Below are 72089 nucleotides of genomic sequence, written 5' to 3'. Positions count from 1 at the left end.
TAGTTAGTGTTAGATCAAGCACTAATCTAGGTTAATTAGCTCTAACTAAACCTAACTAAGAATTAACAGGGACGGTCCCACGCGTCAGTGACCCTAGGGGGTCAAACCCGGGTCAACTCACCGGAGTTGACCCGTGGCTCGTCGCCGGCGGAGCCAGAGACGGCGGAGGGCGCCGGGTTTCGCCCTCCGGCGACCAAAAGAGTGGCGGAGGGGCTCTACGAGACGCCCAGGCTCGCGCGCATCCATTGCGGCCAGTGGCAGCAGCTGGGGTGCACTACAGCGACGGCGGCGATGGCAACTGCGGCGGCCGGAGTTACGGGTTCAAGCGGGGCGAGGGCTGGCTAAGGGGCTCACTAAGCTCCTGAAGATGCTAGGAGCACGGTGCCGTGCTCGGTTTCGAGCCTCAGTGGCTGCAGTGACGGCGGCGACATCGCCGGCGGCGTGGAATTCTCGGCGAAGACGGGGCTATGGCCTAGAGGTCGAAAGCAACCAGGGGAGAAGGGGGAGACGACTCGGGGGCTCACCGTGAGTTCGTTTGGAGGGTCAGTGGGCTCGAGGGCGGCCGGAGTGCAACGAATCGACGGCGAGGGGCTCGGGTGCCCAAGGTTGAAGATGACCGCGATGACGATGAAGTAGGGCCTCCTGGCGTCTAGTAGCTCGATTGGGAGGACGAGGAGGTTCTGGCGGTTCTTCTGACTCGGCGGAAGGGTGAGGGGTGCCCGGTGGCCGCGGTGGTGCTCGTCGGCGGCGACGGGTGTGTTCGGTGGTGCTGCGCGGAGAAAGCAGAGGAGGGGAAGAGGTCCATGGGGGAGAGGGAAGAGGTGCAGGGGGGTGCCGGGCATCTCCAGGCGAGCAGGTGGACTCGCGGGGACGCTGCCAGCGCGAAGCAGGAGGTGGAGGCCTCCCAGCGCGCGCGTGCGTCTTCGCCTCTGCCTACTGGCAGAGGAAGACGACGAGCGAGGAGGTAAGTGGGCTGGGCCTAGCTGGGCCGGTCCTGTTGGGCCACCAGGTAAGTGGACCAGGTGAGTTCTGTTCTTTTTAATTTTTCTGTTCTGTTTCCCTTTTCATTTTATTTTGCCACTGTTTTCAAATTCAAAATAATTTCAAACAGTGCCAAAACATTCTGAGATATTTTATGTTACCTCTCTGGACTATTCCAAAAGTACATAAAACATTTCAAAGCATTTGAAAATATATTCATTATATATTATGAATATATCCCCAAATTCAAATAGATTATTGATTTAAATTCAGAGACCAAATAATTCCTTAAAAATGTTCCAGAATTTTGGTTTGATATATAACTCTTGCCAAAATTCACAAAACTATTTTTAGGGCATTTTGGATTCACAGAATGCAATTTAAAGGGTGCTTGCCCTTCTTTTAATCAGATTTCTGAGGTTTCAACAATCCTCAATTAAAGTTTTAGAAATTTGGACATGATGCAGGATGCTCTCAAATGCAACTAATACAAGCAAAGCCTAGGGTTGTGACAACTCACCCCCACTAAACAAGAATCTCGTCCCGAGATTCAAGACGTGAGGTAAGAAGACAAAGGGGACACAAAGCTAACACGATCTTCACGATCCGTATTGCACCTCTTGAAGATGTTGATTTGTTACATCGTATTGATCTTGACGTCCTTCCCTTTGAGGTCTTCACCAAAACTCTACGACCAAAGGAACGGTAAATCTACAAGGATCGATCTTCTCCAAGATCGAGCAACTCACGGAATAAGACATAAAAACATCTCTCGAGCTGAGACACGAGGCACACATCCAAATGGATGGAGTGAAACAGATGACAAAGGTTCACTAGGTAGACAACAATTCCACACTTAAGAAGGTGGTGAACAGTTGTCAACGTAGCGAGGAGTTGAGTTGCCATAATACCATAACGAGACATCTTAGAAGAGGTGACTCGTAGATATATCCCCTTAAGTGGCAAAAAGAATTACCTTGATTCAGAGATCATAGAAACTCTTTATACCAACCTAAGGCTAATCACAACAATCGCTTGGCGGAGTGCGAAGGAATGACATGCCAGACTAGAATGGATGATGTGGATTACCTTGTTGAAGACAATGCAAGGAATAATTCTGGTAGTTGGGGAGGAACCCCATCAGTAGAGAGTGAATCCACTGTTTGAAAGGGTTATAGCATAACCGAGGAAACTGAGAGCAATCCCAGTTAGTGTCGATGATAACACCTAGCGCTTGTGCGTGATCTCAAGAACTTGAGCATTTCCATATTCATCAAGGTTTTACCAATATCCGTGTCAAGGATCTTGGCAACACAATGTACTACCATGATGAACAGTGATGGATGGTGCAGATGCAAAGGAATATAACCTTCTCATATTTCACATTAGCGGGGCCAAGGGAACAAAGTCTGGATGATCGACCGAGAGACATATAGCGCTTCTAATGTTCTCCTTGATGTGCTAGTGTATCCCATTCATAGATATGGTTTGATATATAGAACATCAAGTAAAAGGTCGGACTTCGGGAGCACAAGAATCTATAAGGATTAACTACGGAGGTAAATCCTACGAAATCCTCATAGGGAGGTGGCCAACTTTCTTCAATCGAGATACTACAATAATAGGTCTTCCGGCTGGATGTGTTGGCCACGACATCCACTTTACCGGTTATCGAGAGACCAATATTATAGTTCTTGGAAAATGCTCCAACCATCATATCTGCCTGAGATTCAGATCTGGTTGGTGTCAGGATATTCTAGACTCACCGAGTCTAGAAAGGAAAATGAAAGTTTACAACACAAATCGACGAGACGACGTTGCGAGATTCTCGGGGAATGAACTGCGATAGCAAGCTCCAGAACATGAGCTGGTTCTGCTACAACATGTGAACACGTTGTCCCAGACAAGTATGACCACATGGTAGTCTTATAATAAAACACTACCGAGTTCTGGTGGGGAACCATCATTGAGGATATCAAAATCTTGTGCATGACCTAGGATAGCACAACAACTCCTTTTCCTGGAACAGGTCAATCAGTGGCTTAGTGTGCTATGGAATTCATATGGAATGAAGATGATCAGTCTATCAGACCATGGAATACTTCGCACGTGCATGACTGACTTGAGATGATTCCAGAGGAAGCAAAACTAACTTTCTCGAACTCACGGCGGCAACTTGCACCAATTGCACGTGAATCAGAGGAAGTCACTTCTTTGATCCAACATATGCTTCATGAGCTAGCATGAAGAGATGCTTTCAAAAGTTTCCAACACTCACTTAATGTTCAACAAAATCATGGAGAGGACATGGATGTTGTCGATGGGCTCAACAACAATTCATCCAAGTTTCCATATAAATGGAATTCCATAATTAAGTGAACACGGTGATAGCATTGGTCAGACCCAAAGAATATAATGATGTATGCTCGAGGAATCAACCACGAGTAAGACAAAATTACGAATATCGTTGGTTCTGATTTGATTTGACGATAGCCCACACTCAAATCAAAGTTTGGGTAAGACAATAGCACCGACAATTCATCACGAGGATCAATTGATGAAGATATCATCTTTCTTCAACACACACGCACACACACGCAAGATATCCCTTTGGAATGAACTGAGTCGGACAAGCTTTTATCTTTCAACTCTCCAAGTTGTTGTTTAGCTTAACCAACTTGCTCAGGGTATCCGACACAGATTCTTGGAGAAAGGATGGTTTGGAGGAAAACCAACATGATCACGAACTCAACATAGCGGTCAGGTGACAACCTGGTAATACTTCCGAGAAGATATTCGGAACATCACGAACCACCGATATGTTACTAAGCTCGAGAACAATCTTGCTTTTCAGGGCAAGACAATGTGATCAAGAGAGTGATGGATTGACACACTCCTAACTCATTGATCGAAGAGTGCACCAGAAACAAGGATTAGGTAGCACAATCTACCTTAGAATGATGATTCAATAACCAACATGCTAAGAATGAAGTTATTGTCCTTTAACTACCAAGCAACGGGGTTGCTAGGAGTATTGATTTCACACATCACGATTCACTTGTCGACATTCCGGTTGCAACAACACGGAAACCGAGAAATGAATAATGATGGAGAGAGTATCACTACGTCAAGAATTCATGAGAGATGTTGCAATTCCTATGACAATCCTGGCATAAAGGGGGTAATACTCCGAGGTAGAACAAAACAAAAGCTGGATTGGCATTTTGATCTGCGGAATACAACTACTTTGACCAGTCCAAGAAATGGATGAGGTGCCAGAGTTTGTTTCTCCTAGTCATTCCGGAATAGAATGGCTTGATGGACCACAAAAATAATAGGCATCGATAACACGAATGCATGACATAAACTTGGCTATCAACTGATAGACAAGGATCGAAATACAACTACAGAGGGACAACTCAAAGGAACATATATCTTTCTAAGTTGTGGATGCATAGGTTAGTATGTCGAACAAGTTCAACATATTTCTTCCGGATAACCCATGCTGAAGAGGAAGGACTGGCAGATTTACAATATAGAATGGAGAACTCATCGAGAGCGCTTTTTTTGTGATATTTCGGTTCAAAAGAACTTCTGCTAAGAATGGTTCATGGTATTTGGAAGAAGGAAATACCATGGACCTCGAGGACTATCGCAAAGGTTACTAATAACCTAAAGGAACGAGCAAACACTATCAACATGAGGTAGGTGGGGTGAATCTCGGGTTAAAGAACCCAGGAATAGAATGCCTGCTAACTAAATGGCATCACGGGATTCTTTCGAGAATGACGGCCAGAATCATCACACTGGGAACACAAATCATGGCTAGCGTACTAGGTGGTACTCTAAGACACCAAGGGTCATAATGATAGCTCCAACGTATACGTCGAGGCAATAGAGTACCTCAACTTGCTGAATAGTGTGGTTAATCTGGCCCAAAGGAACATCGGAAACAGGAGGAATGGATTGCAAATGCATCAGACTATTTAGAAACCTGGAATGACTCGGATAGCATAACGGCTGTAAATGTTCGAAAATATTTGAGACATCCTACAAAATGGTGGCATAACCACTCGATCATCATAAAATCAAGGTTCTGAGATCAACTATGAATACACGGAAATAATAGGAACTGAACTGAGGCTTGAATCCAACAATCTTATGGGTCTACTAAATAGTAACACGTGATCCTGATAGAAAGAAGAGAAGGCCTAGTTCCTTAACCCCGTAGGAAAGATAAGATGACTCGGATCAGAAGGCATAAGGGATTAGGAGTAAAAAGACCCTTACATTCCCAACCACAATCAATTCCCTTATATAACTAAAGAATTTCTAGACTCAACTTCGACCAGTTTGGCTTGGTAAACCTACAGGCAGTCAGGCTCTGATACCAAAGCTGTCAGGACCCCGATTCCAAGTCACATCGATCTAGCCGGTAACACCTCATATCACTTTGCGGCCTCACGCACGGTATTCCCACGGGTGTCTCCTTACCATGGTCCGGGACCGTTTGCGCCTTTTGGCTCACGTATATGATAGTGTCGCTAGCATCCATATGACAGAGAACCCGGGCCAACATGGATAGTCGTGAACCCAAAGCGGCACCAACCTATGGGGACAGGCATACATGAATCACATCGAGCATGTCGGTCAGCAGCGTGTGAATCCGGGCTGTAGCACTGGGCTAACAGGACTCCGGGAACCCGGGCTGTAGCAGGCTAGGCAGGACTCCGGATGTCACCGTGTGACATTTCCCCGAAGGGACAGACACATGAACGAAGTGAAACACATGCTGGCCAGTCAAGTGTCCTGAGCAGTAGTGCTGGGCTAGCAGGACTCCGGTGAACCGGGCTGTAGCGGACTACTATGGCTCATGGAAGCACAAGACTACATTTCCCCATAAGAGAGGCTACCAAGGATAAACAACTAGGTTGTCGGATCCCACACATACCAAGCATTTCAATCATACACACAATATGCTCGACATGTGTAAATACAACATGGCATCACACATAACTCTACGACTCAAGTATTTATTCATTAGGCTCCGAGGAGCGAGATATTACAAACATGGGTCTCATGACCCAACATTCACAGCATACAAGTCAAAGCACATGCGGAAGCTTAACTTGTCTGAGTACAGACAACTAAAAATGAAGAAGGCTGAGGAGCCTGACTATCTACAAGACCGTCCCAAGGGTACAAGATCGTAGCTGAGGTAACAAGCTAAACGTCGAAGTCCACGTGGAACTACTAGCGAGACTGAAGTCTCTCTGTAAAACATAAATTAAGCAAACGTGAGTACAAATGTACCCAGCAAGACTTACATCAGAACTAGCTACATATGCATGGGTATCAACAATGGGGGTGGTGGAGTTTGACTGCAGCAAGCCAGCTTTGACTCAGTGGCTATCCTGAACTATGACTGCAAGTAACTCTTTTGAGGTGGCGCACACGAGTCCACATATTCACCATATCAATACACCACTATGGATCCGCTCCCGTCTCCCTACAAGAACACCATCCATAGCACTCACGCTTATCTTGCGCATTTTAGAGTATCCACTTTCACTTGTCTATGAACTATGCAAGGGGTCCAAGTTTCCCTATCCGAGGAATCCGGCTATTCGAATAGATAATGATAACCCTACAGGGGTGTACTTCTTCACACACGCTCTCGCCACTTACCACCATGTACACATCGTGTATCTCGGCAACCTTCAAGCGGAAGCCTGGCGAGGGAGTCGGCCACGACCTGACTAACCAACAAGTCTCTAGTCCAGGTTTATCGCCTATTCGGGTTCCATCCGCAAGGAGATCTGTCGGCATTCTGGGAATGGGGGTCCCCAGACTTGCCTGCCTGCGGCCTGCGGCGTGGCTCAAAGGGGGGCCCAGCACAGCCCATCTTCACCAACACAAACTCAAGACCCTCGCGAGGGGCCAAGCCTCGCGGGGTGGACGACACGGAGCTTCCTTAGGCACGACCTCATCAGGCTGGCTCACGAGGAGGCAGAGAGATCAAGGCGGGGTACCTCGTGAGGTGCCCGTGACGCAAGCCATGACGACTCAGGGCGCCAGGCGGGTGCCAGCCCCCGCAACGTCCTCCTTTCCTCTTTGGTGCAAAGGGGGCAAGCGCAGCCGCGGAGTACCGAGGCATCAGGCAAAGGTTGCCATTTCAGTGCAACGAGACCAAGACTAGGAGGACTACGAGATGGAGGTCACCATGGGGCCCAAGACGGCGTCATCACCAGAGCTTTGCGCAGGCGAAGACTACTTTTGTCAGGATAGCTAATACTTCCTGTCCCCTTTCAAATTAGCCCGCCATTGTTGGCTCCCTTCCCGCTCAATATTTGGGAAGAGGACCAGGGCCTCTATAAATAGGACCAGACACCCACATGGCAAAGGGTCGACCAGTTGGAAAGAGGGAGAGAGAGAGAAAGGTGGCTGAACTCCTCCCAGCAGTTCATCGCCCCAGCCAAGAACAGACCCTCGCGAGGCTGTTCTCCCTTGTATTGTTCATCATCATCAGCCCAAGAGGCAATCCACACACCACACACTGGAGTAGGGTATTACACCACAACGGTGGCCCGAACCAGTATAAACCCTGTGTCCCTTGTGTTGTTCTTTTCATAGCTTTGATCCTAGCGCGGCGAAGGGGTGCAGGTAGGTAGGAGGCGAAATCTCCGCGTGCACCCCGGTGTTCGAACCTCAAGGGTCTGCCGGAACCCGAAATCCGACATTTGGCGCACCAGGTAGGGGTGCGCCGGAATTCGTCTTCCACCGCTCCGCTCTCCTCCGACCATCACGCTCATGTCTGACGCACGTTGGGCCCGCGCAGAGCGTCGGGCCGCCCTCGCTTCCCGCGTCGCCCAGACAGCCCCTGTCGGCGGGCGTCCTTGCCGTTCCCCATCACCTGCCGTCAACGCCACCACCGGCCCGGCGGGGGACGAGCAGCAAGCATCGTCTCAGCACCCATCCGTGCACCAAGACGGCCGCACCGCGACTCCCTTACTCGCCCCGGCTGGATCTTCGTCCCGCGCGCTTCGCGCGCCCATGGAGGCTCGGTCTACACTTATCGCGGCAAACGAGCTCCTGCGCTACCGTCCCGTCGACGACGTCTATGAAGAATGGCTTGACCGCGTCGCCGAACTCGTCCGCGCCGCAGGGGGCTCCTCCGTGCCGTCCGCTCCGCTGCACCGCACCCCGCCCCGCGCGGGCGACTAGGCTCCGGCGGCGCCCCGGCTGCCTCCCCCTCAAGAAGACGCCATGGCTCCAAGACGCGTGGCCCCTGGGCGGAACCCGCTCCGTCAGGTGCCAGCGCGGCAAGAGCAGAGCTGCCAAGAAGTCCCTCGCCCGCCAGAAGCTGCCCGGCCACTCCCTGCTCCAGCACGTCGCGACCATCCTCCTGCTCCGGCGCGTGGGGACATGCAGGACCAGGCTCTCCATCACCCAAGGCCTCCCGTGGCCACAGCAGGCTGCCGCGCCTACACCACCGAACTGCGCAGCGTCGCATGGCCGGGCAAGTTCAAGCCGGACCTGCCTCCTCGCTACGACGGCACGACCGACCCTGCGGAGTTCCTCCAGCTCTACGAGCTGGCATCGAAGCTGCCAACGGAGACGAGAAGGTCATGGCGAACTGGTTTCCCATGGCGCTCAAGGACGAGGCCCGCACCTGGCTCCTGAACCTGGCTCCAGGAACAATCTCCTCCTGGGAAGAGATGCGCACCCGCTTCATCGCCAACTTCCAAGGTACTCGCGACCGGCCACCCGCCGTGAGCGACATGCGCCGCATCAAGCAACAACCCGGGGAGACCCTGCAGAAGTACATCCAGCGCTTCAACAACGCATGCCTCAAGATTCCCAAGGTGACTGAAGAGGCCATCATCTCAGCCTTCTCCGACGGCGTGCGCGACGTCAAGATGAAGGAGGAGCTGGCGATGCATGAAGACCTGTGCACTTCTTTGGAGCTGTTCAACTTGGCGAACAAGTGCGCCAGGGCTGAGGAAGGGCGTCTCTCCCTCCTTGAGCTGCCTACCGCAGACCTAGAAGAGAAGAAGCTCAAGGCCAAGGAAGTGAAGCGCAAGGGGGCTGCCGTGCTCGCGGCAGAACCAGACACCAAGCGGGGCAGAGATCAGCCCGAACCTCCCAAGGACAGCCGGTACTGCATGTACCACGACCTCCACACCCACAACACCAGCGAATGCCAAGAACTCCGAGCCATGCGTGAAGGAAGGATCGGCCGTCGCCCTGACCGTGGTGACCGGGGATACGACCGGGGAGGAGGAAGGAACGCAGGGCGCTGGGAAGACCGTGGCCCGCGCCAGGGGTGGCGCGACCAACCTCGTGAGGATCGCTGGCAAGACCCACCTCGCGAGGGAGGCTGGAGGGATCAGCCTCGCGAGGATCGCCCGCAAGGCAATGCAGGCCTCCCACCGCTGCCGCCGCAACCAAGGAGGAACAAGGACCGCCACCAGGAAGAGGAGGCTGGGGGCTTCCAGGAGCCTCACGCGATCGCCTGCATCCTGGGCGGAGCTCAGGCCCCAGCCTCTCAGCGCATCTTCAAGCAGTTCGCCTGCGAAGTGAATGCAGCCCTCCCCAGGCTCGAAGCCACGCGCCCTCTCAGGTGGTCGGCGTGTGCCATCACCTTCAGCTCAGCAGATCAACTCAAGTGTGCGGCTACAGCCGGAGTCCTCCCGATGCTTTGTTCCCCAATCATCAGCAACGTGGTGGTCACCAAGACCCTCATCGATGGCGGGGTAGGGCTCAACGTCCTGTCCGTAGAGACGTTCAACAACCTCCAAGTGCCCTACAACCAGCTTCAGCCAACCATGCCCTTCTCCGGTATCACCGACGGCTCCACGGTCCCGATCGGGCAGGTCCGCCTCCCCGTCACCTTCGGGGCACGCGACAACTACCGCACCGAGCTCATCGACTTCGACATCGCACACATCCGCCTGCCGTACAACGCCATCCTCGGGTACCCGGCGCTGGCCAAGTTCATGGCCGTGACTCACCACGGCTACAACGTCCTCAAGATGCCAGGAAGCGGCGGAGTCATCACGGTGCCCTGTGAAGAGAAGGACGCAGTGTGTTCCCTGGAGCGAGCCTTTCAGGCCGCATCACAGGAGGACCCAGATCGCGGAAGTAGGAGGCTTCCCGAGGCCGCCCCCAAGAAGAAGAAGACATCGTCCGACCTGGCCCCTCAGGAGGTAGGCCCCTCTGGGCACGTGCCTGCCCAGGGGGAACCTCCTTCCATCGCATAGGAAAGCGCGCCCGGTGCCCTCCTCAGGCAGGGCTCGGGGGCTCTCCCTTGGAGGGCCACCGACCTAGCAAGGGTCACGAGGGAGGCGCTGGGGCACCACATGGAGGCGTGTTTCGGAGCACGTTTCCCTCAAGAAGGAGCAAGGCAAGGAGATCCAGACCCACAGGAGTTCGTCAGCAAGGCCATTCAGGAGCTACAGGAGTCCAGAGTCATGAGAGGCGCCCGCCGCCTACCAGCAGTGGCTCCCCATCCAGGCGAGGATGGCGGGCTGCGCGTCTGCGTCGACGTACTAGGGCTCAACCAAGTCGCCTCCCTAGAGCGCCTCTGGCCCTCGCGAGTGGGGCGCTGCGGAGGTCCACCCCACAGCTACGTTCGCATGCCTTACGGCTTGCCGAGCGCGGCTGACGCGTACCAGCGCCTCATGAGGGGCATCATGGAGGCGCAAGATGCCAGGTGCTCCGCAGCCCTGGCGGAGATGAAGATGGCCCGCGAGGAACCGCCAGCGCCTCCGGAGCCTCCCGAGGCCCCTGGGCCTGGGGGCTCATGAGGATCGGCTTCCGCAGCCCACCAAGCCGGCTACACCAACACCCCTTCGTCTTTAGCGTCATCAGGTGACATCTTTCAAGTTTCACTTCCAGCTGGGAGCGCCCCCAGGGCTGCATTATTCCCAGGCCGCGTGGGTCCGTCCCTGCGGCGTGTATCCCTTTTATTTCGCGTCATTAGCTTACCTTGTTGGGGGCGCCCCTCGGGCTGCATGATCCCCAAGTCGCTCGGGCCTGACCCAGTGATCTCCGCATCTACTTGAACGAATCCACTCCTTCGCGGCTAATGTGCTTTACCTAGTTGCCTGCTCAGCTGACGCCAACTAATGGAGCTGCTCCCAAACGGCATGACGCTTGCGCATGGGTCCGTCCCTGCAATGCCGATGAACCTGGATGGCTGAGCTCTGGCCGCAGCAGCCCCGCATAGCGTCACCTCGTCAAGCCTCCAGTGCCTCACTACCCTTCGGAAGCAACCAACGGCTGACCGTCAATTGTTATGGCAACCCCTTGCTTTTTCTATGGTGGACCTGCAGGACCTCCTGAAGGAGCCGCGTCAGGCGAGGCTCTTGCTGTGTCTCCTTCTCTCTCGTCCGCGCGAACCGCTTGCACGTTAAAGGGGGGGGGTACCTGAGCATCGCGACTCAGGGCTCTTACTGGCTCTCCAGCCCTCACCCTCTGGCCTTGACCACAGCATCGCGACCTAGCATACCAGCGACGGCTGAGACTCGCTCGAGGGCCGGGACCCGAGGACGTAGAGCAGAAAGGGGAGCAAATGCGAGAGGGGAGAGACACGCGAGGACTTCGCCGAGCAACCTCGCGCCTGCCGATGCACGGACCCGGCCACACACCAGAGAGCGACCCCTGATCCTCGAGATAAGTTATCGCCCGGAAGCGCCAGCTACCATGGCACCATCCTTGCACCTAACGCTATCCCATGTTAGTGACGTCGCTCCCCTTTCTCACCGAACGACGGCTGCTTGGGCGCCAAAGGGGACCTCCTGAGCATCGCGACTCAGGGGCTCTTACCGGACTTCGGGTCGCTCACCTCCTGGCCTTGACCATGGCATCGCGACCTGGCATACCAGCGACGACTAAAGCCGCCTTGGGACTGGGACCTGTCGGCGCAGAGCACCAAGCCCTCGTGAGGTTCGAAAGGGAGGACCGAACTAAGATGGGATGAGCAACTCGCGTAAATCTACGGCAAGGGTTATATTAACAAACAGGATCACATGCACCTTACAAGCCCCCACGGGGCGCACTTTTGGTTCCTCGCAGGGAACAGATCCTAAAGAGACACAAACTACGCGCATCGCTACAAAAGACGCCATCATCAATAGTGGGCCGCCAAGTACCGACGCCAACCCCATCCAGATCAGAGTCGGCGGCGGCCTGACGAGCCTGCCCTGCTCCGGGAGCGGCGCCGGCTCGGGGGCTCGTAGCTGTCGTCGCTCGTCTCCGGAGTCGCCAAGGGCTCGCCGGAGTCGCTGGAGCCTCCGACGCCTCCACCGCCTGAGGAGCCGCCAAGGGAGCGATTGGCGAGCCCGGTCCTCGTCACAGCAGGGCCCTGGTCGTCTTCACCAGGGCAGCACTCCACCCGGCGCCCGTCCGCGTCGAAGACCTTGAGGAGCATCACCGAAGCACCGTCGTAGTCCAAGTGGGTCGCGAAGACGCCCCTTGTCCTGCAAACCCGGGCAATCTCTCTCCAGCCCCGGGTCATGTAGACCTCGCCCGGGGTGACGACCGCGACCTCTGCCTCGGTCGCGAGGGTGCTGCAGCCGGCGTGCTGCAGCCAGAGCTCCAGGGGCTCCCCCTGCGGAATGACGGAGGCGAAGAAGGGAGGAAGACGGATCCAAGACTGAAGAGGAATGGCGACGTGGAGCACGAACTCTTGGGAGGAGCCCTCGGTGTGGACCCCAGGGGGGACGACCCACACCTTCGTGACCCGTCGGCGCCGGCGGCGGCGCCGCCCGTGGCGGTCAGCATCAGCTCCTTCGGGGCCCTCGACGTGGGTGTACAATGGAAGCGGGAACCCCGGCGGCGCCCGCTCGCCCCAAGGCCTCGACACCACCTGAAGGGCCACCTCCCGGGCCATGGTGGACATGCCGTTTCTTCGGTGGAAGTGGGTCTGGTCCCTCTCGGGGAGCCTTTCCCTTCTCTGCCGACGAGAACCGGCGGATCGGAGCCATCGCAGCAAGACGGAGCAAGAATCAGGAAGAAGGAGAAGCAAGGAGGGATGGACTGGAAGGACGCACGACATTCCGTACTTATAGCCGGTGGAGGCCAACCGCCGACCTCCACGATCGCAGGTAATCATGACCCGTTTTGCATGCAGGGACTTGTCCAATCCGAGAAGTTGCCGAGGCACCGTGGGGAAGTGGAGATGCCCCCGTCCAGTTAACCGCCACGCGGCGCCCAAGGCCGCGGGCTGTTAGGGCCCGCGGCGCTTCGCTCTTGCCCTTCCGCCTCCCTGCACGGCTAAGTCCGGGCGTGCCTTGGGACCGGGGGCTACTGTCGGCGTTATGGGAACGGGGGTCCCCAGACTTGCCTGCCTGCGGCCTGCGGTGTGGCTCAAAGGGGGGCCCAGCACGGCCCATCTTCACCAACACAAACTCAAGACCCTCGCGAGGGGCCAAGCCTCGCGGGGCAGATGACACGGAGCTTCCTCAGGCACGGCCTCATCAGGCTGGCTCACGAGGAGGCGGAGAGATCAAGGCGGGGTACCTCGCGAGGTGCCCGTGACGCAAGCCATGACGACTCAGGGCGCCAGGCGGGTGCCAGCCCGCGCAACGTCCTCCTTTCCTCTTTGGTGCAAAGGGGCAAGCGCAGCCGCGGAGTACCGAGGCATCAGGCAAAGGTTGCCATTTCGGTGCAATGAGACCAAGACCAGGAGGACTACGAGACGGAGGTCACCATGGGGCCCAAGACGGCGTCATCACCAGAGCTTTGCGCAGGCGAAGACTACTTTTGTCAGGATAGCTGATACTTGCTGTCCCCTTTCAAATTAGCCCGCCATTGTTGGCTCCCTTCCCGCTCAATATTTGGGAAGAGGACCAGGGCCTCTATAAATAGGACCAGCCACCCACATGGCAAAGGGTCGACCAGTTGGAAAGAGGGAGAGAGAGAGAAAGGTGGCTGAACTCCTCCCAGCAGTTCATCGCCCCAACCAAGAACAGACCCTCGCGAGGCTGTTCTCCCTTGTATTGTTCATCATCATCAGCCCAAGAGGCAATCCACACACCACACACTAGAGTAGGGTATTACACCACAACGGTGGCCCGAACCAGTATAAACCCTGTGTCCCTTGTGTTGTTCTTTTCATAGCTTTGATCCTAGCGTGGCGGAGGGGTGCAGGTAGGTAGGAGGCGAAATCTCCGCACGCACCCCGGTGTTCGAACCTCAAGGGTCTGCCGGAACCCGAAATCCGACAAGATCCGGCCGGGGTGTCGCTCACGGCCCCAAACGATGTGAGCAGGGTTCCCAAGCCCACCATTCGGGTGCCACTTGGTACACCGTGCCACTATGCCTAGTCTGTCCCAAGCCCACCTATACCGGGTGCCACTTAGTAGACTACTAGCACTACCTACAAACACCAGAAACTAGTTGCAACTCCTGGACATATATCAGGTTGATTAATAAGTCGAGAGGGGCGCTTAAGCATTCCAATGTGTGGTAGTAACTGTTCATGGATCACAAACACAGAACTCAGTTCCTGAGGACGGTTTCAATGAGACAACCCACCATGTACTCCTACATGGCCTCTCACCGCTACCTTTACCAAATCGTGTTCACACACTTAGCTCTCAATAGTAGGACATATTCACCACATTCCAATTCATCCCCGATGAACCAGACCTGACTCAACTCTAAGCAGTAGCAGGCATGACAACAAGCATAAATGAGTAGGCACACCAGGGCTCAAACAACTCCTACTCATGCTAGTGGGTTTCATCTATTTACTGTGGCAATGACAGGTCATGCAGAGGAAAGGGGTTCAACTACCGCAGCATGTAACAGTTGAATCGTTGTTGTCCTAATGCAGTAAAAGAGAGCAGGAGCGAGAGAGTGGGATTGTATCGGAATGAACAAGGGGATTTTGCTTGCCTGGCACTTCTGAAGATAATATAGCTCTTCATCAGTGTCATCGATCATGTCGTCGGAAACATCGTCTATTGAGAGGGGATGGTTACCGGCAAACAGAGAAGGACACAATCAATGAAATGCACAATATGATGCATGGTCATTACATGGCAATATGATGTTAATGGATCTAATGCAACTAGCAACACAATTAGATGAAGTTGGTTTGAACCCAAAGTTCAAATTCAAACTCCACATGTGGTTATTTAAATACCATTCATTTGATTTGTCCTAAACAGTGGCCTTAAGTTGTTCTAACATGCATGAAAATGGTACAGATGGATAGATTGGATTTTTCTGATAATTTTTCATATATAATTTATTTCATTTGGAGTTATGGTTTATTTTCTATGAAATTTTGAAGTTTATACTATTTTCTGGAATTTCCTGAGTAAGAATAAATCCAAAAAATCCTTTTACTGCATCAGCATTGCATCATGCTGACCTCAGCAGGTCAACAGGCGCCGTCCAGGTCAAACTTGACCAGTGGGGACCACTGGTCAGTGACACATTTAACTAACATTGTTAGTTAGTGTTAGATCAAGCACTAATCTAGGTTAATTAGCTCTAACTAAACCTAACTAAGAATTAACAGGGGCGGTCCCACGCGTCAGTGACCCTGGGGGGTCAAACAAGGGTCAAACCCGGGTCAACTCGCCGGAGTTGACCCATGGCTCGTCGCCGGCGGAGCCAGAGACGGCGTAGGGCGCCGGGTTTCGCCCTCCGGCGACCAAAAGAGCGGCGGAGGGGCTCTACGAGACGCCCAGGCTCGTGTGCATCCATTGCGGCCAGCGGCAGCTGCTGTGGTGCACTACAGCGACGACGGCGGCCAGAGCTACGGGTTCAAGCGGGGCGAGGCCACAGAGGACGAGAGGGCTGGCTAAGGGGCTCACTGAGCTCGGCGTGGAATTCTCGGCCAAGACGGGGCTATGGCCTAGAGGTCGAAAGCGACTAGGGGAGAAGGGGGAGACGACACGGGGGCTCACCATGAGTCCGTTTGGAGGGTCAGTGGGCTCGAGGGCGGCCGGAGTGCAGCGAATCGACGGTGAGGGGCTCGGGTGCCCGAGGTTGAAGATGACCGCGATGACAATGAAGCAGAGCCTCCTGGCGTCTAGTAGCTTGATTGAGAGGACGAGGAGGTTCTGGTAGTTCTTCTGGACTCGACGGAAGGGTGAGGGGTGCCCGGTGGCCGCGGTGGTGCTCGTCTGCGGCGGCGGGTGTGTTCGGTGGTGCTGCGCGGAGAAAGAAGAGGAGGGGAAGAGGTCCAGGGGGAGAGGGAAGAGGTGCAGGGGGGTGTCGGGCGTCTCCAGGCGAGCAGCTGGACTCGCGGGGACGCTGCCAGCACGAAGCAGGAGGTGGAGGCCTCCCAGCGTGCGCGTGCGTCTTCGCCTCTGCCTACTGGCAGAGGAAGACGACGAGCGAGGAGGTAAGTGGGCTGGGCCTAGCTGGGCCGGTCCTGTTGGGCCACCAGGTAAGTGGACCAGGTGAGTTCTGTTCTTTTTAATTTTTCTGTTCTGTTTCCCTTTTCATTTTATTTTGCCACTGTTTTCAAATTCAAAATAATTTCAAACAGTGCCAAAACATTCTGAGATATTTTATGTTACCTCTCTGGACTATTCCAAAAGTACATAAAACATTTCAAAGCATTTGAAAATATATTCATTATATATTATGAATATATCCCCAAATTCAAATAGATTATTGATTTAAATTCAGAGACCAAATAATTCCTTAAAAATGTTCCAGAATTTTGGTTTGATGTATAACTCTTGCCAAAATTCACAAAACTATTTTTAGGGCATTTTGGATTCACAGAATGCAATTTAAAGGGTGCTTGCCCTTCTTTTAATCAGATTTCTGAGGTTTCAACAATCCTCAATTCAAGTTTCATAAATTCAGACATGATGCAGGATGCTGTCAAATGCAACTAATACAAGCAAAGTCTAGGGTTGTGACATTAGTCATCACGTTAAGTAAGGGTTCGCATGCTATCAATAAAATATGTTGATGATAAATAAGCACATTGCAGATTCATCAGATTAATTCAAGCCACATGGAAAACCCATTTATCCAAACCAAGCATGATTAAGAACTAGGAAATATAGCACTTGTATATGTTTCTCATGTATTAAGTGCAGCCAAATTCGATTTATTCCTCACATGGTATATAATAACAGAATGCAACCACATCAATTGAACACCGCATTATAGAATTGAACCAAACAGTTAACTAAACACCACAACAAATGAACCAAACGTTAACTGAGCACCACATTGCACAATATAACATACTTCTAATAGAAGATTAGACAGTTAACTAAACCAAGCATGCTTAACAACTTGGAAATATAGCTATTGTATTTGTTTCTCATGTATTTAGTACAACCAAATTCGATTTATTCCTCACATGGTATACAATAACAGAATGCAGCCACAACAACTGAACATCGCATTGCAGAATTGAACCAAGCAGTTAAGTAAACACCACAACAAGAAACCAAGCCACAACAAATGAACCAAGTAGTTAAGTAAACACCAATTGAACAATATAACATACTCCTAATAGAAGATCAGATAGTTAACCAAACCAAGCATGCCTAACAACTTGGAAATATTGCACCCTGAAGAATTGAACATCACATTTGCAGAATTGAACCAAGCAGTTAATTGAACACCACATTGCACGACATATAGAACATATACACTATAGCAGAAGATTGCATGGTAAAAGTAGATAGCACAATTCACTAGAATTTGTTAAGGAAAGGCAGTAGCTAGCAAACTGAACATGAGTCCTTATAGTGATCTAATAAGACAAGCTACTCCTCATTGTCGAAGATATCGATGACGATTGGCTCCTTGGACATGGAAGAGGGCGAGACCTCCGCATCGTGGATGCCCTCGTTGTAGTGGTCAGTTGCCTGAGCCGCTCCGGGCACCAACCTGCTGGCTCTCGAGATGAGGTAAGCACGTGCACGCTGAGAAAACACCTCGTAGTCTTCGTCGAAGGAACCGACGGTGGCCTCGAGAAAACACCACGAGCTATCGTTTAAAGCAGCTAACCGTGTCGCGGCATCGACGCGCGAGGCATGAACGGTGGCCTCGACGGCGAGGTGCTCCTCCAAGATCTGGGGGTCGGCATGAATGGCAGCCATCGCGACCTCATCTGCGCGTGCGGTCGCGATTCGCTTCTCCGTTGCCAAATGCTCCTCGAGGTCTTGACTATACTGCGTGCACCATGGCTTAGGCCGGCGCTTATTTGGTGGAGGGGTTGGTGATTTGGGTGGAAGGTGCCGCGCTCGCGCCGGTGGTCGGGGCATGTGGGTTGTGGAAGGAGGAGGAGGATGGGGGTTGGGTGTGGATTACCTGCCTGGATAGGCAAGGCCAAGCAGCGTGAAGGAGGGTCACCGGCGAGGAGGCGGTGACGCTGCAAGCAAGGAGTGAAGGTTTCAACTTTGAAAGGAAGGCGGAAAGGGGGGAAATGTGGCTTTTGGTAAGGGGGGGGGGGCGGGAGGTAGATATTTCCGCGGAAGCCAAAAATTTGGAATCGCTTCAGCCAAAAAACTGGCGCGCAAAGTGTCATCAGACACAGTCCCTTATTCAGACACAGTCCGAAGATATATTATGCTGCATCTCACACAGTTGGTTATAATAAACCGTGTGGGATCTACTTGATTTTTCGTCTTGATTTGAATTACATAATGGGGTCACAACGACCATGGACGGTGTTTGAATTGCTAGACCTTTTATTTGCAGTGATCATAAAAGAATTGGAATTATTCAGGGTTCGTTTGGACATTTTTATGCATTAAGTGAGTTTTCAATGCATTTATGTGCATAATTCAAATTTGAACTACATGCACATGCTCCAGTGCATATAAATTTGTTGAAAAATCAAATCTGTGTCCTTGGGTGCATGCTTAGGTCCCATGCAAGAAATGGGAATGAATTTCAAACACCATGGCACCGTTAATTGCCGGCAAAACAGTGAGATGCCTGGTTTCTAAATTCTAGTAAATCCAAAACTCATCTGAAATTCATGAAACTTGGCATGCTATCATGGAGCGGCATCAACATGCCGTGGTACAAATTTTGTCCCATTTGGAGCAGGTTTGGGTATATGCTTCTCACAAACCGGAGCTTCTCACAACAAGCATGATGGTTTTCGGTAGGGAACATCCCACCTTTGGGGACGAAATGATATCCATTGCCCCTTATTGCTTTCAAGTTTTTTTCTCGTGTCAACATAGAACAACATGAGTGTTGTGTGAACTTTTGTGATTTTTTCGGGGTTCGTTTGGACATTTTTATGCATCAACTGAGTTTTCAATGCATTTATGTGCATAATTCAAATTTGAACTACATGCACATGCTCCAGTGCATATAAATTCATTGAAAAATCAAATATGTGTCCTTGGGTGCATGATTAGGTCCCATGCAAGAAATGGGAATGAATTTCAAACACCAGGGCACCATTGATTGTCGGCAAAACATTGAGATGCCTGATTTTTATATTCTAGTAAATCCAAAACTCGTCTGAAATTCATGAAACTTCACATGCTATCATGGAAGGGCACTCGACATGCTGTGGTATTTTTCGTGTCCATTTTGAGAGACGACGCACTCGAATAATGACAGCCAATAAAGGCATTTTGAAAAAATAGCTGCCACTTTGATATCTCAAATGTTTGTATAATTCATACTGTATGCGTTTGGTTAACCATTCACATGACACCACGTGTCTTGGTTTTAATGGCTATAGGAGGTGCCGTGTGGACAGCTGCTTGACTGAACGGGAGGCATGCGACCGCAGTCCGGTGCGCAGGCTCACCGGGAAGCATACAAGTTGTTCAACACAGGATCTGTGCATCTCTTCAACACAAACGGTTCAGATTACGGTATGCAAATTAAAGCCAGACTTCGGTGCTAAGCCAAGAGACACTGCGATTTGTCAAAATATGCAGCTAAAAATCAATACCACCATCTATTTTTTGCAACTAAAATTCAGTAATTAAGCATATATTTCATTCATACTAGAGATTAAGCAGTCGTTCTCATCGGGAAGTGAGACAGCCTTGGACCGCCGCCCGCCTCGCTCCCACTGGTCTATATTAATGGCGCCGTCGAGCGGCCGCACCCCCCATCCTCGGCACACACACAATTCCTCTCTCTCCGCCTGCATCCTCGATGTCGCTGAAGCGCCCCATCGGAGGGAGTGGTGATGCCGGGGCTGCTGAAGCACCGGAGCACGACGTGAATATGGAGACAGAGGTTCCTGTCCCCGCTGACGAGGTGGAGAATGAGGCTGCCAACAAGCAGAGGCGGGTCGATAAAGAACCACAAGCGACTCAAGCAGGCCTAGACTTCATCAACAACCTCCCCGATGATATGTTGATAGTCATCATACCCCTCCTCCCAATCAAAAATCGGGCGAGGACAGTCGCCGTTTCCCGGCGGTGGCGCACCTTATGGCTCCGCATCCCTGTTGACCTCCTCCACGCCCACAAGCTCTGCCATGGCTATCGCCAAAGCTTGGATGCATTCTCCCAGATCCTTGGCAGTCACCATGGCCCAATCAAAGGCCTTATCGCGGGCAAGTTCCGTTCCAATGGCAAGGAGCGAGCCAAGCTTGACGAGTGGTTCCGATCCCGCGCCATAGATCAGCTCGAGAAGCTAAGTTATAATGATGGGCATATGAGCTTGCTGCCAACGTCCGCGCTCCGCTTCGCGCCCATGCTGCGCCTTGCCAAGTTCATGAACTGCCATCCCCCTTAGTGACGCGCCCGTTCTTTTTCGACCACGACTGAAGCACCTCGAGCTCGTCGCCATCCGCATCCCAAAGGATGACATGGAGCGCCTGCTCCGCGGCTGTACTACACTCGAGTTCCTTCGTCTTCAGGCGATGAATTGGTACCTTGCACGTCACCTCCAGGACTCTCCGCACTATTTATGTGTGTTGCTGGTGCTGCAACGAGAAATCACAAAAGGTGGACCACAATATGGTCATCCAGGACACACCTTCACTTGAGAGATTACTTGTAGTTGATCAACAAGGTCCAACAAGAATCAATGTCATTTCTGCACCGAAATTGAAAGTGGTGGGCTACTCGTCTGTCAAATACTACAACTTTCAGGTACAACAATCACCTTATATACCTATCCTTCTTGATATCAACGTTATTTCTAGTTTTGAAGATGTATGTTCGTCTGTCATCCAGCGAAGCTTCACCTAGACTCTGGGCACAGTGAAGGTCTTGGCACTAGAATCTATCGTCCCCAACCTGGACCAAGTTTTCAGTTGCCTGAGATGCTTTCCGTGCCTGAAGAAGCTGTATATCGAGGTGATGTTCCTTTCCTATTAAATGTTAACCATAAGGGAGTTCAATCTTTTGCACCTTTTCCCAAGTTTACAATGACTATGTACTACGATTTCTGAAGGAATTTTGGAGGATTTTAGGACATACACCCCCACCCCATATTGGTTGCTTCATTCATATGGTTACAATCGTCGATAAGCATTTCTCCTTTGGATTCATCTGTACTAGTTTTCTTAGGGAATTTTTCATCCAATCCAACCTCTTGTGAAGAAGGCTACATGTTTCTAGATTTTAATCAAATTAATGCCCATGTTAATCATGACACATCGAAGATGGCACGTTGGTGCATTTTACAAATCCTACAAACCAAATGGGCATGTAGCAGTGCTCAAAACTGCATGTAGGCACTAACACGTTCTCTTCTTTTTGCAGTGCATATTAGGCCCGCTGGAAGATGTTGATAACGACAATCACATCGAATGCCTGGATCCGCATCTCTCAAATATTACTTTGAACTCCTATTGAGGGACCCCACCGGAAATTATACTTGCCATGTTCTTTCTTGCCAGAGCAAAGGTGCTGAGGGTACTGAGGTTGAACACACATTTAATTAGGAAAGATCAATGGTATGATTATCAGAGGCGGCTGGTACTGCGGAATGTAAGTACCTCCAAAAATGCCAAACTTCATATTGGAAGAGCATATGGCAAAGCAATTGGAAGTTATTGTGTTAAGCCCATACATGACTTGTTAGCGACTGATCCCTTTTCAGAAATTACGTGGTTTGAAATGTTTGAATTTGGGCGTTGTAATCTTTGAATTTGAACCTTGCAATATTTATGCTATTTGTTATATTGAACCGTTTCTGTTCTCTTGTCTCAACGCAAATAGTTCATCCGGGTGAACCACATGTCGTACATCACACACACATTAATCTGGCTGACCGTTTCTTTTGTGTTGTGATACGTCTCCAACGTATCTATAATTTTTGATTGTTCCATGCTATTATATTATCTGTTTTGGATGTTTAATGGGCTTTATTATGCACTTTTATATTATTTTTGGGACTAACTTATTAACCGAAGGCCCAGTGCAAATTGCTGTTTTTTTTGCCTATTTCAGTGTTTCGCAGAAAAGGAATATCAAACGGCATCCAAACGGAATGAAACCTTCGCGAGGATCATTTTTGGAACAAATGCAATCTAGGGGACTTGGAGTGGACATCAAGGAAGTAGCGAGGAAGCCACGAGGCAGGAGGGCGCGCCCCCACCCTCGTGGGTCCCTCGCAGCTCCACCGACCTACTTCTTTCACCTATATATACTCATATACCCTGCAAACATCCAGGAGCACCACGAAACTCTATTTCCACCGCCACAACCTTCTATACCCGTAAGATCCCATATTGGGGCCTTTTCTGGCGCTCCGCCGGAGGGGGAATCGATCACGGAGGGCTTCTACATCAACACCATAGCCTCTCCGATGATGTGTGAGTAGTTTACCACAGACCTTCGGGTCCATAGTTATTAGCTAGATGGCTTCTTCTCTCTCTTTGGATCTCAATACAAAGTTCTCCTTGATTCTCTTGGAGATCTATTCGATGTAATTCTTTTTGCGGTGTGTTTGTCGAGATCCGATGAATTGTGGGTTTATGATCAAGATTATCTATGAACAATATTTGATTCTTCTCTGAATTCTTATATGCATGATTTGATATCTTTGCAAGTATCTTCGAATTATCAGTTTGGTTTGGCCTACTAGATTGATCTTTCTTGCAATGGGAGAAGTGCTTAGCTTTGGGTTCAATCTTGCAGTGCTCGATCCCAATGATAGAAAGGGAAATGACACGTATTGTATTGTTGCCATCAAGGATCAAAAGATGGGGTTTATATTATATTGCTTGAGTTTATCCCTCTACATCATGTCATCTTGCCTAATGCGTTACTCTGTTCTTATGAACTTAATACTCTAGATGCATGCTGGATAGCGGTCGATGTGTGGAGTAATAGTATTAGATGCAGAATCGTTTCGGTCTACTTATCACGGACGTGATGCCTATATACATGATCATGCCTAGATATTCTCATAACTATGCGCTTTTCTATCAATTGCTCGAAAGTAATTTGTTCACCCACCGTAGATTATGCTATCTTGAGAGAAGCCACTAGTGAAACCTATGGCCCCCGGGTCTATTCTCCATTATATTATTTTCCCATTAACTAGCTATTTCTGTCGCCATTTATTTTGCAATCTTTACTTTTCAATCTATACAACAAAAATACCAAAAATATTTATCTTAGTATCTTTATCAGATTTCACTTTTGCAAGTGGTTGTGAAGGGATTGACAACCCCTTTATCGCGTTGGTTGCAAGGTTCTTGATTGTTTGTGCAGGTACGAGGGACTTGCGTGTAGTCTCCTACTGGATTGATACCTTGGTTCTCAAAAACTGAGGGAAATACTTACGCTACTTTGCTGCATCACCCTTTCCTCTTCAAGGGAAAACCAATGCATGCTCAAGAGCTAGCATGTTGCCTAATCACAAATAGTTCATCCGAGTGAACCGTATGCTGTACATCGCACACACCTTGATCTGGCTGACCGTTTATTTTGTGTCGCCTAATCACAAACAGTTCATCCGAGTGAACCGTATGCTGTACATCGCACACGCCTTCATCAGGCTTCCCGTTTCTTTTGTTTCGCCTCATCGCAAACGGTTCATTGGACTGAACCGTATGCCCTGGATTGCACACACGACTAAAATCTGAACCGTGTTTGATGCATCCTCCATTGCAAATGTTTTGCACCTTTTTTGACGGTTTTTTACATCCCCGTTTGTGATTAATGCATCACACACAGTTTCGCAAAAGGTTCTCTGGTCGTAGTGTCGCGTTAGCAACATCCTGCAGTAGTGTCTGGAACCAATGTTTCGTGAGGACTGGGATATGCTTGTCTCTGTTTCCAACATGACAAGTAGCACTACATGATTGGTGGGCAATGGCGAGGAAGCAGTGTAAAGACTTCGACTCCTTTGTCATGCTCATGTGCTGGTGCCTTTAGAAGTAGAGGAACATGAGGGTGTTTGGCAGGAATGATGTGTATAATGAGGAAGGCACAGTAGAGTGCATCTTTACAAAGCGGCACCTATGGGCGCTAGCGAGAGGGAGTGGAGTCCAACCCGGTGGTGAGTAGTCACTTAGGATGTAATAGGAGTACTGGAGTGTAGGCTTGCCGAGCGTGAGTCCTGATATGTGTAAACTCTTGTAAAGATTATTCTCCCTTCTATAAAGCTAAGCTACGCTTTTGGCATACTCTCAAAAAAAAGAGGGGGTCCGCCTCAGAAAGGTTTGGGGTGGAATAAACACGTACACACTCATATTGCACCCATCACCACTTTCCGCATCTTTGGATTTGCCATCTCATGTGTTGAAGAAGTAATGGAGTGCTGCAAGCGATACCACCACGGGCAGCAGCGGTAGTACCACTGCTAGTCCCGCTTGTACTACCGCTCGTGGTTGGGACCTCAACTTTTCATGTCAGGTTTTACGGTAGTGCCTCCGTGTCTCTACCGTGCTACTTGTTTGCCACTAGAGAACAAGTGGAAGTAGGAGCGGTAGTACCGCCTGTCGGGTGGTAGGTGCGACATATGCCAACGGGTGGCTTATCATTGTGGGAGCCAGTAAGACGTCGCCGGTGCCTGGAAGTGGGATGAGGCGAAGACATGCACACCGGTGAATCTTACCCAGCTTCAGGGCTCTCCGTGGAGATAACACCCCTACTGCTGCTCTGCGGGGTCTCCGCATGATCACTGGATGAACGAGTGGCTACAAGATGCTCCTTGAGCTGTTTGGCGAGAAGAAGAAGAAGGGCATGGCTAGCTCTCCTCTCTTCTCTATGTGGTGTCTAAAACTAGCTCAGATCCCCCTTTGCATGGGTGCCCCGGGGGGTTTATATAGGCCCACCCCCTGGGGGTACAATGGTAATCCCGCTGGGCGTGGGCCCTAGCCGTCTGTGTCTACGCTCGCCGGCTTCTGCGCCGGCTGCTGGGGCCCGCCGGCTGGTGGGTCCCGCCGGCTGCCGGCTCCTTGGTCGACAGGCAGGCCCCACTGCCAAGGGCCTTGTCGGTGGTTGGTTACTGTTGCCTCAAACCTGGTGACGAGGGCTTCGCCGAGGTAAGCGTGGCTACAGTGCCGCCGCCCGGCGGGCGATCGCTATAGCCTCACCTCGTCTTGTCTCCTTAATGGGGCGTCTCCTTCGAGGGAGGAAGCAAGCCGGCTGTGGGGAGCCGGCCCTATCTTGGGCCGACTGGGGGGAGGCCTGGCCGCCTTCGGGTGTCTCTCTGCCTGAAGGGGCCCACCGCCCGTGGGCCACGCTGACAGCCCGTCGTGGGTGGCATCAGGGTCAACATGGCAACAGTGCCGCGCCGGACGGGTCATGGCCACCCCGTACGGCGCACTGTGCCAGGCGTGCTCCAGGATTCGGGGGTGGCAGGCTTTACTGTAGCCACGCCCCGCCACATCGCCGTTATGTGGATGCAGACTTCGAGGGTACGATCTTGAACGCTTTGTGGGAGTCAGCTTCTCGCGGCCGGCTTCTTGGAGCCGGCCCTCCCGCGGCTTTCTTCATGAGGGCTAAAGCCGGGCCGCCTTCCGATAGTCGGCCTGGGAGACAGCCGGCAAGTGGAAGGCGGCCCCACGTCTTGGATTCTTGAGGGCCGGATCGGCTCATAATTTTTTCAGAAGGACCAGGGGGAGCCGGCTAGGCTACCCGTGGTCGTTTACTCCGACAGTAGTCCCCAAAGCTGATCGAGCTTCGAGGCTGACAAAGGGACGAGAAGCTTGGTCAGCTTCCTATCCTGAGGAACCGGCTTTTCTTATGCGCGCCGTCTTCGGAAAGCTCCGTATCTTGTAGGCGGGAACGTGGGTCGGCCTGCGAGCTGACCGCGCGCCACCCCGCGGGACACGTGGCAAGGAAAGCCTGCCAACGCACACGCGCGATGGGACGCCGCCACAGGCCCGGGCCCGCCACTTCTAGGCCTCGGCCCAAGCGCGGATCTTCTGCGGCCCACAACGGACCGCTCGCTTTCCTGTGGCGGTTTCATTTCGTCATTAGGGCGCAATAATCGTGGGACGTGGGGGAGTGGGCGCAGTTGATCCCACATTCCCCCACACCACGCCTCCTCGGCTTCGCCGTGCGGGTCTATAAGTAGGGGGAGGAGAGGGAGCGGCAGAGGCTCGCACGCTCTCCCTCGCTCCACCCTTTCTCACCTTCCTTCTCCTTCCTTCCGCCGCCGCAGCGACCCATTGCCGCGCCGCTCCGCCGTCGGACCTCTCGGTTCCTTCGGTCCCGCCGTAGCGGGGTCGTGCGCGTCTCCGCCGTCGCATCGCCTTGTTCCTCGCCGCGTCGCTCCCATGGCGTTGTCGAGCTCGTGGGATGGCTCCAACGTCCATGAGGACCACGTTGAGTTCCTCCGCCGGACACGGCGTCTGCTGGGCGAGAACTACGTGCGGGTTTGTCGTGCGCCGGCGAGGGAGATTTCGCCGACATCGGAGGAGGGCGAGCGGGTAATCTTCCGCTCGCACTGCCTGCGCGGCTTCGGCCTCCTGGCGAGCGGATTCCTTCGCGCTTTTCTTGAGTTTTACCACCTCCAGCTGCATCACCTCACACCCAACGCGGTGATGCTGCTGTCGGCTTTCGTCACCCTGTGCGAGGGCTTTCTTGGGGCTCTCCCCACTCTCGAGCTCTGGGGAGAATTCTTCCAGTGCAAGCTCGGCACCGTTGTCGCGGGCGTGCCCGCCCCCTACGGAGCCTTCATCGCCATGAGGCGGACGGGCGAGAACAATCCGTTCCCGCCCATCCCGCTGATCCAGTCGGTGAAGCTCTGGCAGAAGTCCTATTTTTACGTGAAGAACGTCGCCCAGCAAGGCGACTTCGTCAACCTGTCGGCTTACGTAGCCGGCCCGCCGGCTGGGAGGCAACCCTCGTGGAGCTACCGGGCCAGGTCGTTGTCTCAGGCCGGGAATGCAGCCGTCGCCCGGCTCCGGGTGATGATCCAGTCGGAGGGCCTGACCGGAGCCGACCTGGTGGCCGCCTTCGTGGAGCGCCGAGTACTTCCACTCCAAGGCCGGCCTCACATGATTTGTCAAATGAGCGGCCGCTTCGACCCGTGCCGGCTGAGCACCAGGGAGATGCCTCATGTCGAGGTGTCTTACATGGTGAACTACATCTCCAACTGCAAGCTCGCCGAGGATTGGCGATACGGCAAGGGGCCGTATTCTCGCGCCAACCCTCCGCCTGCTGTAAGTTTTTCTTCTTTTCTTCCTTTTTGTAGCCGGCCTCATGATGGCCGACTTCTGATCAATTGGTTTGTCCTCAGCAGAACCCTCTTCTTCCGCCGACGGCCGGGGCCGCAGGGGTAGAGCGCCAGCTCCTCCCCGACCGCACGGTGGACGACGTCGATGATCCGGACCTGGGAGCGGCCGCCATGGAAGATGCCGTCGTGGGGGAAGGCGACGAGGTAGGCAGCGCGGGGCTCGGGGCCGGCCTCGAGGACTGGACGGACGATGACGAGGTCGAAGTCGTTCCGCACCGCCAGCCGGTGCTTGATCATCAAGGCGCGGGCCCGTCTACCGCGCCGGCTGCCTGTGGCGGCCCGCAGAAACGCCGGGCCACGTCAACCTACTTTGGCAGCCGGCCGAAGAAATCCAAGGGTTCCACGGCGGTGACCAAGTGGGATGAGGCGGCCATGAAGGCGGCCCGCTTCCGCAAGGCGGTGAAACAGCCGCAGGCGATCTCGGTGTAAGCGTCAAACGTCTTGTATTTTTTGTTGTCCTCTTCGATTGAGGCTCTTCTAAACTTTTCTTTGCTTGCCGGGCAGGGCACCGCTTTCCCTCGAGCGAGGTCCTGGCGGCTCCGTAGTCGAGCCGACTGGAGGGTCCTCAGGCTCCCACCGCGTGGATCCCCGCGCCGACCTCATGGAGGCCACGGAGCGGAACACACGGGAGGCGCGGGAGGAGCGGGAAGCGGCGGAGCGAAGGACCGCCCAGGCGGCGAAGGAGCAGGCCGACGCGGCGGCCAAGGCCCGGGCGGAGGCGGCGACCGCGGAGAAGGAGGCGGAGGCCTCGCGCAACCAGCCTCCGCAGCTCGTAGTTCCCCTCCGCGCCGTGGCACCCGACATCCACGTGCCCCCGTCGGAGGAGGTCGACCGAGACCCACCGATGATGGAGAGGAGGGAGGACCACGTGGTCTTCGTGGAGGAGGCATCGTAGACGGCGCCGACTGGAGCGGGCCAAAGCGGCCAACCAGCCGCGGCGCTAGAGCAGCCGGCCGGGGGCGAGCCGGAGGCAGGGGCCGGCCTCGAGGTGCAGCCGACATTTCACCAGCGCGCAGGGGGAGCTACCTCCGCATCGGAGCCGCACAGAGCTGCGGGCGCCAGCCGGACGGCGGAGGCCCTGGAGGCGGCTAGCTCCAGTACGTCCGAGTGGACGCCCAGCAGGGGGACGACCGAGCTGAACATGGCGGCCCAGGGGGTCCGGAACCGGCTTCAAGCCCAGGCTGCTTCGCTGCAGCGATATACCCAAGAGTTCCTCACGACGCGGGCTGTCATCCGGGTGAGCCTTCTGGCCTTGGTTGTTTTGCTTTTTTGATTTCTTCCGGGGGCGCGTCAGCGCACCCACTGGGTGTAGTCCCCGAGTTCCGAGTCGGCTGCTGAGCAGGCGGCTTGGAACTTACTAGGTCCTGACAGCTATCTTATTCTTGCATCCTGTCTGATCTTCCAGGAATACCATAACCTCCGCGCTGCTGCCTTCAACTCCCAGGCTCAGGAGCTGGGCCAGAAAACTGAGGACCTGACCAACAGCCGGAGTGCGTGCTTTGTCTCGTTCATCTCCTGTGGGGGCGCGTCAGCGCACCCACTGGGTGTAGTCCCCGAGATTCGGGCCGACTGCTGAGCAGTCGGGTCGGATCTTCCTTGACAACTTCTTCCTTATTGATTTTTTCCTTTGTCTTCATGCTTGCAGGAGCCAATGCCAACTTGAGGGAGCAGCTCAGCGGGGCCCAGACCGCCCTTCACGCCAAGGAAGCCGAGTGCAACGTCTTAGTCCTGGAGCGTGACCGCCTGGCCAAGAAGTTGGCCGACCAGGAGAAGAGCCACAAGGCGGCCCTGAAGAAGGCGCAGGATAGCGAGGACGCCCTCAAAGCTGAGTTCGAGACCGAAGCGGCGGGCTGGGCTGAGGCAAAACAAGCGCTGAGCGAGGGCTACGGCCGGGTTGAGGATCTGATCGATGGTAAGCCGCCTTCCTCACTCCTTGCTTGCCCCTTGCCCCTGATTTGTGTTCTGACTTGTGCTGCTTTTTATTCTTTGTGCAGACTACTTCCCCGGCTACTCCGTCATTGCCACCCAGACGATCGAGGCCCACCGCGAGGCGCGCCGGCAGGCGGGGGCTGAAATCGCGCCGGATGCGAGCCGGACGCTTGAGGAGCAACTCTTGGCGGTCCAAGCCCGGCTGCAGCCGACTCACCGCATGCTCCGCCGCCTCCAGCGCGCCGGGGCGCAGGTGTTGGCCGCCCTCTGGCCAGGCGAAGCGATTCCCCGCACCCCGAGTCGGACTGCCGACTGGCTGGAGGTTGCGGTTGGCCGCTTCGAGGCCTGGAAGGCATCGGCAGCCCGGCTTGGAGCTGGGCGGGCGCTGGAGTTCGTCCGAGCCTGGTATCCCGGGCTGAACCTGGACCAGCTGCGCACCTGGCGGCTGGAAGCCGACGAGGAGATGGAGGAGGTGCGGCCAGCTATCGCTCAGCGTGCCTCGACGATCGCCGAGTGCACTGACATCAGCGCCTTTGCTCCTGAGATAAATGACGACGGCGTTGCCCAGCTGGAGGAATGGTTCGGGCTGGACCTGGCAGAGGGTGAGGACTCGGCGGAGGAGATCGCTTCCAGCGATGAAGGTGAAGACGACGAAGGAGAGGAAGGCGAAGACGTCGAGCCGGCCGGTGAAGCGGCCAGCCAGCCTCAGCTTGACCGTGCCTCCAGCAACGAGGCGCGTGCTAGCGCGCCCTCTGCGGGAGGTGGTGATCATGCTGAGGCTCACCAGCCGGCCACTCGTCCAGCCAGCACTGCCGTCTCTACCGACCTGCCCGACTCGCCAGTCGTTCCCTTGGCTTAATCTGCCGTCCTTGCTTTTCCTGCTTGTTACTCTTTGAACAATTTTTATTAAACTTGCGCAGTTCCACCCACTGGGGGTGTATTCAAACTATGTTGAATGCTGACCTTTCGAAGGTCTTTTGTGTAAATATGATCATGTGTGTGTTTGGCTTCCATTCGCGTATGCTTTTTATCCTTAGGCTGTTTCCTTTGCCGCCTTCTCCTGGCTGCTGCCTTCCCAACCGACAGCTGCTCTGCAGCCTGTGGCTAGGGAAGAACTTGGCTATATTTTTTTTGGGGGAAGGCAAGTACTCGAGCTTTCTTAGATTGAAGCGAGGTGAATGGAAGCCGGCCGGCCGGCTACTCTGGTAGTCGGTCGGTGGTGGGAGAAAAACTGGCTTTTGTTATATTAGTCCGTTAGTCCCTAGCCGTTTTTCGTGTGGGCGTCCTTTCCTGCCTTTAACTCTTGCCAGCCGGACAGCCGGCTCTTCGAACTGCGACTTTTGGCAAGAGAAGGCTTGGGTGCGGGCACACTACTTGTCTAACCGCGGGTAGGACTTCTAATATAACTCAAGGCGGCCAGTCCCCGGGCCGACTAGTCGAACCTGGTGCCGGACGAAAAAAGTGAATGTAATGACATGATCATAAGAATGATACTCTTCATTCATAGATAAAAGATGGTAGTCCCCGAGCTCTCCTCGGGGGGCCTATTGTCTTGTACTTAGTACAAAAGTTAGCGTGATACATACTGCATTTCAACTGTAAAATCTTCGGAGGAGGTTGGCGTTCCATGGTCGTTCCGACTCCTTGCCGGAGTCGTCTCTCTTTCGTACCTTCGGCTTCTGTGCATTGATCAGGTAGTAGGAGTCATTTCCCAGCGCTCTACTGATGACAAAGGGGCCTTCCCAAGGGGCCGAGAGCTTGTGCTGACCGGCTGTTCGCTGGATCAGCCGGAGCACGAGGTCTCCCTCTTGGAAAGATCTTGGCTTGACCTTCCGGCTGTGGTAACGGCGCAAGCCCTGCTGGTAGATGGCGGACCGGCTAAGGGCTAACAGCCGGCCTTCTTCCAGCAGGTCGACACCGTCTTCTCGTGCTTCCTTGGCCTCCGCTTCCGTGTACATGGTTACCCGAGGCAAGTCGAACTCGATGTCAGTTGGGATGACCGCCTCGGCACCATACACGGGGAAGAAAGGAGTGAAGCCAGTTGACTTGTTTGGGGTAGTGGGCAGACTCCAGAGGACGGCCGGCAGCTCATCGAGCCAACAGCCGGCCGAACGTTCCAGTGGTACGACTAGTCGGGGCTTGATGCCGGAAAGGATGAGGCCGTTGGCTCGCTCGACTTGGCCGTTTGACTGCGGGTGGGCAACGGACGCTAAGTCCAACTGGATGCCCTGCGTCGCGCAGAAACGTGTCAATGCTCCCTTGGCGAAATTCGTGCCATTGTCGGTGATGATGCTGTGTGGCATGCCATACCGAGTTGTTATATCTGCGATGAATGTCACGGCAGTCGGCCCATTCAGCTTCTTGATCGGCTTTGCCTCAATCCATTTGGTGAATTTGTCCACGGCGACAAGCAGATGTGTCATGCCGCCGCGCGCCGTCTTGAATGGTCCCACCATGTCCAGTCCCCAAACGGCAAAGGGCCAAGTGAGGGGAATGGTCTTGAGTGCCGAAGCCGGCATGTGTTGCTTGGAGCTGAAGACTTGGCACCCTTTGCAATGTTTAACTAACTCCTTGGCATCATCCAAAGCAGTCGGCCAAAAGAACCCATGGCGGAAAGCTTTGGCGACGAGTGATCTTGAGGCCGCATGGTGGCCGCATTCTCCTTGGTGGATGTCTCTGAGGATTGCAATGCCCTTCTCTTGCTCGACGCATCGCTGGAAGACTCCAGTGACACTGCGCCTGACGAGCTCTCTGTTGACGATTGTGTATGCTCCGGCTCGGCATTGGACTTGTCTTGCCTCTGTTTCGTCAGCCGGCAGATCTTGGTTTATTAGGAAGTTGAGGATGGACTGGGCCCATGATGGAGCTGCGACTTCTTCTATTGCCAACACGGCTACTGCGACCAGGGCGGGCGGGCTGGGTGGTGAAATGCTGGAGTCGGCCGCCGCCTGTTGTGTTGGTGCAGTCCCCGGGCCGACTACCGCTGTCCCCGAGCCGGGTGTGGCAGTCCCCGGGTCGGGCGTAACTACGGAAGTCCCCGAGCCGCCTACTGATGTCCCCGGGCCGACTATCGAAGTCCCCGGGTCACCTGCTTGGTTCTTCGAGCCGGACTCGGCTGCGTCGGGGTCAGGCGGCACGAAGATGGAATTGGACTCTGGAGACGGCTTGATAAACGGCTTGAGGAGGCGTTGCAGAGAGACACCGGTTGGTATTGCCTGCCGAGTGGAGCCTATTCGAGCCAGGGTATCAGCTGGCTCGTTGTCGGCTCGCGGTATGTGGAGGAACTCGCATCCTTCAAAGTACCCGCTGATCTGCTGAACGAGGAAGTGGTAGCTTGCCATATTTGCGTCCTTGGCGTCCCAGTCGCCAGATGATTTCTGGACTACCAAGTCCGAGTCGTCGTAACATAGGATCCGGCGTATGCCGAGCTCTTTGGCAAGCCGGAGCCCGTGTATGAGCGCCTTGTACTCGGCCACGTTGTTGGAAGCGGCAAAGTGAATTTGCAGCGTGTATCTGAGCTTGTCGCCTTTGGGAGAGGTGAGGATGACACCGGCTCCCAAGCCGGTGCGCATCTTGGACCCGTCGAAGTGCATGCGCCAATGAGTGGAGTCGGGAGCTGGCGGCATGTACTAGGTCTTGGCCCAGTCGACGAGGAAGTCGGCCAATGCTTAGGACTTGATGGCGGTGCGAGGCTGGTAGAAGATCGTGTAGGGGGCCAGCTCGATGGCCCATTTCGCCACCCGGCCGGATGCATCCCGGCTGCCTATGATCTCGGCAAGCGGGACGGTGCATACGACCGTGATGGGGTGCTCTTGGAAGTAGGGCTTCAGCTTCTTGGCGGCGAAGTACACGCCATAGCACATCTTCTGGTAGTGCGGGTAGTTCTGCTTCGAGGTAGACAGCACCTCACTCAAATAGTACACCGGCCTCTAGACCGGCTGGGCTCGGCCCTCTTCTGGGCGCTGCACTACAATGACGGTGCTGACCACCCGGCTGGTTGCAGCAATGTAGAGGAGCATGGGCTCTTTCTTAGTCGGCGCCGCCAGGACAGGCGGCGTGGCCAACATCTTCTTCAGCTCGTGAAAAGCTTGGTCGGCTTGGTCGTTCCACTCGAAGTGAGTGGTCTTCTTCATGAGGCGGTAGAGGGGGAGAGCTTTCTCTCCGAGCCGGCTGATGAAGCGGTTCAGGGAGGCCAAGCACCCGGTGAACTTCTGGACGTCTCGAAGTTTGGTGGGAATCGCCATTCTCTCAATGGCCTTGATCTTTACTGGGTTGCATTCGATGCTGCGTTCGGAGACCAGGAAGCCTAGGAGCTGGCCGACTGGCACTCCGAACACGCATTTCTCGGGGTTGAGCTTGATCTGGAACCGGCGCATGTTCTCAAATGTTTCCTTGAGGTCTTCCAGCAAGGTGTCGCGCTTCTCCGTCTTCACCACAATGTCGTCTACGTAGACGTGGGCATTTCTGCCGAGCTGCTTGAGGAGGCACTTCTGCATGCAACGCTGAAAAGTGGCACCGGCATTTCTTAAGCCGAATGTCATAGTCAGGTAGCAGAAAGCTCCGAATGGCATGATGAAGGCGGTCTTCAGGCGGTCAGCCGGATCTAGCTTTATCTGGTGGTATCCTAAGTCAGCATCCAAGAAACTCAACAGCTCGCATCCGGCCGTGGAGTCTATCACTTGATCAATCCTTGGCAGGGCAAAGGGATCTTTGGGGCAGGCCTTGTTGAGGCTCGTGTAGTCTATGCACATGCGCCACTTGTTGTTCTTGTTTAGCACAAGGACCGGGTTGGCAAGCCACTCTAGAAAGAAAACCTCCATAATGAAGCCGGCTGCCAGAAGCCGGGCTATCTCTTCTCCTACAATCCTTCTTTTCTCCTCCGACAGTCAGCGGAGGGGTTGTTTGACTGGTTTTGCGCCTTCTCGGACGTGTAGCTTGTGCTCGGCGAATTCCTTCGGAACACCCGACATGTACTTAGGGGACCATGCAAAGATGTCCCGATTCTCACGGAGGAAATCGGCGAGCTCGCCTTCCTATTTGCTGTTTAGGTTTACCCCAATGACGGCAAACCTTTCTGGGTGCTCGGGGTCAAGAGGTATCTTCTTCGTCTCCTTGGCCGGCTGGAAAGATCCTTGGGCATCACACTCCTTGGGATCGGGGGACAGGGCCGGCTGTTTGCCGGCCATGGCCACGACTCGGTCCAACATCTTCTTTTCTTCGGCAATCACAAGGGACTCGGCCAGCCGGCTGCTGGCTGCTGCGCACTCGGAAGATTTCTTGTAATTGCCGGCTATGGTGATGATGCCCTTGGCGCTCGGCATCTTCATCTTGAGGTAAGCATAGTGGGGAACAGCCATGAACCTGGCCAAGGCAGGATGGCCAAGCAATGCATGGTAGGGGCTCTCCAGGTCCACCACTTCAAACCAGATCACTTCCCGGCGGAAATGATCCTTGTCCCCAAAGAGAACATCAATCTTGATCTTGCCAATGGGGGCGCAGGACAGGCCAGGTACAATGCCATGGAACACAGTCCGAGTAGGCATGAGTTGCTTTGTCTTGACGTTCAGCTTCTCCAGGGTGTCACGGTACAGGATGTTGATGCTGCTCCCGCCGTCTATCAGCACGCGGGAGAAACGGGTGGCGCGTCTGTCCATTGCAAGGGTGGCATCCAAAACCAACGCATAAGAGCCGGGAGATGGCATCACCTCTGGGTGGTCGGCCCGGCTCCAGCTAATAGGCTTTTCTGACCAGTGCATGTGCTCGGCGGGGTTGGTAGCGACCATGTTGACTTCCTGGTGCTCTCGGCGTCTGCTGCGCCGGCCTTCGGGTTGGCTTGTAAAGACGACATAGGCGGCATGCTCGTCGGGGAACTCGTCGTGCATAGCTCCGACTGCTGGCCGAGCGGTCGGCAGCTGCGGAGCCGGAGGCGGCGGACCAACAGGCGGAGGCGGCGCGAGCCCTTCGCCTTTGGAGATTCGGGTGAGCCAGTGGCACTTCCGGGTTGTGTGGTTGGACGGCTTCGCGCCGCTATGGAACTTGCATGGGGCGTCGAGAGTTTGCTCGTAGGAGAAGTCCGGCTGCCAAGCCGGCCTGCCGCCCCTCTGCTTCTTGGGTGCGGGCCGCCCTTCGGGCTGCTCGTCTTCGATTGTGGCCACCTGCCGACTGGTGGAGAGCGGCACGGGGCCCTTGTGCTTGTGGTCGTTCTGGTACGGGTGTCGGCCGGAGTCCCCAGCCGGCGTCTTGGGCGCCGGGTTGAGTACCTTCCCGGACGCGTCTACCCGGAGTTCAGTCTTCATTGAGGAGTCGGCGGTGGCGTACTTGTCCGCTATGACCAGAAGCTCGTCGAGGGTAGTCGGCTCGTCACAGAGGAGCTTGTGCTTGAGGAGGGTGCCTTCTCGGCACCCGGCAGTGAAGTATTCTATGGCTTGCACCTCGTGCACCCCTTCGCAAGAGTTGCGGAGCTCGGCCCAACGCGTGAGGTAGTCGCGAGTGGATTTGGCGGGGCCTTGTACGCACAAGGAGAGCTGTCTGGGCTTGGGAGCCCGCTTGTAGGTGCTGGTGAAGTTGCGGACGAAGGCTTCTGTGAAGTCTAGCCAGCTGTTGATGCTGTATGGCATGAGGCTGTTGAGCCAGGTCCACGCCGTGCCTTGCAGCATGAGGGACACGTACTTCACGGCAACGCGCCTGTTGCCGTTTGCTATGCGAACCGCTATGGAGTAGTCGATCAACCAATCTTCTGGCTTCACGGAGCCGTTGTACTTGGGCGTGTCTCTTGGGAGCGAGAACCCTTTGGGGAAAGGCTCGTCGCGGATGCGGGGGCTGAAGCAAGGCGGTACTTGGGCGTGTCTCTTGGGAGCGAGAACCCTTTGGGGAAAGGCTCGTCGCGGATGCGGGGGCCGAAGCAAGGCGGGCCGACATCATCTTCTTCTTCTAGCGCCAGGGATCGTGCTAGGCGGTCGATCCGATGGCGGGCGTCGTTCTCGCCGACTCCTTCGCGACGACCTAGTCAGCCGCAGAGAGTCGGATGCGTGACAGGCGGTGGGGTGGGATATCTCTCCCCACGAGGTGGAGGCGGAGGCGGGTTGCCCCGCCGCTCCACGGCCCGGGGACGGCCTTCTGCGTCTCGCTCGATGGAGATCCGGGTTCGGCTTCGGCTGGCAGCCGGCTCTTTCTCGTGTCGCGCGCGGGTTTTACCCGCAGTCGGCGTCCGGGACGTCGCGCCGTGCTCTCGGCGCGGGGGAGGGCTTTCCGCGTGGGCGTCAGCTTCGTGCCGCTGTGCGGCTGCATCGATTAGTTGCTGGATGCGTCTGGTCATGTGGGGGAGTTCTTCGGCCCCCAGTCCGTCTAGCTCGTCTATGGCCGCTTGGGCAGCGCGCAGGTTCTCGAGTGGAGTGGCGTAGACTGGGCGGTCGACTCCTAGTGTGTCGGCGAGGGCAGCGCCGCGCTGTCTGACAACGCTGGCTCGGCTTGGCCCGCCTGGGGGCGGCGTGCCAAAGGCGGCACGGTCGGCTTCGCGCTGGTGGGCCTCAGTGAGGCGTCTCATGGAAGCCAACTTCCAGCCCTCCGCGAGGAGGGCGAGGCGGCGAGCCTCCAGTGCTTCGGTGTCGGCATCGGCCGGGAGGGGGATGGACAAGTCGTGGACCGCCGCATGCGGGGCGTCGAGAGCGTTCTCGCCAGAAGCGCCGCCGTGGCCGATGACCATCACCTCGGTGGTGGCACCGTCGCAGCCATCGGCCCGGGGAAGCGGGTCATTGTAGATCGCAACGTTGGTGGGGAAAGCGTCGAGCGAGGCCGTGTCGGAGTCGACAGGCATCGGATCGGTGGAGCCAACAGACTCCAAGTCCACAGCAGGCTCGCCGGAGACGTGGAGCTGGCCGAGGAGGTTGACGAGGTGGTCGGTGCCCGCGTCAGAGGCGGGCTCCGTCGGAGATGAGGGTCTTCGTCAAGGGAGATCGGCGAGGCCGCTCGCTGGCGCAGACGTTGTGACGCCTTGCAGCGCGTCGTGGCAAGCGCCATTCGGTGCCGGGCTGGCTACGCTCGCTGGGAGGAAGAGGGTTCCCGTCCAGAACAGGTCTCCGGACGACGGTGCACCTGGCCCCACGGTGGGCCCAAGTCGGGTGGTAGGTGCCGACATATGCCAACGGGTGGCTTATCATTGGTGGGGGAGCAGTAAGACGTTCGCTAGTGCCTGGAGCGGGATGAGGCGAAGACATGCATGCCGGCGAATCTTACCCAGCTTCAGGGCTCTCCGTGGAGATAACACCCCTACTGCTGCTCTGCGGGGTCTCCGCATGATCACTAGATGAACGAGTGGCTACAAGATGCTCCTTGAGCTGTTTGGCGAGAAGAAGAAGAAGGGCACGGCTAGCTCTCCTCTCTCTCTATGTGGTGTCTAAAACTAGCTCAGATCCCCCTTTGCATGGGTGCCCCGGGGGGTTTATATAGGCCCACCCCCGGGGGTACAATGGTAATCCGGCTGGGCGTGGGCCCTCGCCATCTGTGTCTACGCTCGCCGGCTTCTGCGCCGGCTGCTGGGGCCCGCCGGCTGCCGCTCCTTGGTCGACAGGGCAGGCCCCACTGTCAGGGCCTTGTTCGGTGGCTGGTACTGTTGCCTCAAACCTGTGACGAGGGCTTCGCCGAGGTAAGCATGGCTACAGTGCCGCCGCCCGGCGGGCGATCGCTGTAGCCTCACCTCGTCTTGTCTCCTTAATGGGGCGTCTCCTTCGAGGGAGGAAGCAAGCCGGCTGTGGGGAGCGGGCCCTGTCTTGGGCCAACTAGGGGAGGCTTGGCCGCCTTCGGGTGTCTCTCTGCCTGAAGGGGCCCACCGCCCGTGGGCCGCGCTGACAGCCCGTCGTGGGTGGCATCAGGGTCAACATGGCAACAGTGCCACGCCGGACGGGTCATGGCCACCCCGTACGGTGCACTGTGCCAGGCGTGCTCCGGGATTCGGGGGTGACAGGCTTTACTATAGCCACGCCCCGCCACATCGCCGTTATGTGGATGCAGACTTCGAGGGTACGATCTTGACCGCTTTGTGGGAGTCGGCTTCTCGCGGCCGGCTTCTTGGAGCCGGCCCTCCCACGGCTTTCTTCATGAGGGCTAAAGCCGGGCCGCCTTCCGATAGTCGGCCTGGGAGACAGCCGGCAAGGGGAAGGCGGCCCCACGTCTTGGATTCTTGAGGGCCGGATCGGCTCGTAATTTTTTCAGAAGGGCCAGGGGGAGCCGGCTAGGCTACCCGTGGTCGTTTACTCCGACACCGCCTATAGGCGGTAGTACCGCCCCTACCACCGCTGCTACTACCGCTCGTTCCTCTATTCTCCCATGTTTCCTTCACTGTCCTATGCTTCCTGTAGGAAGCGGTAGTACCGCTCCTGGAGCGGTAGTACCGCTTGGTTGTGGGTTGTGTAGTGCATAACGGTCGGATTTGTCCCCCACTATAAAAGGGCGTCTTCTTCCTCAAGAAGATTCACCTCTTCCTCCCCCAAACTCCATTGTTGCTCCAAAGCTCATTTTTGCTCGATCTCTCTCTCTCTCTCTAGCCAAAAAAACTTGTCGATTTTCTAGGGATTGCTTGAGAAGGCCCCGATCTACACTTTGACCAAGAGAAATTTGATTCCCCCCACTAATCCCTTGCAGATCTTGTTACTCTTGGGTGTTTGAGCACCCTAGACGGTTGAGGTCACCTTGGAGCTACATTCCATTATGGTGAAGCTTCATGGTGTTGTTGGGAGCCTCCAATTAAGTTGTGGAGATTTCCCCAACCTTGTTTGTAAAGGTTCGGTCACCGCCTTCAAGGGCACCACTAGTGGAATCACGACATCTCGCATTGTGTGAGGGCGTGAGGAGAATACTGTGGCCCTAGTGGCTTCTTGGGGAGCATTGTGCCTCCACACCGCTCCAACGGAGACATACTTCCCCTCAAAGGGAAGGAACTTAGGTAACACATCCTTGTCTCCACCGGCTCCACTTGTGGTTATTTCTTACCTTTACTTTGTGCAAGCTTTACTTGTGTTGTATATCTTGCTTGCTCTTGTTGTCGTTATTGTTAGCATCATATAGGTTGCTCACCTAGTCGCATATCTAGCCAACCTATTTGTTGTTAACCCTAATTTGTTAAGAAAAGTTAAAAATTGGTTAGTTTCCTATTCACCCCCTTTAGTGAACCATATTGACCCTTTCAATTTGTATCAGAGCCTCGTCTCTTTATTAAGGGTTTCGTCACCCGAAGAGTATGGTTGATGGCGGTGGTAATTGGGGATGAAGTGTCGAGGCCGTTGAGTTGAACTCGATCACTCGGGACGACTTAAATCAAGCCATGTCTTCACTTGAGACGTCGATGATGACTGAGGTCAAATACTTGTTTAAAGAGTTGCTTGAGGGGTTGAAAGCTACCCCGATCCGTTGCTTATGGTTAATCCCACCGCATCGGAGTCAGAGGCCAGTTTCGGCAAGGAAACGGCTAAAGGTACTCAAACTTCTTCCCCTCATGAAAAGAATGGGACGGGAACCTTTGCCTCAGTTCCCCCTCCCCCGGTCTATGGAGGACCGGTCCCTACACTGCGCATTCACCATCTTGGTCCTCCCCCTAAGCCTGTTAAGGGTGATTTTGCTAATTGGGTTTTTCGCATCAAGTCTCATTTGAATCACAACTCAACAAACCTTTGGAGAACCATTGAGCAAGGCTTCTATCCGCATGATCCAAACAACCTCACCCCAAGAGAAGAAGTGGACAATCAATACAATCACTCCACCTTATTAATCCTTCAAGATGCGGTTCCTCCTGGAGATCTATCTCACTTGCGTCCCTTCACTCGTGCAAAGGATTGTTGGGAACACATCATATCTTTGTAAAAGGGGAGCTCAAGCATCCAATGGTCGAACTTTGCAGTGGTCCTTGATGAGGCCAATGAATTCGTGATGCTAGAAGATGAGGATCCGCATGATCTCTACTTGAAGGTGACAACTCTTTGGTACATCTCCAATGTATCTATAATTTTTTATTGTTCCATGCTGTTATATTATCAATCTTGGATGTTTTATAATCATTTTATAGTTATTTTATATCATTTTTTGGTACTGGCCTATTGACATAGTGCCAAGTGCCAGTTGCTATTTTTTGCATGTTTTTTACATCGCGGGTAATCAATATCAAACGGAGTCCAAACGCAGCAAAACTTTTTGTGGATTTTTTGGACCAGAAGACAACCAATGGGCCGAAGAAGCACCTGGGGCCTGCTCCGAGGGGAGCACAACTCACCAGGGCGTGCCTGGAGGCCCAAGCGTGCCCTGGTGGGTTGTGCCCACCTCAGGTGCCCACCGGACTGCCTCTTTACTCTATAAATACCCCAATATTACAAAAACCCTAGGGGAGTCAATGAAAATTAATTCCAGTCGCCGCGGAGTCCAGAACTACCAGATCTAATCTAGACACCATCACGGAGGGGTTCACCACTTCCATTGGTGCCTCTCCGATGATGCGTGAGTAGTTCTTTGTAGACCTTTGGGTCCGTAGTTAGTAGCTAGATGGCTTCCTCTCTATCGTTTGACTCTCAATACAATGGTCTCTTGGAGATCCATATGATGTAATCCTTTTGCTTGTGTTTGTTGGGATGCGATGAACTTTGAGTTTATGATCAGATCTATCTCTTTTTTATCCATGAAAGTTATTTGAGTTTCTTTGATCTCTTATATGCATGATTGCTTATAGCCTCGTATTTCTTCTTTGATATTTGGGTTTATTTGGCCAACTTGATCTATTTATCTTGTAATGGGAAGAGGTGCTATGTAGTGGGTTCGATCTTATGGTGCTTGATCCCAATGACAGAAGGGGAACCGACACATATGTATCGTTGCTAGTAAGGATAAAACGATGGGGTCTATTTCTACATAAATAGATCTTGTCTACATCATGTCATCGTTCTTATTGCATTACTCCGTTTCTCCTTGAACTTAATACACTAGATGCATGCTGGATAGCGGTTGATGTGTGGAGTAATAGTAGTAGATGTAGGCAGGAGTTGGTCTACTAATCTTGGACGTGATGCCTATATAATGATCATTGCGTGGATATCGTCATGATTATTTGAAGTTCTATCAATTGCCCAACAGTAATTTGTTCATCCACCATTTGCTATTTTTCTTGAGAGAAGCCACTAGTGAAACCTACGACCCCCGGGTCTCTTTCTCATATTATTTGCCTTCGGGATCTATTTTATTTGCCTTTTATTTTCAGAGCTATTAAGTTAAAAATACAAAAATACCTTGCTGCAATTTATTCTTATTTATTTTATCTGGCGTTCGATCTATCAATCTACTACAATTTATTCACGTCCGTTTTGCCAATTTCTGGCGCCTTTACCCGAAAGGGATTGACAACCCCTTTAATACGTCAGGTTGCAAGTATTTGTTATTTGTGTGCAGGTGCCATTTACTTATTGTTGCATGGTTCTCCTACTGTTCTATAACCTTGGTTTCATCATTGAGGGAAATACCTACCGTCGCTGTGCTGCATCATCCCTTCCTCTTTGGGGAAATACCGACGTAGCTTTAAGTTGCATCAAAAGGAGTTACAAAAGTATTCGAAATACCCAGATTGCTACAGACTATTCTGTTTTTAACAGATTCTGTTCTCTTTGCGTTGTGTGCTTGCTTTGATGATTCTATGGTTTTCTTTGATGATTTTTTGCCATGGAAAAGTTGGAATACAGTAGATATAATGCAAGAATAAAATATGAATTGGTTTGCTACAACACTTATAGTAGTGATTTGCTTTCTTATACTAACGAATCTCACAAAGGCTTTGTTGAGTTTTGTGTGATTGAAGTTTTAAATTTTGGGTTATCTTACGATTGATGAAGGAATAAGGAGTAAGAACAGCCTAAGCTTGGTGATGCCCCGGCATCCCCTGCTATTATCCAAAGAGAAGCAAGCAACTAAGCTTGGGGATGCCCCGAGTGGCATCCCCTCTTTCTTCTAACGACCATCGGTAGTTTACTCGAAGCTATATTTTTATTCGTCACATACTATGTGTTTTGCTTGGAGCGTCTTGTATGATATGAGTCTTTGCTTGATTTGTTTTGTGTTTTTAGTCTTGATTCCTTGCTGGTAACACCTATTTGAGAGAGCCAAAATTATGCCATAACTTGCTAGAATTGCTCTCTATGCTTCACTTAAATTTTTATGAGCTATGGATTTGCTCTAGTGCTTCACTTATATGTTTTTGAGCACGGTGTGCTTTAGTATTTTTGAAGAAATGCTCTCCTGCTTCACTTAGATTTATTTGAGAGTTAGTAAAATTTTCAAGAAATTCTCTCTTGCTTCACTTAAATTAATTTGAGAGAAAGAAATATTATGCTCATGATCTTCACTTATATTTGTTTGAGCTTATTAAAGGCAATACATGAAAATTAGTTCCAAAGTGATAGACATCCAAGAAGGATATAATAAAAACTTTCATGAAGATCATTGGACAAAGTAAACTTGATTCTTAGTAATAGTTTTGAGATATGATGATGTGATATGTGAGTCATCTTGATGAGTAATTATGCTTTAGTAAGAATATTGGTGTTAAGGTTTGTGATTCCCTATGCAATCACGAAAGTCAATAGTCATGCAATGAAATTACATCCTACTTGTGGTGCATTATTCGGTGTTACTTATGCTTAATGCTCGCTTATGAGATTATTCGTTTCTTGGTTGGTCGCTTCTCAATATTTTGCTAGCCTTCATTTTGCACTAAGTATGATCACTATTTGTGCTTCCAAAATCCTTTAAACCAGTTTTGCCATATGAGTCCACTATATCTACCTATATGCGGTATTCTTTTGCCATTCTAAGAAAATTTGTATGTGCCATCTCTAATATTCAAAATAAATTTCTCTTTTGTGTACTCATACCACTCACGAGGCGGTGAGGGGTGGCTAATATTTTCCATGCTAGATGTGTTATTCTCACGATGAGTGTTTATTCACTTGTCATTGCACGAGAGTAAGGCAAAGGTATTAGGGATGCCCAGTACCGAAATGAAAAATGAATTTACTTTATGTTGTCAAATAATAAAGATACGGTTAGCCATGGAAAGTGAAAGTATGGTGGAAAAAGGAATAAACTTTAATTTCTGTTTGGGAACCGCCTATGATATATCTAGTATGGAAAGTGTTGGGAACTCTAAGTCGTTTTCATTGGTGGGAAAAGTATGCCTCTCAAAATGTTTTTATCTCTCAATTTTTGCTTTGAGCTCTGGCACCTCTACAAATCCCTAGTTCCCTCTGCGAAGGGCCTTTCTTTTACTTGATGCAATTTTTATTTTGAATTTGAGTCTCCGTCTTCTCTTATAAAAGCACCAACTAGGGAGCACTATGATCGTACTTGAGCATTGGGTGTAGTTAATATGCGAGTGTGTTCATGAATGGATCAATGATTGAGCATGATGGGCTAGGGATAGCTTATTTTAGTATTGATATTTTGAAAGACATGGTTGCTTGTTGATATGCTTGAGTATTTAAGTTATCATGTCAAAACTAGACTATTGCTTTGAACAATATAAAAGTCTAAATGTCCATGCTATAAAGAAAATATTATGATATGACATGTTAGGCAGCATTCGACATCAAAAATTCTGTTTTTATCATTTATCTACTCGAGGATGAGCAGGAATTAAGCTTGGGGATGCTGATACGTCTCCAATGTATCTATAATTTTTGATTGTTCCATGCTGTTATATTATCAACCTTGGATGTTTTATAATCATTTTATAGTCATTTTATATCATTTTTGGTACTAACCTATAGACATAGTGCCAAGTGCCACTTGCTATTTTTTTGCATGTTTTTACATCGTAGGTAATCAATATCAAACGGAGTCCAATCGCAACGAAACTTTTTGTGGATTTTTTTGGACCAGAAGACAACCAATGGGCCGAAGAAGCACCTGGGGGCTGCTCCAAGGGGAGCACAACCCACCAGGGCGCGCCTGGAGGCCCAGGTGAGGGAGTCCTGGACTAAGGGCTCCTAGGGCGTCCGGCCTATTAGCCATGGGCCGGATTGATGGGCTGTGAAGATACGAAGATCGAAGACTGCACCCATGTCCGGATGTGACTCTCCTTGGCGTGGAAGGCAAGCTTGGCGACCGGATATGTAGATTCCCTTCTTTGTAACCGACCTCGTGTAAATCCTAGATCCTCCCAGTGTCTATATAAACCAGTGGACTTAGTCCAGATAGGACACATTATCATAGCCATACAAGCTAGGCCTCTAGGGTTTAGCCATTATGATCTCGAGGTAGATCAACTCTTGTAATACTCCTATTCATCAATATCAATCAAGCAGGACGTAGGGTATTACCTCCATAGAGAGGGCTCGAACCTGGGTAAAACATCGTGTCCCTTGTCTCCTGTTACCATCAACCTTAGACGCACAGTTCGGGACCCCCTACCCGAGATCCGCCGGTTTTGACACCGACATTGGTGCTTTCATTGAGAGTTCCATTATGTAGTCGCTAAAAGGTTTGATGACCCCTTTAATCGTCCATAATGACGCTGTCCAAGGAGAAACTTTCCTCACCCGATAGATCTTCGTGTTCGGCGGCTTCGCACTGTGGGCCAATTCGCTTGGCCATCTGGAGCAGATCGAAAGCTACGCCCCTGGCCACCAGGTCAGATTTGGGAGCTTGAACTACTTTGCGGACACCCGTGGAGACTTGATCTTCGCCGGATTCGAGACCGCGGTAGCCACTCCCGGTCGCCCCGATGATCATGACCGAAATCTGTCATCAGGCTGCATCCAGGAGATCGCTCCTGTAACCGCTCTGGCCCTAGATCCGGAGCAAGCTGCGCCACCCGAGGATGAGAGGATCAACCCCACCACAAAGGACACAGATTCCACGGTGTTGGAGCCACATATAGACTTAACCTCTCACAACGTCTCTGCCAGCGGAACTCTGGACTCGTCTCCGGCCGTAAGTTCCGAGCCACGTGAGACCGCGGACGCCGAGCTTGATCGTTTATCGATCTTTGAATTCAGCACCACAGACATCTTCCAGCGCTCACCTTTGGGCAACGTGCTAAACTCATTAAAAAACCTGTCCTTCGCACAACGCTCACCTTCCGAACTACTCTGCAGCAGGAGAGCTCGGCTCGTCAGGAGCTCGACTAGCAATTTGGCCTCCGTCGTAGTTCCGATCAAGTGGTGGCATTCGTGCCGCATGTACATAACTACGCGCTCAAAATCCCATGGGCATCGACGGAGGCATAGCTAGCTTATGGTTTGCAGTACGGCTCAACTGACGTCGGATACACACATACTTTAATTTTTACTTGTTTCCTTTTCAGGTCTCAATCTCACAGGCACCATCAGATGGCCTGGTCATCGGTCCTCTTGAAGGATAAACTCACCAAGACGGCAAGAAAGACAGACATATGGGGGACTTTTTAGGTGATTCCATTAACGATAACTTTACCTATTTTTCAAGACCCACATGCAGCTCTCCCTTGGTTTCAGCATGTCAAATAGCCTGCTGCTTATTGCACTACCTGTATCAATGCGCCTTGATGTACTAATTAAATTACAATGAGAACAGTTTGAGGCTGGAGCTATAGGACTCCAACCTTTTTGTACCTTTTCTGTTTTCTTTCTTTTTTTCTTTTCAGCTCCCCTGTGAGTAATCCTATCAGGTAGCACCCGTACACTTTGGTACGCTCGATGCTTGCCAGGGGCTTCATAGCACCCCCACATTACGGCAACAAAAGTCCGAACACTTTTTATAAGTATAGTTCAGCACCCCGAATTTAGCATTATATGTATTGGCTCCGAATCATGTCTTTGGTCAATAGTTGGGTTGCCCGGCTCCTGTGCTTGCTACCTTACGTTCCGCTACATCGGCTAAGGTAGTAAAAGGAGAACTACTGCGATTGTGCCTTGGTTTATCCAAAGGAGCACCTCAGTAGAGAAAGCCGAAAACTGACTGTCATGATGCGGCGAGAGCCGGTCAGCTGTTCGGAGGTTGCAAATCATTGGAGATTTCTTCTGCATCACGCGAAGGATTGGTACTTCCTGATCAGACGCTTATAGCACCCTAGTTCGGATACTAGGGGCTGCGCCCATGTTTTTATTATCGCACTCCTATGGCTAAGTGAGGGCGTTACAGCCGCATAGTCTGGTTTCCTGGTTCGTTGTGCTAAACAACTCCTTTAAGGACCATCTAATTGGATCAAGATTGTTTAGATTCCATCCCAAACACCCCCGTACTACCTACGTGGGGGCAAAAGCCGACGACTGGTTAACCCTTAGATTTCATACAACACGTCTGCACAGGAAGTAAAAATTTAAAAACATAACAAAGCATTATATTGCATAAACACTTTGTTTTATCATACAAGGTAGAGGGAACTCGCATACATTCATTCAAATATAGTGTCTTTCGCACAGTGATCTGCAACAATGCGGGATCCCTCCAGGACACCATCAAAATATAACTCGGGTCGGTGGTGCTCCTTGCCCTCAGGTGGCCCCTCGGTCATTAACTTCTTGGCATCCATCTTCGCCCAATGCGTCTTGACGCGGGCAAAGGCCATCCGTGCACCTTCGATGCAGACCGACCGCTTTATCACCTCAAGACGTGGGAAGACATCAACAAGCCGCTTCACAAGTCCGAAGTAGCTGTTGGGCATCGGCGCGGCAGGCCATAGTCGGACTATAAGCTCCTTCATGGCCAGCTCGGCCGCCTTGTGCAGCTCGACCAACTGTTTCAGCTGGTCGTTGAAGGATAACGGATGTTCTGGTCCAAGATATTGAGACCAGAACATCTTCTCCGTAGAACTCCCTTCTTTGGCCTGATAGAACTCGGTAGCATCTGATATGCTACGCGGCAAATCCGTAAATGCCCCCGGGGAACTCCAAATTCAGGTAAGTAATAGGAACATCTCCTTAACAGACTTGCTTTGCATAACAAAAGCCTTACCCACCGCGATCTTCCGGGCCGCCTGGATTTCCTGAAGGGCTCTCTGGGTTTCGGCTCGAGCCTCCTGCGCGCTCTGGAGGGCCTTCGCAAGTTCGGATGCTTGCATCTTGGAATCACGTTCCAAGGAATCACACTTCTTGATGGTGTCCTGGAGCTCTTGCTGAACCTCGCCAACCCGGGCCTCGTGCTTCTCGCGCGTGGTGTGTTCCTTGGCCGCTTTGTCCTCGGCTTTCTTTAATGCCTTCTTGAGGGCCGCCACCTCAGTCGTGGCCCCTAATAAAGTTCATGGCACTCTAGTCAGCATGAACCATTCATCCTTCCTAAACATACATGCAGGTTACTGCATACCTTTGCTGTCCTCCAGCTGCTTCTTCATGAGGCCGAGCTCTTTCTTAGTCTGCTCCAGGTCCTGCTTCAGTCTGGAGACCTCCGCAGTGTGAGCGGCAGCAGCCAGCAGCGACACCTGTGATATTTTTTTTCTATAATTGTTACCTCAAAGCCTATTAAAAAGTTAGTGCAGGCCTTGGTCAGTCTGCTTTTGGCGGACTGAACCTTTTCGATCACCGTACCCATAAGGACACGGTGCTCATCCACAATGGCGGCGCCTCGCAGCACCTCCAGCAGGTTGTCCTATGTCTCTGGTTGGACAGAGGTCATCGGTGGAACATATACGCCTCCTCCTTTCGGGGAACGCCATTCGCTGGACTCCGGATCCGTATAGGTCTTCGGAATGGTATCCGGCTGAGGGTCGAAGGGAACTTGGCCCCCACTACCGGTCCCCATGGGGGATTTTCCCCCATGTGTCCGGCAGCCGAGGAGTCATCCCGCGGCGCCTTAACGATTTCTGGAATCTCCCCCTGGTCTGGGAAGATCCTTTGGGACGCTACCTCGTCATCACCCTTGGGTGAGGCAGAATGAGCGGGCGGCGGAGACATGCTAGCCATCTCCTTCGAGTCTAGCGAATCCTCTGTCGAGGATCACAGGGAGCCGTCACAAGCCGGACTGTAATGGCATAGTTTAAACATATTAATATTATAAATTGGAAAGGCTAGGTATTGGGAGGTGCATAGGGTTTTGGCACTTACGAGGCAGCCCGAGGCTTGGTCCGGGGCATTTGCTCTGGACTGCTTTTGACATCCCATGCGGATTTATCCGCAAGGGAGCCCTTCCCCCTCTTGGGTGCTTTTGCCTCCAGATTCATGGAGGCCTCTCTTTTCTTCTTTACCCCCTCCGGGGGGAAGCCACTTTCTTCTTCCTCCTCGCCATCGTCTTCAGCGACCAAAGAGTTAGTCTCGTCTTCAGACGACATGTCCGAAGCACCCTTTCGGCGAAGGCCACTCCTGCTCCCTTTGGCCGTCTTCTTGGCCTTCTTCTCCGGCACATCATAAGGCATCGGGAATAGCATCTTCGTTAGGAGTGGGGTTTCCTCGTCTTCGGGAAGTGGAGCGGGATAATTAATCCGCTCCGCTATGTCGATCCAGGCCTGAGAATTGATAGGAAGATTTAGACTCCTTCCCAAAATATGCCAGTAAAGGCTATACCTTGAATACATGAAAGAACTTACCGAATTGGCCTGGCGCTTTAAGCTGAGCCCGCGATCTTCGGTCGTGGGCGGTGGTGTCTCACCAGCCTTGAAGAGCACTTTCCAGATATCTTCGTGCATTGTGCCGAAGAGCTCTCGTAGCGTCTGATGCTTGGCCAGATTGAACTCCCATAAAAAGCAAGTCCGTGTTGGCATGGAAGGATCCGGCGAATGAGCATAACCTGTATCATGTTGACGAGTTTGATCCTCTTGGTTAGCATGTTTAGAACGCACGTCTGTAGCCCAGTCAGCTCGCTCAAAGAGCCCCAGGCGAGGCCCTTCTCTTGCTAGGAGGTAAGTCGCAGCTGAGTTCCGGATCAGAATTCGGGGGCCGCCGCCCAGTTGGTGTCGCGTGGCTTGATGGTGTAGAACCACCCGACTGCCAACCCTTCACCATCTCCATGAAGGAACCTTCAGGCCATATCACGTTGGGCATCTTGCCCACCATGGCACCTCCGCACTCTGCTTGTTGGCCTCTCACCACCTTCGGCTTTACATTGAACGTCTTCAGGCATAGGCCGAAGTGAGGTGGGATACGGAGGAAGGCCTCACAAATGGACAAAATTGGGGGCTAGATCATGGAAATCTAGCCCATAGTAAAACATCAGTCCGCGGACAAATGGGTGGAGTGGGAATCCTAGCCCACAGACGAAGTGTGCGAGAAATACAACCCTCTCGTGGGGCTCTGGGGTAGGGATGATCTGTCCTTCGGCCGGGAGGCGGTGAATGATCTCCTTGGCTAGGTATCCGGCCTATCGAAGCTCCTTGATGTCTTTCTTCCTGACAGAAGAAGCCATCCACTTGCCACCAGCTCCTAATCCAGACATGGTTGGAGTGCTTTCTTGAGTAGGAAACATATGAGAACTTGGGCGCTAGAGCTCAAGAGTAGAAAGGCAGAAGAAGAGAGAAGGCGTGGGAGAAGAAAGGGGAATCTTATCTCTTTATAAGGGCAATGAATATTGAACGCCACCCCACTCACCTCAAAATTCGCCTGCTCCCGAGGGCTGTGTAAATGGCTTGGTTGGGTTACCCATGCCCGTATTGATGAGAATCCCGTAATAAGGGGACACAATCTCTGCTTCGACAAGACGTGCTAATGGCAACCACATCTCGAAATGCGGAGCGGCAAGCAAAAAAGGTTCAAAATTATGACTGGATGGACGTGATGTCATGTTGTAAAAATTGTCAGCGGATTGGACTCGTGTATTATTATATTCTCTCTATGGTTGTGTGTGGTGTGTGTTATAGGTCCGGACACGATCAATTCGTCCGAAGACTATTTTGAAGTTCGGAAGGAGGAACTCGCCTTGCAATGACGAAGACAGCACTACGCGCCGGATACCTTGTCATTGAAGCCAGGTTCAGGGGCTACTGAGGGACTCCTGGACTAAGGGGTCCTCGGGTGTCCGGCCTGTTAGCCATGGGCCGGATTGATGGGCTGTGAAGATGTGAAGACCGAAGACTGCACCCGTGTCCGGATGGGACTCTCCTTGGCGTGGAAGGCAAGCTTGGCGACCGGATATGTAGATTCCCTTCTTTGTAACCGATATCGTGTAAACCCTAGATCCTCCCGGTGTCTATATAGATCGGTGGACTTAGTCCGGATAGGACACATTACATAGCCATAAAAGCTAGGCCTCTATGGTTTAGCCATTACGATCTCGAGGTAGATCAACTCTTGTAATACTCCTATTCATCAATTTCATCAAGCAGGACGTAGGGTATTACCTCCATAGAGAGGGCCCGAACCTGGGTAAAACATCGTGTCCCTTGTCTCCTGTTACCATCGACCTTAGACGCACAGCTCGGGACCCCATACCCGAGATCCGCCAATTTTGACACCGATACCAGGTGCACCCTGGTGGGCTGTGCCCACCTCGGGTGCCCTCAGACCGCCTATTTACTCTATAGATACCCCAATATTCCAGAAAACCTAGGGGAGTCGACGAAAATCAATTCCAGCCGTCGCAGAGTCCAGAACCACCAGATCCAATCTAGACACCATCACGGAGGAGTTCACCACTTCCATTGGTGCCTCTCCGATGATGCGTGAGTAGTTCTTTGTAGACCTTCGGGTCCGTAGTTAGTAGCTAGATGGCTTCCTCTCTCTCGTCTGATTCTCAATACAATGGTCTCTTGGAGATCCATATGATGTAATTCTTTTGCGGTGTGTTTGTTGGGATCCGATGAACTTTGAGTTTATGATCAGATCTATCTCTTTTTATCCATGAAAGTTATTTGAGTTTCTTTGATCTCTTATATGCATGATTTCTTATAGCCATGTACTTCTTCTTTGATATTTGGGTTTTGTTTGGCCAACTTGATCTATTTATCTTGCAATGGGAAGAGGTGCTCTGTAGTGGGTTTGATCTTACGGTGCTTGATCCCAGTGACAGGAGGGGAACCAACACGTATGTATCGTTGCTACTAAGGATAAAACAATGGGGTCTATTTCTACATAAATAGATCTTGTCTACATCATGTCATCGTTCTTATTGCATTACTCTATTCCTCCATGAACTTAATACACTAGATGCATGCTGTTGGATAGCGGTCGATGTGTGGAGTAATAGTAGTAGATGCAGGCAGGAGTCGGTCTACTAATCTTGGACGTGATGCCTATATAATGATCATTGCCTGGATATCGTCATGATTATTTGAAGTTCTATCAATTGCTGAACAGTAATTTGTTCACCCACCGTTTGCTATTTTTCTCGAGAGAAGCCACTAGTGAAACCTACGACCCCCGGGTCTCTTTCTTATATTATTTGCCTTCGCGATCTATTTTATTTGCCTTTTATTTTCAGATCTATTAAGTTAAAAATACAAAATACCTTGCTGCAATTTATTCTTATTTATTTTATCTGGCGTTCGATCTATCAATATACTACAATTTATTCATGTCCGTTTTGCCAATTTCTGGCGCCGTTACCCGAAAGGGATTGACAACCCCTTTAATACATCGGGTTTCGAGTATTTGTTATTTGTGTGCAGGTGCCGTTTACATATTGTTTCTTGGTTCTCCTACTGGTTCGATAACCTTGGTTTCATCACTAAGGGAAATACCTACCGTCGCTATGCTGCATCATCCCTTCCTCTTTGGGGAAATACCGACATAGCTTCAAGCCGCATCACTCTTGTGGTTGCTCTCCAAGACCATGGGAGTAAGGATACAGATGAAAATTGGATCAAGAGCAAGTTTCTCAAGGCCATCATGCCATTCAACAAGGCCATGTCCTCCATGATTCGTCAAAGGCCGGATTTCCACACCTTAACCTCAAGCAATGTGTTGGATGAGTTTATTGACATGAACATCATGAAGAAGACCGCCGACAATGCTCTTGCTCATGTCCGGTCAAAGAAAAGCTCACCCACTCTTGCCTTGAAGGCCAAGGCCATTCCGGAAGAAGAAGAGGAGATTTTCCCCGAGGACACCAAATATGCTTACCATGAGCACATGGCTCTTGCGCCAAGGCAATTTTGGGGCAACAAGAGGAACTCAAGGCTCAACTTCACCAAGAACAACTCAAGTGGCTCAAAGAACAAGCAACAAGCGAGGACTTGCTACAATTGCGGCAATGTGAGTCACTTTGTGTCGGAGTGCCCTTATAAGAAGAGGGAAGACAATGGTGGCAAACTCATTCGCAAAGATAAAGCCAAGTCTTTGCCAAGCAAGAACAACTTCACCAAGAAGATACCTCCAAAGGGCTTGGTGGCACATGAAGAGTACACCTCCGATGATGATGATGATGATGACACAAGTGGATAAGGAATGACAACGGCAACCATGGCCATTGCCACATCTTCCCCCTGTCTCTCTTCAGCGCCCCCAATGAGAACACCATTGCCAAGTGTCTCATGGCCAAAGGTATCAACAAGGTAACCTCAAACATCAAAACCACCATCACTACTAATACTTCATTATTAAATCATGTTGATGATAGTGAGGTGGTGAATGTTGATGAGAATGAGTTTACCAAGTTCGTGAGTAAGCTCAAGGTGAATCCAAGAAGCACTTTGTTGCTCTCTTGGAACAACTTGGTGAGGCCAATGATATCATAGAGTCCCATGAGGATACTATCTCCAAGTTGTAGGGGCATAGTCATGACTATGCTAATGAGATTGCGGATCTTTCCATTGCTATAGAGGAAGAGCGAGGTCTTCGTTTGACTCTTGAGGAGTCACACAACGTTGATCATGCTAAATTGCAAAAAGATCTTGATCATGCTATTGTTCTTACTCGTGTGCTTAAATCCGAGAAAGTTGCACTTAGAGTTGGCCATGATAGACTCAAGGAAGAGTTTGACACACTTTACAAGGCTCAAAAGGTCTTGAAGGGTGTTCATGCTTCTCTCAAGGAGTCTCGTGATCAACTCCAAGTGAAGCTAACCAAGGAGATTTCCACGTGTCCTCCTTCCATTGTAATTGATAATGCCCATGCTACTAACCCTTGTTGTGAGCATGTGCATCTTGTGGAGGAAAATGCCAAGTTGAAAGAGCAACTTTAGAAGGGTCTTGTGACATACATACAAGGTGAGAAGAACCTAAATGACCTTTTGAGTAATCAGAAGAAAGTTGTGGGAAAGGAAGGACTTGGGTTTGTACCCAAGTCAAAGAAGAAGAAGAAGAACAAGACCAAGCAACCCCTCCCCCTCTCAAGCAAACCTTTATCAAGGCGGGTGAGGGTACTCATGAGAAGAAGAAGAACAAGGAATTGGGAGGTAATGCCAAGAAGGGCAAAACCACCCCTACCAACAAACCCAACGACTTTAACCCCTCTTATGTTTTGTGTTGTGCTAGTGATGGGCATGTTTATGCCAAATTTGTTGGTTATTCTTATGAGTACATTGAATGGTCTATTTGGGTTCCGAAGACCCTTATTACTAACCTCAAAGGATCCATTCAAAAATGGGTACCTAAATCCAAGCATTGATCTCTTGTAGGAGTTTGCTTCCTGTGGGGTGTCATGGTTGCTCGATAGTGGAGCGACAATTCATATGACCGAGAGTAAGGACTTGGTGGTGGATGTGCATCCAATTCCATCTATGCCCACATGTCCAATTCGGTGATGCTTCAACATCTAAGGTATTGGGACTTGGCAAGGTGGTCATCTCTTAAGATTTATCTATTGAGAAGGTCATGCTTGTTGAGTCCCTTCCATACAATTTGCTTTCCGTTCATCAACTTGCACTTATGGGCTTAGCAAAATTCTTTGATCTTGATACCGTGGCCCTTTTGTGGATCAAGACTCTTAAAGTAGCTTTTGTTGGGCATGTCGAGAAAGGTCTCTATGTGGTGAACTTTTCGGAGCGACCCACTAAGACCGCGACTTTGCCTAATGGCTAAAGTTGATGTGGGTGGCATCGCCAACTTCCCCATGTCAATATGAGGTCTTTGCAAAGTCTCCTCAAAGGGGATCATGTCTATGGACTAGCAAATGTGGGTTTTGCCAAAGATCATGCTTGCAGTTCTTGTATTGAAGGAAAGTTACATGAGACAACTCACCAACCCAACACAATCATCTACTTGAAGAGGCCCTTGGAGCTCCTTGAAGGAAATATGCCCTAGAGGCAATAATAAAGTTGTTATTTATATTTCCTTATATCATGATAAATTTTTATTATTCATGCTAGAATTGTGTTAACCGAAAACTTAGTACATGTGTGAATACATAGACAAACAGAGTGTCCCTAGTATGCCTCTACTTGACTAGCTCGTTAATCAAAGATGGTTAAGTTTCCTAGCCATAGACATGTGTTGTCATTTGATGAACGGGATCACATCATTAGAGAATGATGTGATGGACTAGACCCATCCGTTAGCTTAGCACTGAGATCATTTAGTTTATTGCTATTGCTTTCTTCACGACTTATACATGTTCATATGACTATGAGATTATGCAACTCCCGAATACCGGAGGAACACTTAGTGTGCTATCAAACGTCACAACGTAACTGGGTGATTATAAAGATGCTCTACAGGTGTCTTCGATGGTGTTTGTTGAGTTGGCATAGATCGAGATTAGGATTTGTCACTCTGATTGTCGGAGAGGTATCTCTGGGCCCTCTCGATAATGCACATCACTATAAGCCTTGCAAGCAATGTGACTAATGAGTTAGTTACAGGATGACGCATTACGGAACGAGTAAAGAGACTTGCTGGTAACGAGATTGAACCAGGTATGATGATACCGATGATCGAATCTCGGGCAAGTAACATACCGATGACAAAGGGAACAACGTATGTTGTTATGCGGTTTGACCGATAAAGATCTTCGTAGAATATGTAGGAGCCAATATGAGCATATAGGTTCCGCTATTGGTTATTGACCGGAGATATGTCTCGGTCATGTCTACATAGTTCTCGAACCCGTAGGGTCCGCACGCTTAACGTTCGATGACGATTTGTATTATGAGTTATTTGATTTGATGACCGAAGTTTGTTCGGAGTCCCAGATGAGATCACGAACATGAGGAGAAGTCTCGAAATGGTCGAGACGTAAAGATCGATATATTGGAAGGCTATATTCGGACATCAGAAAGGTTCCGAGTGGTTCGGGTATTTTTCGGAGTACCAAAGAGTTACGGGAATTCATCGGGGGAAGTATTGGGCCTTAATGGAAAGGAGAGAAGGGCCACAAGGGGAGCCGCACGCCCCCCATGGGCTGGTCCGAATTGGACTAGGGAGGTGGCGCCGCCTAATACGTCCATTTTGCATCATGCTTTTATATCGATATTAATTGCATTATGGCTGTTATTACACATTATGTCACAATACTTATGCCTATTCACTCTTATTTTAAAGGTTTACATGAAGAGAGAGAATGCCGGTAGCTGGGATTCTGGGCTGGAAAAGGAGAAAATATTAGAGACCTATTCTGCACAGCTCCAAAAGTCCTGAAACTTCACGGAAGTTATTTCCAGAATATATATAAAATACCGAGCGCAAGAAGTACCAGAGGGGGGCCACCCACCAGCCACGAGGGTGGGGGGCGCGCACTACCCCCTGGGCGTGCCCCCTGCCTCGTGGGCCCCTGGTGGCCCTCCGATGACCATCTTATGCTATATGAGATCTTTCGTCGAGGAATCATAAGCAAGCTTTGGGGGAAGAAACTCCGCCGCCACGAGGCAGAACCTTGGCGGAACCAATCTAGGGCTCCGGCAGAGCTGTTCTGCCGGGGAAACTTCTCTCCGGGAGGGGGAAATCATCACCATCGTCATCACCAACGATCCTCTCATCGGGAGGGGCCCAATCTCCATCAACATATTCACCAGCACCATCTCATCTCAAACCCTAGTTCATCCCTTGTATCCAATCTTTGTATCCAAACCTCAGATTGGTACCTGTGGGTTGCTGGTAGTGTTGATTACTCCTCGTAGTTGATGCTAGTTGGTTTACTTGGTGGAATATCATATGTTCAGATCCATTATGCATATTAATACCCCTTTGATTATGAAATTGAATATGCTTTGTGAGTAGTTACGTTTGTTCCTGAGGACATGGAGAAGTCTTGCTATTAGTAGTCATGTGAATTTGGTATTCGTTCGATATTTTGATGAGATGTACGTTGTCATCCCTCTAGTGGTGTCATGTGAACGGTGACTACATGACACTTCACCATTGTTTGGGCCTAGAGGGAGGCATTGGGAAGTAATAAGTAGATGATGGGTTGCTAGAGTGACAGAAGCTTAAACCCTAGTTTATGCTTTGCTTCGTAAGGGGCTGATTTGGATCCATATGTTTCATGCTATGGTTAGGTTTACCTTAATACTTCTGTTGTAGTTGCGGATGCTTGCAATGGGGGTTAATCATAAGTGGGATGTTTGTCCAAGTAAGGAAAGCACCCAAGAACCGGTTCACCCACATATCAGATTATCAAAGTACCGAACGCGAATCATATGAACGTGATGAAAACTAGCTTGACGATAATTCCCATGTGTCCTCGGGAGCTCTTCCCTTCATATAAGAGTTTGTCCAGGCTTGTCCTTTGCTACAAAAAGGATTGGGCCATCTTGATGCACCTTATTTACTTTTATTGCTTGCTACTCGTTACAAATTACCTTATCACAAAACTATCTGTTACCAACAATTTCACTGCTTGCAGAGAATACCTTACTGAAAACTGCTTATCATTTCCTTCCGCTCCTCGTTGGGTTCGACACTCTTACTTATTGAAAAGCTACGATAGATCCCCTACACTTGTGGGTCATCAAGACTCTTTTATGGTGCCGTTGCCGGGGAGTGAAGTGCCTTTGGTAGGTGGAACTTGGTAAGGAAAAATTATATAGTGTGCTGAAATTTACTGTCACTTGTTACTATGGAACATAATCCTTTGAGGGGCTTGTTCGGGGTATCTTCACCCCGACCAGTAGAACAAAGAGTTTCTCCTCAACCTACTGAACCTACTGAAAATGTTTACTTTGAAATTCCTTCGGGTATGATAGAGAAACTGCTAGCTAATCCTTTTGCAGGAGATGGAACATTGCATCCCGATTTACACTTAATCTATGTGGATGAAGCTTGTGGATTATTTAAGATTGCAGGTATGCCCGATGATGTTATCAAGAAGAAGGTCTCCCCTTTATCTTTGAAGGGAGATGCATTGACATGGTATAGGCTATGTGATGATATGGGATCATGGGACTACAAGCAATTGAAATTGGAATTTCACCGGAAGTTTTATCCTATGCATCTTGTTCATCGTGATCGTAATTATATATATAATTGGCCTCGCGAAGGAGAAAGCATCGCTCAAGCTTGGTGGTGGCTTAAGTCAATGTTATATTCATGCCCCAATCATGAGCTCTCAAGAGAAATGATTATTCAAAATTTTATGCTCGGCTTTCTCTCAGTAATCGCTCCATGATCGATACTTCTTGTACTGGATCTTTTGTGATGAAGACTATTGAATTCAAATGGGATTTATTGGAAAGAATTAAACGCAACTCTGAAGATTGGGATCTCGATGAAGGTAAGGATTCAGGTATAACACCTAAGTTTGATTGTGTTAAATCTTTTATGGATACCGATGCATTTCGTGAATGTAGCACTAAATATGGACTTGACTCTGAGATAGTAGCTTCCTTTTGTGAATCCTTTGCTACTCATGTTGATCTCCCTAAGGAGAAGTGGTTTAAATATAATCAACCCATTGAAGTAAAAGTAGTTGCACCTATTAAAGTTTAATAAAATACTATCACTTATAATGATCCTATTGTTCCTACTGCTTATGTTGAGAAACCACCTTTCCCTGTTAGAATAAAGGATCATGCTAAAGTTTCAACTGTAGTCAACAAAAGTAATATTAGGACACACAAACCCCCTGAGAAAGTTAAAGTTGAACCTAATATTGCTATGGTTAAAGATCTCTTGGCCGATAATATTGATGGGCATGTTATTTACTTCTGAGATGAGAATGTTAGAATTGCTAGACCTGATACTAAAAATAAACATAGACCTATTGTAGGCATGCCTGTTATTTCTGTTAAAATAGGAGATCATTACTATCATGGCTTATGTGATATGGGTGCTAGTGCAATACCTCATTCCTTATACAAAGAAATTATGCATGATATTGCACCTGCTGAGATAGAAGATATCGATGTTACCATTAACCTTGCCAATAGAGATACTATTTCACCAATTGGGATCGTTAGAGATGTTGAAGTCTTGTGGGGGAAGGTTAAATATCCTACTGATTTTCTTGTTCTTGGTTCCCCACAAGATAGCTTTTGTCCCATTATATTTGGTAGACCCTTCTTGAATACTGTTAATGCTAAGATAGACTGCAATAACGATATTGTTTCTGTTGGTTTAGGGGATATGTCTCATGAGTTTAATTTCACTAAATTTCATAGACAACCTCATGATAAAGAATTGCCTAGTAAAGATGAAATTATTGGTCTTGCTTCTATTGCCGTGCCTCCTACTGATCCTTTAGAACAATATTTGCTAGACCATGAAAATGATATGTTTATGAATGAAAGAAGGGAAATAGATGAAGTATTCTTTAAACAGGGACCTATTCTGAAACACAACTTGCCTGTTGAAATTCTAGGGGATCCTCCTCCGACCAAGGGTGATCCCGTGTTTGAGTTTAAACCATTGCCTGATACTCTTAAATATGCTTATCTTGATGAAAAGAAGATATATCCTATTATTATTAGTGCTAACCTTTCAGAGCATGAGGAACAAAATATTGAAAACTCTGAAGAAGCACCGTGCTGCTATTGGATATACTCTTGATGATCTTAAGGGCATTAGTCCCACTCTATGTCAACACAAAATAAATTTGGAGAAAGATGCCAAACTAGTTACTGATCACCAACAACGGCTGAATCCTAAGATGAAAGAAGTGGTAAGAAAGGAAATATTAAAGCTCCTTGAGGTAGGTATAATTTATCCCGTTGATACGTCTCCAACATATCTATAATTTTTGATTGTTCCATGCTATATTATATCATGTTTTGGACATCATTGGGCTTTATTATACACTTCTATATTATTTTGGGGACTAACCTATTAACCGGAGGCCCAGCCTAGAATTGCTGTTTTTTTTGCCTATTTCAGAGTTTCACAGAAAAAGAATATCAAACGGAGTCCAAACAGAATGAAACCTTCGGGAACGTGACTTTCAGAACGAACATGATCCAGAGGACTTGGACCCTACGTCAAGAAAGCAACTAGGAGGGCACGAGGTAGGGGGGCGCGCTTACCCCCCAGGCGCGCCCTCCACCCTCGTGGGGCCCACGTTGCTCCACTGACGTACTTCTTCCTCCTATATATACCTACGTACCCCCAAACTACCAGATACGGAGCCAAAACCCTAATTCCACCGCCGTAACTTTCTGTATCCGTGAGATCCCATCTTGGGGCCATTTCCGGAGCTCCGCCGGAGGGGGCATCAACCACGGAGGGCTTCTACATCAACACCATAGCCTCTCCGATGAAGTGTGAGTAGTTTACTTCAGACCTTCGGGTCCATAGTTATTAGCTAGATGGCTTCTTCTCTCTTTTTGGATCTCAATACAAAGTTCTCCCCCTCTCTTGTGGAGATCTATTCGATGTAATCTTCTTTTGTGGTGTGTTTGTTGAGACCGATGAATTGTGGGTTTATGATCAAGTTCATCTATGAACAATATTTGAATCTTCTCTGAATTCTTTTATGTATGCTTGGTTATCTTTGCAAGTCTCTTCGAATTATCAGTTTGGTTTGACCTACTAGATTGGTCTTTCTTGCAATGGAAGAAGTGCTTAGCTTTGGGTTCAATCTTGCGGTGTCCTTTCCCAGTGACAGTAGGGGCAGCAAGGCGCGTATTGTATTGTTGCCATCGAGGATAACAAGATGGGGTTTATATCATATTGCATGAGTTCATCCCTCTACATCATGTCATCTTGCTTAAAGCGTTACTCTGTTCTTTTGAACTTAATACTCTAGATGCATGCTAGATAGCGGTCGATGTGTTGAGTAATAGTAGTAGATGCAGGCAGGAGTCGGTCTACTTGTCTCGGACATGATGCCTATATACATGATCATACCTAGATATTCTCATAACTATGCTCAATTCTGTCAATTGCTCAAGAGTAATTTGTTTACCCACCGTAATATTTATGCTCTCGAGAGAAGCCACTAGTGAAAACTATGGCCCCCGGGTCTATTTTCCATCATATTAATCTTCCGTCAACAAGCTATTTCCTTTTCCGTTTATTTTGCTTTCTTTACTTTGCATCTTTATCATAAAAATACCAAAAATATTATCTTATCATATCTACCAGATCTCACTTTCATAAGTGACCATGAAGGGATTGACAACCCCTTTATTGCGTTGGTTGCGGGGATTTTATTTGTTTGTGTAGGTGTGAGGGACTTGTGCGTGGCTTCCTACTGGATTGATACCTTGGTTCTCAAAAACTGAGGGAAATACTTACACTACTTTGCTGCATCACCCTTTCCTCTTCAAGGCAAAACCAACGCAGTGCTCAAGAGGTAGCAAGAAGGATTTCTGGCGCCGTTGCCGGGGAGTCTACGCAAAAGTCAACATACCAAGTACCCATCACAAACCCTTACCTCCCGCATTACATTATTTGCCATTTGCCTCTCGTTTTCCTCTCCCCCACTTCACCCTTGCCGTTTTATTCGCCCTCTCTCTCTGTCCTCCTTCTCTTTCTCTATTTGCCTCCTTTTGCCTGTCTCTTGTTTGCTTGTGTGTTGGATTGCTTGCTTGTCACGATGGCTCTACCTAGATTTGGTGATCATCACCTTAAAAGGTTATAAGAGATCGAAAGCAACGTTAGGAGTTTTATGGTCTTACAGTTTGAGCATATAATTTCTTTAGAAACGAGCTTAAGGAACAAAAAACCTTTATGGGTTTTATGAATAAAGAGCTCGATGATATGACTAAAGAATTTGATGGTTTTAAATCTCAGATTGCTCACCTCGAGAAGTTAATAGCTGAAGTCTCAGATAAGCAAGCCACCTTAGTTAATAAGATGGCCGCTAAGCTGGAAAATTTTGGGAATAATAAAGATGAAGATCTAAAAGTTATTGATGTGTCCCCTATTAAATCTTTGTTTTGCAGTATGAATCTTGATAATGATGGGACTGAATATGATCCACCTTTACCTAGAAGACGTTCCAAAAATTCGGAGTCTTTAGATCTTGATGCTAAAATTGTTAAAAGTGGGATTGAAGAAGTCAAAACTTTAAATATTAATGAACCCACTATGTTGGATCTTAAGGAATTTAATTATGATAATTGCTCTTTAATAGATTGTATTTCCTTGTTGCAATCCGTGCTAAATTCTCCCCATGCTTATAGTCAAAATAAAGCCTTTACCAAACATATCGTTGATGCTTTGATGCAATCTTATGAAGAAAAACTTGAGTTGGAAGTTTCTATCCCTAGAAAGCTTTATGATGAGTGGGAACCTACTATTAAAATTAAAATTAAAGATCATGAATGCTATGCTTTGTGTGATTTGGGTCCTAGTGTTTCCACGATTCCAAAGACTTTGTGTGATTTGCTAGGTTTCCGTGATTTTGATAATTGCTCTTTAAACTTGCACCTTGCGGATTCAACTATTAAGAAACCTATGGGAAGAATTAATGATGTTATTATTTTTGCAAATAGGAATTATGTGCCCATAGATTTTATTGTTCTTGACATAGATTGCAATCCTTCATGTCCTATTATTCTTGGTAGACCTTTCCTTAGAACAATTGGTGCAATTATTGATATGAAGGAAGGGAATATTAAATTCCAATTTCCGTTAAGGAAAGGCATGGAACACTTCCCTAGAAATAAAATTAAATTACCATATGAATCTATTATGAGAGCCACTTATGGATTGCCTACCAAAGATGGCAATACCTAGATCTATCTTTGCTTTTATGCCTAGCTAGGGGCGTTAAACGATAGCACTTGTTGGGAGGCAACCCATTTTTATTTTTATTCCTTGATTTTTGCTCCTGTTTAGTAATAAATAATTTATATAGCCTCTGTTTTGGTTGTGTTTTTTGTGTTTAATTAGTGTTTGCGCCAAGTAGAACCGTTGGGAAGACTTGGGGAAAGTCTTTTTAATCTTGCTGTACAAAACAGAAACTTTAGCGCTCACGAGAATTGCTACCATTTTTATTTGGAAATTTATATTTAGTTAATTATTTTTTAAGATGATTAATAGATAAATTCCTAACGTCAAGCAATTTATTTTAGAATTTTTGGGGTTCCAGAACTTGCGTTAGCTACAGATTACTACAGACTGTTCTGTTTTTGACAGATTCTGTTTTTCGTGTGTTGTTTGCTTATTTTGATGAATCTATGGCTAGTAAAATAGTTTATAAACCATAGAGAAGTTGTAATACAGTAGGTTTAACACCAATATAAATAAAGAATGAGTTCATTACAGTACCTTGAAGTGGTGTTTTGTTTTCTTTCGCTAACGGAGCTCACTAGATTTTCTACTTTAAGTTTTGTGTTGTGAAGTTTTCAAGTTTTGGGTGAAAGATTTGATGGATTATGGAACAAGGAGTGGAAAGAGCCTAAGATTTGGGATGACCATGGCACCCCAAGATAATCTAAGTACACCTAAAATCCAAAGCTTGGGGATGCCCCGGAAGGCATCCCCTCTTTCGTCTACTTCCATCGGTAACTTTACTTGGAGCTATAATTTTTATTTACCACATGATATGTGTTTTGCTTGGAGCATCTTGTGTTATTTGAGTCTTTATTTGTTAGTTTTCCACAATCATCCTTGCTGCACACACCTTTTGAGAGAGACACACATGATTCGGAAATTGTTAGAATACTCTATGTGCTTCACTTATATCTTTTGAGTTATATAGTTTTTGCTCTAGTGCTTCACTTATATCTTTTAGGGCACGGTGGTGGATTTGTTTTATAGAAACTATTGTTCTCTCATGCTTCACTTAGTTTATTTTGAGGGTCCTACAAAACAGCGTGGTAATTTGCTTTAATTATGTTAGGCATTCAAGATTAATAATTTTTTTCTTATGAGTGTGTTGAATACTATGAGAAGTTTGATACTTGATAATTGTTTTGAGATATGGAGATGGTGATATTAGAGTCATGCTAGTTGAGTAGTTGTGAATTTGAGAAATACTTGTGTTGAAGTTTGTGATTCCCGTAGCATGCACGTATGGTGAACCGTTATGTGATGAAGTCGGAGCATGATTTATTTATTGATTGTCTTCCTTATGAGTGGTGGTCGGGGACAAACGATGGTCTTTTCCTACCAACCTATCCCCCTAGGAGCATGCGCGTAATAATTTTCTTCGATAACTAATAGATTTTTGCAATAAGTATGTGAGTTCTTTATTACTAATGTTGAGTCCATGGATTATACGCACTCTCACCCTTCCATCATTGCTAGCCTCTCTAATACCGCGCACCTTTCGCCGGTATCATACACCCACCATATACCTTCCTCAAAACAGCCACCATACCTACCTATCATGGCATTTCCATAGCCATTCCGAGATATATTGCCATGCAACTTTCCACTGTTCCATTTGCTATGACACACTCCATCATTGTCATATTGCTTTGCATGATCATGTAGTTGACATTGTATTTGTGGCAAAGCCACTGTTCATAATTCTTTCATACATGTCACTCATGCATCATTGCACATCCCGGTACACTGTCGGAGGCATTCACATAGAGTCATATTTTGTTCTAAGTATTGAGTTGTAATTGTTGAGTTGTAAGTGAATAAAAGTGTGATGATCATCATTTTTAGAGCATTGTCCCAAGTGAGGAAAGGATGATGGAGACTGTGATTCCCCCACAAGTCGGTATGAGACTCCGGACTAAAAAAAGGAGGCCATAAAAAAAGAAGAGAAAAGGCCCAAATAAAATAAATAAAAATGAGAGAAAAGAGAGAAGGGACAATGCTACTATCCTTTTACCACACTTGTGCTTCAAAGTAGCACCATGATCTTCATGATAGAGAGTCTCTTATGATATCACTTTCATATACTAGTGGGAATTTTTCATTATAGAACTTGGCCTGTATATTCCAATGATTGGCTTCCTCAAAATGCCCTAGGTCTTCGTGAGCAAGCGAGTTGGATGCACACCCACTTAGTTCTTTTTGTTCAGCTTTCATATACTTATAGCTCTAGTGCATCCGTTGCATGGCAATTCCTACTCACTCACATTGATATCTATTAATGGGCATCTCCATAGTCCATTAATACGCCAAGTTGATGTGAGACTATCTTCTCCCTTTTTGTCTTCTCCACAACCACCATTCTATTCCACATATAGTGCTATGTCCATGGCTCACGCTCATGTATTGCGTGAAGATTGAAAAAGTTTGAGAACACCAAAAGTATGAAACAATTGCTTGGCTTGTCATCGGGGTTGTGCATCATTTAAATACCTTGTGTGGTGAAGAAGGAGCATAGCCAGACTATATGATTTTGTAGGGATAACTTTCTTTGGCCATGTTATTTTGAGAAGACATAATTGCTTAGTTAGTATGCTTGAAGTATTATTATTTCTATGTCAATATTAAACTTTTGTCTTGAATCTTTCGGATCTGAATATTCATACCACAATTAAGAGAATTACATTGAAATTATGCCAAGTAGCATTCCACATCAAAAATTTTGTTTTTATCATTTACCTACTCGAGGATGAGCAAGAACTAAGCTTGGGGATGCTTGATACGTCTCCAGCGTATCTATAATTTTTGATTGTTCCATGCTATATTATATCCTGTTTTGGACATTATTGGGATTTATTATACACTTTTATATTATTCTGGGGACTAACCTATTAACTGGAGGCCCAACCCAGAATTGCTGTTTTTTTGCCTATTTCAGAGTTTCGCAGAAAAAGAATATCAAACGGAGTCCAAACGGAATGAAACCTTCGGGAACGTGACTTTCGGAACCAACATGATCCAGAGGACTTGGACCCTATGTCAAGAAAGCAACCAGGTGGGCACGAGGTAGGGGGGCGCGCCTACCCCCCCAGGCACGCCCTCCACCCTCGTGGGGCCCATGTTGCTCCACCGACGTACTTCTTCCTCCTATATATACCTACGTACCCCCAAACTACCAGATACGGAGCCAAAACCCTAATTCCACCACCGTAACTTTCTGTATCCGTGAGATCCCATCTTGGGGCCTTTTCCGGAGCTCCGCCGGAGGGGAAATCGATCACGGAGGGCTTCTACATCAACACCATAGCCTCTCCGATGAAGTGTGAGTAGTTTACTTCAGACCTTCGGGTCCATAGTTATTAGCTAGATGGCTTCTTCTCTCTTTTTGCATCTCAATACAAAGTTCTCCCCCTCTCTTGTGGAGATCTATTCGATGTGATCTTCTTTTATGGTGTGTTTGTTGAGACCGATGAATTGTGGGTTTATGATCAAGTTCATCTATGAACAATATTTGAATCTTATCTGAATTCTTTTATGTATGATTGGTTATCTTTGCAAGTCTCTTCGAATTATCAGTTTGGTTTGGCCTAATAGATTGATCTTTCTTGCAATGGGAAAAGTTCTTAGTGATACGTCTCCAACATATCTATAATTTTTGATTGCTCCATGCTATATTATCTGCTGTTTTGGACATTATTGGGCTTTATTATCCACTTTTATATTATTTTTGGGACTAACCTATTAATAGGAGGCCCAACCCAGAATTGATGTTTTTTGCCTGTTTTAGGGTTTCGAAGAAAAGGAATATCAAACAGAGTCCAAACGGAATGAAACCTTCTAGAACGTGATTTTCTCAACAAACAAGACCCAGGAGACTTGGACCCTACGTCAAGACACAAAAGAGGAGGCCACAAGGTAGGGGGCGCGCCTACCCTCCCCAGGCGCTCCCTCCACCCTCGTGGGCCCCCTTTTGCTCCACCGATGCACTCCTTCCTCCTACATATACCTACGTACCCCCAAACGATCAGATACGGAGCCAAAACCCTAATTCCACCGCCGCAACTTTCTGTATCCACGAGATCCCATCTTGGGGACTGTTCCGGAGCTCCGCCGAAGGGGGCATCGATCACGGAGGGCTTCTACATCAACACCATAGCCCCTCCGATGAAGTGTGAGTAGTTCACCTCAGACCTATTCGATGTAATCTTCTTTTGCGGTGTGTTTGTTGAGACCGATGAATTGTGGGTTTATGATCAAGTTTATCTATGAACAATATTTGAATCTTCTCTGAATTCTTTTATGTGTGCTTGGTTATCTTTGCAAGTCTCTTCGAATTATCAGTTTGGTTTGGCCTACTAGATTGGTCTTTCTTGCAATGGAAGAAGTGCTTAGCTTTGGGTTCAATCTTGCGGTGTCCTTTCCCAGTGACAGTAGGGGCAGCAAGGCACGTATTGTATTGTTGCCATCGAGGACAACAAGATGGGGTTTATATCATATTGCATGAGTTCATCCCTCTACATCATGTCATCTTGCTTAAAGCGTTACTCTGTTCTTTTGAACTTAATACTCTAGATGCATGCTGGATGGCGGTTGATGTGTGGAGTAATAGTAGTAGATGCAGGCAGGAGTCGGTCTACTTGTCTCGGACATGATGCCTATATACATGATCATACCTAGATATTCTCATAACTATGCTCAATTCTGTCAATTGCTCAACAGTCATTTGTTTACCCACCGTAATATTTATGCTCTAGAGAGAAGCCACTAGTGAAACCTATGGCCCCGGGGTCTATTTTCCATCATATTAATCTTCCGTCAACAAGCTATTTCCTTTTTCGTTTATTTTGTTTTCTTTACTCTGCATCTTTATCATAAAAATACCAAAAATATTATCTTATCATATCTATCAGATCTCACTTTCGTAAGTGATCGTGAAGGGATTGACAACCCCTTTATTCTGTTGGTTGCGAGGATTTTATTTGTTTGTGTAGGTGCGAGGGACTCGTGTGTGGCCTCCTACTAGATTGATACCTTGGTTCTCAAAAACCGAGGGAAATAATTACGCTACTTTGCTACATCACCCTTTCCTCTTCAAGGGAAAACCAATGCAGTGCTCAAGAGGTAGCACCCGTTGCTAATAGTCAGTTGGTAAGTCATGTCCATTGTGTCCCTAAGAAGGGAGGTATTACCGTCGTTCCTAATGATAAAGATGAATTGATTCAACAAACAATTATTACAGGATATATAATGGTAATTGATTTCCGCAAATTAAATAAAGCTACTAAAAAGGATCACTACCCTTTGCCTTTCATTGATCAAATGCTAGAAAGATTATCCAAACATACACATTTTTGCTTTCTAGATGGTTACTCTGGCTTCTCTCAAATACCTGTGTCAGCTGATGATCAAGCAAAGACCACTTTTACTTGCGCTTTTGGTATTTTTTCTTATAGACGTATGCCTTTTGGTTTATGTAATACACCTGCTACCTTTCAAAGATGCATGATGGCTATATTCTCTGACTTTTATGAAAAGATTTGCGAGGTTTTCATGCACGATTTCTCCGTTTATGGATCCTCTTTTGATGATTGCTTGAGCAACCTTGATCGAGTTTTGTAGAGATGTGAAGAAACTAATCTTGTCTTGAACTGGGAGAAGTGCCACTTTATGGTTAATGAAGGTATTGTCTTGGGGCATAAAATTTCTGAAGGAGGTATCGAAGTTGATAAAACTAAAGTTGATGCTATTGAAAAGATGCCGTGTCCCAAGGACATCAAAGGTATAAGAAGTTTCCTTGGTCATGCCGGTTTTTATAGGAGGTTCATTAAGGACTTCTCAAAAATTTCCTGGCCTCTGACTAACCTATTACAAAAAGATATTCCTTTTGTCTTTGATAATGATTGTGTAGAAGCATTTGAAATACTTAAGAAAGCCTTGATTTCTGCACCTATTGTTCAGCCCCCTGTTTGGAATTTACCCTTTGAAATTATGTGTGATGCTAGCGATTATTCTGTAGGTGCTGTTCTAGGACAAAGAATTGATACGAAATTAAATGTTATTTAATATGCTAGTAAAACTCTAGACAATGCCCAGATAAATTATGCTACTACTGAAAAAGAATTTTTAACAGTCGCATTTGCTTGTGATAAGTTCAGACCTTATATTGTTGATTATGAAGTAACTATTCACATTGATCATGCTGCTATTAAATACCTTATGGAAAAGAAAGATGCTAAACCTAGACTTATTAGATGGGTTCTCTTGCTACAAGAATTTGATTTGCATATTATTGATAGAAAGGGAGCTGAGAACCCCGTTGTAGAGAACCTGTCTAGGTTAGAGAATGTTCTTGATGACCCACTACCTATTGATGATAGCTTTCCTGTTGAACAATTAGCTGTCATAAATGCTTCTCGTACTGCTCCATGGTATGCTGATTATGCTAATTATATTGTTGCTAAATTTATACCACCTAGTTTCACATACCAGCAAAAGAAAAAGTTCTTCTATGATTTGAGACATTACTTTTGGGATGACCCACATCTTTATAAAGAAGGAGTAGATGGTGTTATTAGACGTTGTGTACCTGAGCATGAACAGGAACAGATCCTATGCAAGTGTCACACCGAATCCTATGGAGTACACCATGCTGGAGATAGAACTGCACACAAGGTATCGCAATCCGGTTTTTATTGGCCTACTCTCTTCAAGGATGTCTGTAAGTTTGTCTTATCTTGTGATGAATGTCAAAGAATTGGTAATATTAGTAGACATCAAGAAATGCCTATGAATTATTCACTTGTTATTGAACCATTTGATGTTTGTGGCTTTGATTATATGGGACCTTTTCCTTCCTCTAATGGGTATACACATATTTTAGTTGCTGTTGATTACATTACTAAGTGGGTAGAAGCTATTCCAACTAGTAGTGCTGATCATAACACCTCTATTAAGATGCTTAAAGAAGTTATTTTTCCGAGGTTTGGAGTCCCTAGATATTTAATGGCTGATGGTGGTTCACATTTTATTCATGGTGCTTTTCGTAAAATGCTTGCTAAGTATGATGTTAATCATAGAATTGCATCTCCTTATCATCCACAGTCTAGTGGTCAAGTAGGACTTAGCAATAGAGAGCTTAAATTAATTTTGCAAAAGACTGTTAATAGATCTAGAAAGAACTGGTCAAAGAAACTAGATGATGCATTATGGGCTTATAGAACTACATATAAAAATCCTATGGGTATGTCTTCATATAAAATGGTTTATGGTAAAGCATGTCACTTACCTCTTGAACTAGAACATAAGGCATATTGGGGTATTAAAGAGCTCAACTATGACTTCAAACTTGCCGGTGAGAAGAGGCTTTTTGAGATTAGCTCACTTGATGAATGGAGAACCCAAGCCTATGAAAATGCGAAGCTGTTTAAAGGAAAAGTTAAAAGATGGCATGACAATAGGATACAAAAGCATGAGTTTAATGTAGGTGATTATGTATTATTATACAACTCTCATTTAAGATTTTTTGCAGGCAAACTTCTCTCTAAATGGGAAGGTCCTTACGTTATCGAGGAGGTCTATCGTTCCGGTGCCATAAAAATCAACAACTTCAAAGGCACTAATCCGAGGGTGGTGAACGGTCAAAGAATCAAACATTATATCTCAGGTAATCCTATAAATGTTGAAACTAATATTATTGAAACCGTAACCCCGGAGGAATACATAAGGGACACTTTCCAGAATGTTTCAGACTCCAAAAAGGAATAGGTATGTGGTACGGTAAGTAAACTGACTCCAAAACAGTTCTAATGGCAATTTTTCTCTGTTTTGGAATATTTAGAAAAATAGGAAAATAAGAAGCAGACCGGAAAGGACACGAGGCTTCCACGAGGGTGGAGGGCGCGCCCTACCCCCCTGGGCGTGCCCCCTTGCCTCGTGGGCACCTCGTGTGCTCTCCGGACTCCGTTTTCTTGCACGATACTTCTTTTGGTTGGTAAAAATTCATTATATAATCTCCCGAAGGTTTTGACCACCGTATCACGCAAATATCTCCTGTCTTTGTTTCGAGCTGTTTTTCTGACAGATCTAGATCGCCATGGCGTCTTCAAGTGCCCCCAAGGACAAGTTCTTCGAGAAGGTCATCAACCCCTACCTCGCGGAGGTGCTTCAACACCCTCAAACCATTGAGATGCGTGAGGGATTGTTGCACATCCGCGATATGGAGGGACCAAGGAGGACCGGAAGCGTGGAGACAAGGCTCGAGGCGATGGAGCAACAAGTTTTCAAGTGTCAGGAGATGGTGGAGCGTGGACTCGACTCCAATCACATAATGATCACGGAGTTCACCAACAACCACAAGCTGGACGCCAAGGACATTGGGGAGGCCATCTTCAAGCTTCATGAGAAAATCGAGCGCCTCCAAACCTAGATCTATGACCTGCAAAACCAAAACTATGGTATGAATATAGATTCGAGAGGATGAGTTTGGCTGCAGATTTGCGGATTCCGGAGACTCGATCATCCTTCTATGATGGTGAGCCTATGCCTTGGAAGATGGACGACAAGCCTACATCATCAACAACTCCTTCATCACCACCTCTAAGGAAGGAAACATAAACATATGGGTATGGGCACCCCCTTGGCAACTGCCAAGCTTGGGGGAGTGCTCCGGTATCGTATCACCATCACTTTTATCTTTACCGTTTTTCTTAGATCGATCCTTTTGATAATATCTTGATCTAGTAGAATAAAAGTTCTAGTACGATCTAGTTGTGAGTTTTGCTTTATGATCTTCCTATGTAATTGAGTCCGTGAGCTATATATAATAAAGATTAGTGTCGAGTCAAGGGCTTGATTATTTTGCTATGATCTTGAGGGAATAAAATAATAAAAAAGAGGGAAAGAATAAAAAGAAATAAAAAGATCATATGGATCTTATGGAGAGTAATGAGCTCACATATAAAGAGTATGATGAATAAAAGTTGTTGAGAGTTGACAAACATAGTTTTGGTCATAGTTGCAATTAATAGGAAGTAATAAAGAAAGAGAGGTTCACATATAAATATACTATCTTGGACATCTTTTATGATTGTGAGCACTCATTAAAGTATGACATGCTAAGAGTTGACGTTGGACAAGGAAGACAACGTAATGGGTTATGTTTTCTTACATCTGAGATAAATTATATTGTCATGGATCATCCAACATGTTGAGCTTGCCTTTCCCTCTCATGCTAGCCAATTTCTTTGCACCAAGTAGAGATACTACTTGTTCTTCCAAATATCCCTAAACCCGTTTTTGCCATGAGAGTCCACCATATCTACCTATGGATTGAGTAAGATCCTTCAAGTAAGTTGTCATTGGTGCAAGCAATATAAATTGCTCTCTAAATATGTATGACTTATTAATGTGGAGAAAATAAGCTTTATACGATCTTGTGATATGGAAGAAATAAAAGCGACGGACTGCATAATAAAGATCCATATCACAAGTGGCAATATAAAGTGACATTCTTTTGCATTAAGATTTCGTGAATCCAACCATAAAAGCGCATGACAACCTCTGCTTCCCTCTGCGAAGGGCCTATCTTTTATTCTTGTCTTATACT

The 72089-nt window shown here is 49.0% G+C and overlaps 1 protein-coding gene across 1 annotated transcript; it reads left to right on the top strand.

Moving 5' to 3' along the window:
• The first annotated feature begins 29234 nt into the window (after positions 1–29234).
• LOC125546881 lies at positions 29235–45922 on the top strand. The gene is made up of 3 exons (XM_048710982.1): positions 29235–29521; positions 29604–29671; positions 45866–45922. Exons 1-3 carry the CDS (start codon positions 29245–29247, stop codon positions 45920–45922), a joined length of 402 nt encoding a protein of 133 aa, XP_048566939.1. The 5' UTR covers positions 29235–29244.
• The last annotated feature ends 26167 nt before the right edge of the window (positions 45923–72089 follow it).

The sequence above is a fragment of the Triticum urartu genome, chromosome 3, assembly GCF_003073215.2.
Source record: "Triticum urartu cultivar G1812 chromosome 3, Tu2.1, whole genome shotgun sequence".
NCBI classification, from domain to species: domain Eukaryota; kingdom Viridiplantae; phylum Streptophyta; class Magnoliopsida; order Poales; family Poaceae; genus Triticum; species Triticum urartu.
The sequence above is the reverse complement of the archived record's forward strand: the minus strand, read 5'-3'. Positions and strand labels throughout refer to the sequence as shown.

Coding starts and splice junctions, on each gene's coding strand:
- LOC125546881 (XM_048710982.1), top strand. CDS start 29,245: ATGCTTGCAGGAGCCAATGCCAACTTGAGGGAGCAGCTCAGCGGGGCC. Junction 29,522..29,603: donor GGTTGAGGATCTGATCGATG/GTAAGCCGCCTT, acceptor TTCTTTGTGCAG/ACTACTTCCCCGGCTACTCC. Junction 29,672..45,865: donor ACCGCGAGGCGCGCCGGCAG/GCGGGGGCTGAA, acceptor TTTCCTTTTCAG/GTCTCAATCTCACAGGCACC.